At 34.0% G+C, this 72,089-nt stretch overlaps 5 protein-coding genes and 1 non-coding gene across 7 annotated transcripts; 5 read left to right on the forward strand and 1 right to left on the reverse strand.

Moving 5' to 3' along the window:
• Positions 1-497: 497 nt before the first annotated feature.
• Positions 498-2,814, forward strand: LOC135149671 (uncharacterized). Its single transcript, XM_064085457.1, has 3 exons — positions 498-1,208; positions 1,843-2,525; positions 2,607-2,814. The coding sequence occupies exons 1-3, from the start codon at positions 498-500 to the stop codon at positions 2,812-2,814; spliced, it is 1,602 nt and encodes a 533-aa protein (XP_063941527.1).
• Positions 2,815-3,099: 285 nt separating this feature from the next.
• Positions 3,100-7,179, forward strand: LOC108201606 (uncharacterized). The gene is made up of 5 exons (XR_010287429.1): positions 3,100-4,253; positions 4,336-4,433; positions 5,588-5,643; positions 6,050-6,126; positions 6,650-7,179. It is a non-coding gene; the product is annotated as an uncharacterized LOC108201606 (transcript).
• A 21,834-nt stretch (positions 7,180-29,013) lies between these two features.
• Positions 29,014-31,761, forward strand: LOC135149672 (uncharacterized). Its single transcript, XM_064085458.1, has 4 exons — positions 29,014-29,049; positions 29,575-30,285; positions 30,767-30,947; positions 31,040-31,761. The coding sequence occupies exons 1-4, from the start codon at positions 29,014-29,016 to the stop codon at positions 31,759-31,761; spliced, it is 1,650 nt and encodes a 549-aa protein (XP_063941528.1).
• Positions 31,762-35,043: 3,282 nt separating this feature from the next.
• Positions 35,044-41,671, forward strand: LOC108200950 (uncharacterized). The gene is made up of 3 exons (XM_017369224.2): positions 35,044-35,147; positions 38,318-39,031; positions 39,817-41,671. Exons 2-3 carry the CDS (start codon positions 38,318-38,320, stop codon positions 41,353-41,355), a joined length of 2,253 nt encoding a protein of 750 aa, XP_017224713.1. The 5' UTR covers positions 35,044-35,147; the 3' UTR covers positions 41,356-41,671.
• A 121-nt stretch (positions 41,672-41,792) lies between these two features.
• Positions 41,793-44,914, reverse strand: LOC108200957 (protein GAMETE EXPRESSED 1). The gene is made up of 7 exons (XM_017369236.2): positions 44,819-44,914; positions 43,796-44,310; positions 43,102-43,689; positions 42,880-43,006; positions 42,612-42,798; positions 42,372-42,519; positions 41,793-42,281 (listed from the first exon to the last, which is right to left on the reverse strand). The coding sequence occupies exons 2-7, from the start codon at positions 44,299-44,301 to the stop codon at positions 42,026-42,028; spliced, it is 1,812 nt and encodes a 603-aa protein (XP_017224725.1). The 5' UTR covers positions 44,302-44,310; positions 44,819-44,914; the 3' UTR covers positions 41,793-42,025.
• Positions 44,915-49,792: 4,878 nt separating this feature from the next.
• LOC108202763 (cullin-1) lies at positions 49,793-55,881 on the forward strand. Of its 2 annotated transcripts, none has more exons than XM_017371294.2 (20): positions 49,793-50,000; positions 50,532-50,696; positions 50,790-50,889; positions 51,268-51,453; positions 51,686-51,733; positions 51,803-52,006; positions 52,087-52,164; positions 52,404-52,493; positions 52,582-52,662; positions 52,806-52,868; positions 53,373-53,408; positions 53,483-53,569; positions 53,663-53,812; positions 53,900-53,955; positions 54,036-54,156; positions 54,240-54,401; positions 54,499-54,642; positions 54,729-54,947; positions 55,039-55,206; positions 55,350-55,881. In XM_017371294.2, exons 2-20 carry the CDS (start codon positions 50,560-50,562, stop codon positions 55,449-55,451), a joined length of 2,232 nt encoding a protein of 743 aa, XP_017226783.1. In that variant the 5' UTR covers positions 49,793-50,000; positions 50,532-50,559; the 3' UTR covers positions 55,452-55,881. The 2 variants fall into 2 exon arrangements, with proteins under 2 accessions (XP_017226783.1, XP_017226784.1); XM_017371295.2 differs by having other exon boundaries at positions 49,794-50,000; positions 50,523-50,696.
• Positions 55,882-72,089: the final 16,208 nt, after the last annotated feature.

A 72,089-nucleotide genomic window follows, 5' to 3' on the forward strand; every position in this document is an offset into this window, starting at 1 on the left:
AAACGATAATTGTAATTTAAATTTGCGATATACACCATGTAGTCCATTTTCGATATAGCTAGTGGCCACCAGTTGGTAAGTATTTTTGCAAATGTTAATTGCATTTTTTTTCAAATACTTAATATTATTCTCATCGGTAAATATCTAAAACGAATCAACTCTTATTTGGTTTAATATTATTATCCTCATTGGTTTTCTTAAGGGTGACCAATTCTTTTGTTCCTTTTAAGGGTTTTTTGACAAGTGATATATATGACCCTAGCTCTTTTATGTTTCACACCCTTGGTGAGTTTGTGTATCATGATTGTGATAACACTTTATACTGGAACTATTAGACTTATATCCCAATGCTTAACCTGCATAGGCATCTAATTTTGGGCTCGGTTGGTTATAAGAAATACATAACATTGAATTGATGTTCTGTATCATCTTAGGTTAAGTACATAATACTGTATTTTGCTTCTGCATAATGTAACAGTCAGCTATACTTTCTTCAGATGGTGTCAGCTGAACTAAATCAGAATGGGGATAATAGTGAGAACCTATCTCCTGAGCAGTTGCTTTCTACAGATTCCTCAGATGCACATGGTCTCTTCGGGGAACCAAAAGTGCTTCCCCGTGTTGGTGATGACTACCAGGCTGAAATTCCTGCTGTTATTTCTGGACCTGAGTATGATAGCTATATGAAGAAGCTGGATGATGCTGAAAAGAACGATCACGTTCCCTTGGATTTTCAGCAGGGATTGCCGGTCCCAGTCAAGTGGACCAGAAATATCAACAAAGACAATATGAGAGATGCAAAGCAAGGATTTTCTACTCAATCAAATAATGCACCTTCGCTATTTATAAGCGTCAGAGAGACAAACGGACAATACCAAGGGTCCTCTTATTCTTTGGTTCCTGAGGTTTGTGGTGATTCTTGGAATGAAATTGAAGAAGCAAGTTTTCTTCTAGGTTTATATATCTTTAAGAAGGACTTTGGGCAGTTGGAAAGGTTTGTCGGAACTAAAAAGATGGGGGATATATTGTTATATTACTACTCAAAATTTTATAAGTCCTCTGAGTACAATAGATGGTCAACATCCCGCAAAGGGAAAAGTAAAAAGTGTGTATCTGGCCATTCGCTATTTAGTGATTTGAGGCGACAGGAAATACTATCTCGTCTGCTTTCCAAGGTGTCCGAGGAATGCCAGAAAGCACTAATAAAGGTAATCCATCAACTAGAATCTCTGTTCTTATTAGAATTAAGTTGTCAGGTTTTAAGATGTAAATAGTCATACATTTATATTATCCGGCAACTGAAGGGCGTATAAATCATGCAAAAGTTTTCCTTACAAAACTATTTAAGTTAAACCTGTAACTTGCACTATCATCAATAATTGTTCATTTACAGAAAATTTAAGCTGATGATTTTCTGGTACCTATTTCATCGTAAAATTTATTCCTGCTCAAGTAGAACCAAATATGTTGTGTTTTACATATTCAAGAGTTCGTGCACGGACTGCAGATACTACAGGAATTGTATTTTGTATTCACAGTAGCTATATAAGCAACACCAGTCCAAATTCCTCCAAAGCATTTCTGTGTTTTGCTACTCAACTTTCACATGGGTACATTATAATCTAAGTCAAAAAATTATGTAACCTAAGGGAATAAAGTTAGACCACTGCTTACTCTCTCCAAAAGATGTTTTAGTTTCAGCTTATTTTATTTGGTGAATCTTATATATGTGAGTGATTTCATGTCAGAATTGATGATTGTCACCGCCTGGAAATATAGGTGGACTAATCTTATAATTCTCTTTTATGGAAATTTAATGTTTCCTCTTTGCTCGACTGGCAGGCCACCAAAGCATATGAGAAGAACGATGAGAAGAAAGATACATCACTAATCGATTATGTATTCTCTATAAAGTCCGTGGTTGGGATAGAGACTTTTGTTGATGTAGTTTCCATTGGTAAAGGCAAGAGAGATCTCACAAACAAGGTCATTGCGCCTGTGCAGATACCAACCGGGGAAGCATGTTCCTTCCTGACTTGTACTGAGATTGTCAATTTTTTAACTGGAGGCTATCGGTTGACCAAAGCTCAATCCAGCGATTTATTCTGGATAGCAGTCTGGCCGCGTTTGTTGGCAAGCGGATGGCACTCAGAACAGCCAAAGAAACAGGTTTGTGTTCCAGGTGCAAAGGATAACCTGGTCTTTCTTACTCCTGGTGTTGAGAAGTTTTCAAGAGGATTGCTGAAAGGAAAACATTATTTTGTCTCTGTTATGGAGGTCTTGGACAAAGTTGGTTCTGAGCCAGAGCTTCTCGAGCCTCACACTGAAAATGATGAAGGAGAGAAGGAAGAGGAGGATGGCTGGATTGAGGAGATTTCTGACAGCAGTTCCGACGAACCAGTGAAAAAAGTCAAGAATCTGAAAACTTTGTATGATGACCAGCAGGCAAGGAAGCCAGTGGATATTCACCTGAGCCAAAAGCAGAAGAGAAATGATCTTGATACCTCAACTTCAGTTCGAAAAAGGTATCGGACTTTAGCTTCTTGTTATAATGAAGAGATAGGTTCGGACTTTAACTTTGTATGATGAAATGTTTGCGGCTCAAGTATTTATGATTCAAACAACAAAGCTTTTACTCCACAACAACCTGTAAACTTTCCAAACACCTCTGCAGACATGAGTGTTCCTGAGCAGCCTGCTATCTTAAACCCTCGGAGACAGAGTACTAGAAACAGAGCCCCAACTGCAAGAGCACTTGAAGCCCTGGTAAATGGAGATCTGACAGCAAGCTCAAATAGGAGGCGGAAGGACTGAGATGTGCACAAGACATTAGGATCAAGCTAGCCATGAAGAGGTGGTAGCACCAGGGTTAAAAACAAATGATGTCCATAGCTTCAGGATATGGAATTGGTAATGTAATCGATAGTGGTAATCATACGTGGTTTCTGTCCATAGCTTCAGGATGCTGAGGTTAACAGAGTTTGTGTATAAATTTAAGGTATAAATTATGATTCTGTAATAGAACCAAATTTTGTAGAATTGTGATTTTGTAGTAAGAGGTATTTTAGAATTAAGATTCTATAATAGAACCAAAATTTATGGAGCAGTAGATAAATTGTGATTCTGTAACATAACCAAATTTTGCATCTTGTTATCTTTTAAGCACTTTTGATACTTGATATTTCCTATACGTCATTAATTTGTGTTATTGTATTTATAAGTATTCTGTTTTTTCTTGTTGATGTTTTTTTTTGCTAAATATTTTTTTCTTGTTCATGTTAGTAGATAGCCATATTTTTAATCTCTTATGTAAAATAGCCAGAGCAACTATTTCTCATAGGTAACATTGTTCGTTTTATTCAGTTCTCAACTCTTAAGTTGCTATGTACATCTACTATAATTACCTTTGTTACAAAACTCATCTGAACCATGTAATGGGGATAATATGTAGTTTATACAACCTGTTCAACAAGAAATTTTCATATATGGTTGTTTCTTCCCCGCAAGAGGAGTCCACTCCATATTGATGGTGTTGTCAAATGACACACCACCCTCACAATCAAATGCAACTAAGATCTCCTACCATTCAAAACTGAATCCATAAATGTACAGAAGACTCTGTTTTTAAGCAGAGCGAATAAAAATATAGTACTTCACATTTTATCTCTGATTTTATCTTGTATCTTTTGTGTTATACTTCTGGTCAGGAAATTAGCAGGACAATTAGTCAGTCCTGACAGGCCGGGAGATTTTAATCAGGCTCTTTTGAAACTTGGTGCCACAGTATGCATTCTACATAATCCAAGCTGCTCCACATGCCCGGTCTCAGGTCAATGTCGTGCGCTGCCAGTATCAAGACATGATAGATCAATATCTGTCAAGGATTATCCACCAAAAGTTTTCAAGGCCAATGGCATGAATTTTCTGCCGTCACTGTTGTGAAAATAATAGAAGATGAAGCCCTGATGGATCAACCACAATGTAATAGTATATTCCTTCTTATAAAGAGGCCAGATAAAGGTTTACTTGGCCTTTGGTAGTTTCCATCTGTTCCACTAATTGGCAAGGCAGACTTGGTCACAAAGAAAGATGCAATCGACTAATATTTGAAGTCATTTGATCTCGAATCTGGAAGTACATGTGAAGTAATTTTTAGAAAAGATGTAGGAAAATATATACATGTGTTCAGTCACATACGTCTCAAGATGTATATAGAGTTGCTGGTTCTACATCTAAAAAGGTTCTACCAAGAGGTAAATTACTCAACACAGACATACAAGCACATTCATTTGACTTTGATTTCTAGCTAATTATATTGTTTCTTTTGGAATTAAGGCAGGAAGTGTGTGAATCTGGAAAAAGAGAACATGGAAAAAAAGTATGTTAATAGCAAGGACGTCGCAAGCCTAGGACTAACATCTGGAGTGAGGAAGGTATGATATGATCTGCTTAGAAATTCATAAATTTTAACAGTATTAAAGATATATCCTGCCTTTCAATTCAAAATATCCTATTGATGACTCTTTGACAGATGAGTGAACCTGCAATACTGTAACAGTTCTAATTCTACAGTATTGAGGTCGAAGTAGAAACTATAATATATTGCTATTACCAGAAACTAATTTTCTTAAATGTGGAAGTGATGTTAATAATATAGTAGAATACTGAAGAAATTTCAATTTTAATAAAATAGTAGAATAGTGTTGATATGAATGTGAAAATGAGTTCCTAATATATCAGCGTTAGCAAAATCTGTCCACTATAAGATTTTCAGAAATCTTTGACATGGTTAATGGAGTTTGTGTATTTCATGTATATGTGTATGTATTGTTGTTTTTGATGCTACAGTAGAAGCACTATTTTTATTTTTCATTATTGTCTTACTATAGAAGCATATATGTTGTCTTAAAAGCATAAATTTATGTGTGTAGATTTTGATTCTGTAGAAGCATTTTTTTTTGTACTCTTTTATTATTGTGTGTAGATTGTGATTCTAGTATAGAAGAATAATTTCATGTGTGTAGATTTTGATTCTATTGTGGAAGCAGATTTATAATGCTTTTGTAGTATAATCATATATTTATATTTTTTTAGAATTATTAAGAATATTTATAGAGAGTTATGTAGTGGTGCTATAGTAATATAAATATGATTCTACAATAGTCTAGAAATTATTTTCTATGATGTAAATTTAGTGCTAAAGTTCAAGCATGTCTTTGTCTTGAGTACAATGTTGAGTTCCAAATTATTATCTCACTTTATTCACTTTTGTTTTCATATGTAAATCATAGACTTGCTTTATACTACTTAAAATTATTGAATAATGCACGTGGCTAACCTACAACAATTTAAAGTACAAGACAGAAAGATGGAAGGAAGCCTAGCATTTGGGACACTTATGCTCATTCTGGTCTGTGATGTTATTTATTTATTTGTCCTACTTCTGTTCACCTTTGGTAATTTAGTGATTTCTATTTTTTTTGTTATAGCTGATCTATAGATAAGCATTTTCAGTCTTCTGGTTATTAGTGCTTAGTGTTTTTTTTACTCCCAATAGAATGTCTTGAGGTTCAGTTGATACTTTCAGGATACACAAATGGAGCTAATGGAGATATTGCATGTGATGAGTATCACAAACACAAGGTTTGTACCATCATTCAAAAAAGACCTTATCTTTGTTTTTATCGTATTTATATGCTCCCTATTGGGTAATCCTTGGAGCTCTGCGAATTAAGTTCCCTGCCCGTTACCTCAAAGAAGTGATGTCAGTAGAATGAACTATTTGCTGGATGATTTAAGAATGTGTTAGTTAGTATAAATTTTTATATTTTCTTTTGTGGACATGTCTTAACGACAGGCAGTTCTACTGCATGAAAATCTCAATTCTAAGTACTCATCTTTGTGGTGTTAACTTTTGTGTACATTAATATTGTTGCAAGGTTAGCACTTACAAAAGCAGTATAGCCTTATATTAATATTACCCAAAAACAAATTTTGCATGTTGACATACCCTGATTCTTTTAGAATTTTCCCTCTTCTTTTCTGGCAGGAAGATGTCCATCTGATTTCAGAGACAGGCCTAGGGGCATATAGGTTCTCTATTTCATGGTCAAGACTTTATTCTGAGTATGCACACCTATCATCATATTTACTTAATGCTGGTATTATCTTTCTTGTTATTTATCAGTTTATAGATGATGACTTGATAAATAGTTCCAAGTTCTTGCACTACTGTATATTTCCGGGGTATATCTTTTTAGTCCAACTTTTGTATCACTCAGTTTAAGTACTTCTTTAGGCAAGCATGCAGTGGCAGAACCAGACGGGAGTGCACAATACAAGTTTTCGAGTCAAGAATGACAAACTAGTGCCTTTTACGAGCCGAACCACACTACATTGTATAAATTTTTCTATAAATAATCTCAATTCTGCCCACATGCTCAACATCTGGAACTAATGATAAAATCAAGGGGTGCCCTCGTTTTGCCCCTGCATGGCCTTATTTCCTTCCTAAGATACTAGCTCAATGTTACAATGCCTGCACAGATCAATGATTCTAGACAAATTTTGAATTATTCTACATATATATAGCCCAATGCTTTGGTTGAATGTGTTAGATAGGCATCTATATATCTTATATGTTATCCAGGTATAGATCAGTAAAAAGTGCATATTACCGCGAAGCAGTGCGAGCAATGGTAGTATATGACATGACAAAGCGGCTTTCATTTGATCACATACCTGGATGGCTCGACGAACTAAGGGTGCATGCTGACAAGAATATTGTAATTATGCTCATTGGCAACAAATCTGACGTGGGAAGTCTTGGAGCAATACCAACTGAGGATGATCAGAAACTCACAGAGAAGGAAAAACTATGCTCTATGGAGACATCATCCCTGTGAGGCAACTAACGTCGAGACTGCCTTTCTGACAGTTTTAACATAAATATACAATATCACAGGCAAAAAGACCCTCACTGCTAGTGATGTGGATTATGCAAAGTCTTCAACTCTCAAGGGAACCAGTATAGTCATTCGTGGCCAGGAGCGGAATACTAGTGCAAGTAGTGGTGGTTGTTGCGCATAAATCTTTATCTTTTTCCTTTAAGGTCTTGTTTTTTACTTAGGAATATAAGTATGTTAGGTTAGGATATTACTGTTCAAATGGAAATTTTAAAATTTTAAATCTGCAATGTAGCCGAGCCAGGCTCAAAGTAAGTCTTTTTTGTTTGTACAAGATCATTAGTATATAGTGTATGGTTTCTTTTATAAATAGAAGATCTTTGCAGTATTGCAATAACTTCTTAAACATGGTTCTGTTACAGAATCAATTAAACATCAGTATCTCATTCATGTATCAGGACTCAATAGATATGAACATCTATAATTGCTTCGAATTAAAAAACTAATTCAACAATATCAAGTATATATTAATCATTCTAAAACCCAAACATAAATCCCAAAATGTTAACGAGTGTTACTTTATTTCACTACACTAGTTCATGAAACTAGAAAACGTCAGTTGGTGTAGCTTTTTCGTTTTCAATAAAACGGAAAATGTTACACGTACGATGTAGCTGTTTGCTGTTATATTAAAACGCAACTTCGTACATTTTAATGAATAGTATTGACGGCCATATAAAAAAAAATATTTTGGACATTAACTATGATATTTGTGTTAATGGGGTCATTTTTCAAATATTATAGTCAAAACATTATATAAGAGAATTAAATTAATTCCATTATAGATTATAACTTATTAAAAATTTTAAAATAACTTGGCAAATGCTTGTTTATTATTTTGATTCTATAGTAGAATCACGATAAGTCTTCTTATATTAGTAGTTTGTAATTGACAAATAAATAAAAAATTCTTTATATATTCATGAAATAAAAGTTTTAAAAAAAATCTAGACTTTTTTTATTTAATTTAAGAACGTTTAATAATTATCCTAATAAACAGTTGATATATTACCCTAAATATTTAATTATCGTAATAATTATTTTTAGTGATATATTAGCATTACAATATTAATATTGATCTATAATAGAAGCATAAATAATTATTAGCCAGACATAACAGCTTCAATTAAAACTCTGTTAAAAAAGATTCTTATGTAGAAATCTAGAATACAGAACTATGCAAAAATAATAATATTAATAAATTTTCACTATGTTGATTCTGTATTATCTACAAAAAAAAATGATTCCACGGTTGAACCAAAGCAATAGTACAACTAAAAACTAAAAACCATCGTAAACCAATAATAAAACTAAAAATTATTTCTATAGTAGAATCAAAACTACAGTACACAATTCTATAACATAATTAATCATTTAATAAATTGATTGTTTTGATTCTATAATAGAAGCAAAAAAAAACTAAAATTGCAAGCAGAATATTTATAACAAAATTGATTAGATAGAATTCAATAAGAACAATAACAAATGCAAAACTAGTATATATGAGCCGTAAATTGCAAATAAACCAGGATTAATCTATACGAAACCAAATCTCGATATGTAAAGACATATATATGGATTAGTGTAACTAGAAGCAGCCGACTCCTAATCTCTCTTGAACTAAATTGTCGACTAGAATTTAGTGTAACTAGAAGCAGCCGACTCCTAATCTCTCTTGAACTAGAGAATAAAATAACAGCAGCTACTAGATCCAAATAGACTTATTGCAAAATATTGTGCTAACATTTCATCAACAAACCCACCATTTCAAATGTGTGATTAAACTAAAAATGTAACAAGAACAAAACACAAACAGACCTTCTGGCGGAGCTCGCTTCGATATTTGCAAATCTGACTCTAGTGTCTTACTAAACCAATCAAGTTCCAAGATTCATTCTGAACTTGTTTTCTTAAAATGTAGAGCTTTCAAAACCTGTAACAGAGATTCCAGACTTAAGAAGTAAATAGAAAATTAAAACTACACACTATAATACTAAGGGAGAATACAAATTAAAAAATTAGTAAGGAACTACTAATAATACTACTTATTTAGCTCGGAACTCTTAGTCATGCCAATTTATTTTTACGGACTAAACAAATACTTCGGCCACTTTTTATAACCGGTAACCGCTAAAATTAGCTGATTTATCTTGATTCTATTGTAGAACCAAGGGGAAAAAAATATCATCTAATAAAATACATACTTTAAAAGCAAAACTTATAGATTTGGAACTAAATTGTAAAACATTATATGGTTCTACAGTGGAACCAAAAGTGTAACACAAAGTTACATAATAAAACTAGATATTTCAGGAAATTATCGTTTCGACTCTACAATAGAACCAACAAACATACATAATTTTGACTATAAATAACAAAATTGTCACAATCGAAAAGGAAACTAGAAATAACAAATCAAGTTGCAAAACTACATACGACTCAACAACAAATAGCTACAATTAACCGTAAATTAACTACACAACATTAAATCTCAAACTGTGAACTCTTAACGGATATAGAATTATCTAAATTGAAAAGTACACTATAATAACAAATCAAATGGAAAAAACTACATAAATTTTAACAAACAATAGCTACATAAAACCAAATAAAAACACAATTTTACAAAATACATATCTATACGTAAAACTTTTTAGCTCTTGAACTAATTTATAAAACATTATTTGGTTCTACAGTGGAACCAAAACTTATCAGAAGCATAAATAGTTATCAGTCAGACATACTGGTTCTACTTAGAACTATGTTACAAAAGATTCTATTGTAGAACCAAACCTACAATATAAAACTATGCAGATTTTAAAATTTTAATAAATTCACTTTCTTGATTCTGCAACAGAACCAAAATTCAAGAAATAATTTCAAACTGCATTATTCACAAAAACATTCCAGTAGAACCAAAGCAACATTACTGCTAAAAACTAAAAATTTAAACTAACTGATTTGATTCTAGAACAAGACCAGGAAACAATAATACAAATTGAAGCTAAAACATATGAGATGAATAATAAAACTTGAAAGTCAACATTTAACAAATCAAAATCAACATAGCGAGAGAGAGGAGCAGTATAACTAAAACTTAAAAGTAAATCGAATTGATTTGATTCTACAACAGAACCAGGCCAACTTAATACGAATTGAAACTAAAACATATCAGAGAAACAATGAAAATTAAAATTCAACATATAACAAATCAAAATTAACAGAGAGATAAAGAGATAATTGCAAGTGTACCAAAATCAAAATCAAGAGAGATAATGAACCTGATGAATAGGTTAAATCGACATTATCACGAATCTGAGCTTGATTTGCGGATGACTGAGGAGCTTGATTTGTTGAAAGACGTCATGTAGCAGTAATGTAAACTAAAGAAAGATCAGAACACCGGCCTCCAGAGAGATAGCACGCGAGAGAGACGAGATAGCGAGCCGCAGCAAGACAGAGAAGAGAGAGGAGAGAGAAGGAGAATATCTAATTATATGTAATAATATTTTAATTGTATTATTTGTTCTGGCCAACCGTCAGATGTAATTCTGATTTAATGGTTCAGATTAGGTCTCCACTAGACTCCATATAATCTGGGTCTCCATGGAACAAAAGCCTATATATATATATATATATATATATATATATATATATATATATATATATATATATATATATATATACCCTCATTAGTTGTTCGAGTTAGAGATTTTTTAATTTCGTAATTTAATTCTAAAGTGTCAATATTTCTTGTTTTTTATAATTTGCATCTTGATTTTTCTTATGACCATTATTTGGATTAATGTAGTGAAATTTTATATATCAAGGAATACTTTCTCAAACATTATCTGAAACACCTGAGCAGTGCAAGAATAGCTTTCATTCGAATGGACCAACATAAATCACAACATCTATATATGTAAAAATATTTCAAGTTTATTTTCTAACAGAAACAACCAAACACAAATCTAATCTGTATTCCTTCTACTTCTTATTTGGACTTTACCTAAGTTTGGAACATTTTTTTAAAAAGTTATAACGTATGAAGACACCAGTAAAAAAAACCGAATTTTGTCAAACATTATTGACCACACCATCGATCACACCAGTTCCACTTTCCCGAGTTATATATGACCGCATTATTGCCAAGTCCATCAGATCTTGATCATGATGTCTCAGTTAGCACAGAATTCTACTTCCGCCTTCTCTTCACTGTCAAATCTCCATCTACCAGGGCTTCAAGAGCTCTTGCAGTTGGTAGTTTATTCCTGGAACTTTGTCTCCTGGAGTTCATGTTAATAGGCTGCTCTGGAGCACTCTTATCTGCAGAGGTTTGAAGTGCACAGCAAGCATCCTGTTGGGTGCTCGTGATATCATCTTGCACGTTTGCTAAATTTGTCATGAACATGCCAGATTGAGAATTTTCTTGATCATAAGAATCATCATCTTGAGAAGCTCTAGTAGTGCTCCCACAAGGGTTTCCTTTTAAGGAACTGGTAAATGGCCGCTTATTTTGGAACTGAATATCTACTAGTTCTGGAGCCTGCTTGTCGTCGTACAACTTCTTTTGCTTTTCTGCTTTCGTTATGGTTTCTGGACCATCAATCCGAACAAGTTGGTTTGAACTACTTGTTTGCTGATCAACCGACACGTTTTGGATGCAATTGGATTTAATAGTTGAGACAAAAGAAGTATCCTCCTCACTGTGTCGGGAAACAATTATCATTTTTGATGGCAAAGTTTTCAATTTTTGGATTTGACAGATTTTCCATTATCGAGGCTTGTATGAGGCAAAGAAAAACGACGCTTCTTAGGCAAATTTTGCTGCTCCTTGGTCTCCTCAATCAACCCCTTCTCTTCCTTCTTCTCCCCTTCATCATAAGTGTCAAGCTGAAGAAGCTCTGGTTCAGAACCAACCTTACTCAAGACATCTTTAAAAGATTCAAAATAGTGGTTTCCTTTAACTAATTTTCTTGAAAACTTCTCAACACAAGGAGGAAGAAAGACCAGAGAAGCTTTGTTTTTTGGCTGTTCTGAGTGCCATCCTCTTGCCAGCAAACGGGGCCAGACGGCTTCCCAAAACAAATCACTAGACTGAACATTGGTTAAACGACAACGTCCAGCTAGAATCTTCACAATCTCAGCATGTTCAAGATTGGAACATGCTTCACCAACAGGTATCGGCACAGGCCTACGGACCATGCTTGTTAGATCTCGGTTTCCTTTTCCAATGGCAACTGAATTAACAAAGGTTTCTAACCCAACAATAGATTTTATAGAGAACACATATTCGGTTAGCGACATGTCCTTCTCTGCATATTTTTCAGTCACCTGCCAATTGAGCACAAAAGCAGAGAAATGAGAGCAGTTAATTTCACTCGCAGAAAATGAACAGAGAAATTTCCCTATATATGTCAGGCAGTGAAAATCATTAATTAAGACACGAACTTCACTCACATAAAATAGGCACTAACCATTAACTCGATCCACCAATCAATAATGGTGAAATCCAAAACATGTATAGGGATCTCAATTAAAAATCACAGATATTTTCTACTCGGAAAAAAGAGAGTATAGTTAATAAATTACCTCCCTCAGCAGTTTCTGCCTTTCCTCGGAGACCTGAGGACTCAGACGAGATAATAGTTCCCGATGCCTGAAACCTTTGAATAACCATGTGCCATATGCACGCTTCCCTTTTCTGCCTTCACCACACGTTGACCATGTATTAAATCCAGAGGACTTATAAAACGCTGTGTAGTAGAAAAACAATAATTCTCCCATTTTTTTACTTCCAACAAATTCCTTCAGCTCAACAAACTTCTTCTTAAACAGGTACAAGCCAAGGAGAAAGCTTGCCTCTTCTGTATCATTCCATAAATCACGGCAGACCCCAGGAACCAAAACGTAACATGGATCTGTTGAAAGCGAGTCAGTTGATTGCGCAGAAAAGTCCAGCCTTTCATCTTTCTTTTTCTCTGAGACAGTGCTGATATCTCTGATCAATGTGACTGGTACTGGTAATCCCACAAAAAAATCAAAGGGCACATGATCTTGGTTTTCTGTGTCAATCGGCCTGTTCAGATAGCTACTAGGTCTGGAATTTGAGCCTGGAATTCTCTACCAACACGAGGAAGCAATACCATCTGATAAAAAATGTCGATCAATATTACAAAATGATGAAATTCAATATTACTAAACCTTATAATATGAGGAGGAGCTAATATAAGGGGATAAAGCTACTGTATGTAGAGTTTATTTCATACAAATGAGTGCAAATTAATATATAAAGATGCCTCTAATTAAATAGAAGTAAGAAATATATTGTACCAACAAAAGAGTAAACATAAACACTGATCTACTAAAGCATTGAGAAAAGCATAAAAAGCAATGTTGGTTCTGCATAATAGTTATAACATCTTCAACAAATAATAATTTAATAGTTATTCTCACTTGAGAACATATGTTCAATTTTAAAATTTAAACAGACAGGAACACGGGTTTGAGAAGAAAAATGATTTGATCTTCCTAATTGTTTGAATGAGTATAATACCTGCTGTATATGTTTTAGCATAGTGAATACCGTACAATTCAGTTACGAGAAGACAAGGTTTCAAGAAGGTAGCTAGACATGCATGACTATATACACATGAATTTTAATAGTATCAACTTAATTTTATATGAACTTCATTCCAAGAACTGTGTGTCCTAATCTTCATTACAATAAAAGGTCCATTTTTAATATATCTTGCACAGCTTAAAGATTATGTTACATAAGATATAAGATCCCCAAGTTCTTTTCCCAAGCAATTTAGTTTCATTGTTATTTTAACAGATTGAAGATATATATATCATTCAACAAGCATTTTTATGTTAAAACTAACACTTTCAAGGCCAAACATGAATAGCATATGTTAAAAAATAAATAATAAATATAAACTTGCTCCAGTGTTAATCTGTTCATGTCCAGCAGTTTAGATATGATAAGTCATTGTAACTGATAATCCTAGAAAGTGTTATGTATGTTCTCGAATTATATGAAGAGCCTTTATAAGGTGCTCCAGTTTGTAATTTAGTAGCCAGCAATAACAGATATATATACACACACAATTCCCAGTCACATATTTAAGCCTACTTCATATTAGAGTATTGTATTTATTGTTATCACACCCCGACGGCGCCTGGGGCCTCGGACGGTTCCCACGACGGGCAGTTTACTCTTGATAAAACACACACGCGTGCACCGTCGGGGTCCCGGGGCCTCGGGATGGGTGCCAACGGTTCCCACGACATGCGGGCCCATGGTGTTAGGGTGATTTTCAATATTTTGGGCACGTTTAGCCTTGTTGACGGCTATTCTGCAGAGCTGACGCATGTTCAGCCAAACGCTGTTTGTCGATGATTTTCAAACAAAACTTGGGTTTATTTTCTAAAGACAAAAGATGAAGTTTTTGGAGCATCTAAAATTTTTAAATCTTTGGTTGAGAGAGAAAGTGGATGCTTTATTAAATCTCTAAGAAGTGATGGAGGGGAAGAGTTTACCTGTAAAGAATTTAGTCAGTTTTGCTAGGAAAATAGGATAAGGCTTCTACTCACTGTTCCATGATCTTCACAACATAACGGAGTTGTGGAACGAAAAAATAGGACCATTTTAAATATGGTTCGAAGTATGCTTAAAAGTAAAAGCATGCCGATATATTTAATTCTGGGCTGAACCGGTATGGAATTCTGGGCTGAACCCGTAGAATGTGTATATTTATCAAACCTATGTGCCTGAAGAGTGTACATGGTTTGGCAGGAACAAGCATGGAGAGGGGAAAAACCTGATGTTTCTCACTTGTGTGAATTTGGGAGCATATCACTTATACATGTTCCGGATTAAAAAAGGACTAAGCTTGATCCAAAAAGTGAGAAATTCGTTTTTATTGGATATGTACCTGGTACAAAGGGCTACAAGTTTTATAATCCTTCTACCGGAAAACTTGTAATCAATAGAGATTCTCATTTTGATGAAAAAAAATCATGGATTTGGGAGGTGCCTGAAAATGAGGTGTACATCATCTTTCCTCGTCAAGAAGAAGAAACATCGCAAAATAAAGATGATATCACACCACCAGATCATTCTCCTAGCTCACAATCAGATCACGATTCTGAAAGACCACTTCGAGTGAGCAATCGAGGTACAGTGGGTCTACAAACTAAAGAAAAATGCAGCTGGCGAAGTTGAAAAATTCAAAGCACGGCTTGTTGCAAAGGGATATAGTCAAAAACATGGCATTCACTATGACAAGGTTTTTGGCCCCGGCATTCATTACTTTGGCAGGTCAATATGTGGGTTTCAGATGGATGTAAAGTCTGCGTTTCTGAACCGTAATTTGGAGGAAGAAGTTTACATTAGACAACAGCAAGGATTTGTTGTTAAAGGTCATGAAGATAAAGTGCTGAAGTTAAAAAAGGCCCTTTACGGGTTAAAGCAAGCGCCTAAAGCGTGGTACAATAGAATTGATAAATATTTTCGAGATCATGGATTTATTAGGTGTTCGAATGAACATGCACTCTATGTCAAAAATGATTCAAACAGAGGGTTTATGCTTGTATGTTTACACGTAGATGACTTGATTTTCACCGGGTACATTAAAATGTTTAATGAATTTAAGAAAGAAATGGCTCAAAAATTTGACATGACTGATCTAGGTCTAGGTTTGATGTCATATTATCTGGAAATGGAAGTAAAACAAAGTGAAGATAAAGTTTTTATTTCTCCGAAAGCTTATGCTAAGAAAATTCTTGAGAAATTTAAGATGGAGGATCGTAATCTAGCGAGTACACCAATGCCATGTGGAACGAAGCTATGAAAGTAATAAAATTGATCCTTCTCTCTACAGGAGTATTGTTGGAAGCCTGAGATATCTAATTATAACCTGCACGAGGCTTGATATTTTATATGGTGTTAGTCTCATTAGTGATTATATGGAAGCATGAATTGTGTCGCACTTGAAGATGGCTAAAAGAATACTTCAACATATCGAAGGTACTCTTAATTATGGTGTTGCTTATTTTCCATCAAAAGATGTTACACTCTACGGCTATGGTGATAGTGACTGGGGTGGCAATGTTGATGACCGAAAAAGCACAACTGGTTTTATATTCTTTTTGGGAGATACTGCTTTCACTTGGTGTTCAAGAAAAACCCCAATAGTGACACTCTCCACAATCGTGAAGCTGAGTAGGTTTCTGCAGCATTATGTGTGTGTCATGCTATTTGGTTAAGATGAAAGTTGAGGATAATTCATCTGCCTCAATAAAAATCTACGACTACTTCCATTGATAATAAATATGTCACTGGGTTAGCAAAGAATCCAACATTTCATGACAGAAGCAAACATATTGATACTAGATCTCACTTCATAGAGAATGTGTCAAAAGGAAGCTAGGATGTAGAGCTGTGAAAAAGATGACCAATTCCCAGTCATATATTTAAGCCTACTTCATATTAGAGAGTATTGAATTTTTTTGTTATCAATCTATCAGCATAAACATAAATCACTGATTTTTATTGCTCAATCGCAAACTTTAGAGTATATTAGCCTCATTACATTTCCGTAACGTTCATGGCTCATGCTTGAAGCTCGCTGGATGAAATAGTTGGTCAATATTTTTGTTAGTCTATAGTATAGACAACCCAAAGATCATGGTATATATCATACTAAATCCCCAATCCTATATATGTATAAAGAAACGTGTGATGCATAAAATATAAGAGAATCATACATAAAAAATTGAAGGAGCAATTGTGGATGGAGTTTCCAAAACATTTGTGAAATGGGGACAATGCCATACATCCTTCGACCATTAATTTTATGCTAAAAAAAACAATTTTATTGATTTTTAAAACCAAACATACTTAAAACATAAATTATTGATTTTTTTGAGTTTAATTGGTACTTGGACGTGGATTAGCTTCGGCATGGTTTGGCTACATTGATAGCTCATTAGATGTTCGCACTAAGCACCACTTGGTTAATACTTTGGCATCATTTCTCACAATAAATAGAGGGCTCTCATTTGTACCATACAAAAAACCCGGATTCACGGTTGAACAAGATACTTAAACAATCATATATTTTTATTACTATCTTAAACCCATATATGTTTATATATATTAAGAAAAAAATTTATCAATTTACTTGAGAAGAAATAAGATAAATGGGTAATAAGTTGTATGCAAAACCGACAAAGCATAAGCATAAACACGCGATTGTATCTATCTGCATAAGCATAAACACGGGATTATACATATACATGTATCTATCTATATGTTGAGGAGACTGGTGTACCTTTTTTGCACAAACTAAGGTTGGTAGGGGGCTCTAAGCTAGAGAGAAGAAAAAACACTAGTATTTCAAAGGGGGAGAGAGGGAGCAAGAGAGCAATGGAGAGTGTGCTTGTATTTATATATTTATGACAAATGATTTATTATAAACTATAATAAGGAAGATATGCATAATTAGTTTGTTGTAATAGTTTGGTTAGATAATATTGTCATCCTAAATTACCTTTTTCTCTATCTTTAAAATAATAATAATAAATTATATAAATAATGAGAGATAGACCAATATTTGAATTGTCATGGTGGGAACCTTATTCTATATGATGGAGAACCACTTTAGTTTAGAGAACCATGTGTTTTAATCTTCCTAAAATATTTTTGCAATAAAAATGGTGTCGTTTCTAATATTTTACACAAATCAAAGGTCATAGTACATAACATATGAGATCCCCAAATTCTTTTCCCTAACAATTTGGTTTGGTTGTCATTTTATTGAAGATCCAAGATTAAAAGAGTGCTTCAAAAGATTTACTAAAAAGGATAGGCACCACATCATTCAACAAGTATTTTTATGTTAAATAAACCACTGATTTTTACATCTCTCATGCTTGAAGCTTGCTGGATGAAAATTTTGGTCAGTATAATTTTGTTAGGCTACAATATAGCCAACCCAAAGATTATGATATATGATATTCTAAATCCCCAATCCTGTTTTATAAAAGAATGGTGTCGTGTATAATCCCCAAAGATTATTATATATATGTATATATAATAAGAAGACAATTATCATCTTAAAATCTAACAAGATAAATGAGCATAAACATGGGATTATACATATACATGTATTTATCTATATATACGGGAGAAATGACTGTCATACCTTTTTTTTAAAGCTTTAAAGCAAGTTAAGGTTGGCACGGGACTCCAAGCTAGAGAGAGAAAACACAACAGAATTTCAAAGCGGCCGAGAAAGGGAGCTAGGGTAAAAAGGAGAGTGTACTTATTTATATATATGCGGAAACTAATTGTACACTAGTATCTCGATTATATCATACTTTTTGTTTTGCAGCATTTGACCAAGGCCCCACTCAATAGTCTGGTAGGCTTGTGCAAAATTAAAGAATAAATTTTAAATATATTCACATATATATATATATATATAATATAGAAAAATAAATATTAGTTATTATATTTAATTTGTGACAATATCTAGCTACTAAAAATACTTTATAAATTGATCCAAAAGTCTCAAAAAAATAATTTAGTAACTAATAATAAAATATAAATAAAACACTAACATAAGAATATATAATAATATTAATGATAATTGGCAACGGGGAAAAAGAATATAAATTTTAATTAACACATAATAAAATAAAAATATTGCATATATCTGTATGGGCTTGACAAGTGGGCCCCATTCTGAGACGGTCTTGGGCCGTTTGCACATATTATTCGCCGGTGATGTCATCGGAAGAAGACCTTGACCATGGCAGGAAGAAGATGTTCGAATTATAGATGAATCCAACCAAACCATACCAACCACCTGAGCAGGAAGCAAGAGACCCTTCAGCTCTAGACCTAAGTAGTGCCCATTATTCCCTTTGCCCTAAGTACATACTATTCGACGTTCACAGATATAGCTCTCGAATTTCAGCCTGGAGTTTTCAAACAACACGATGAAGAAGCGCGCAATTTTAGATCCCCTAAGACACCATTCGATTTAGTTGATTAATTTACTACTTTCATAACAAGGAAGAGCTAAATACAAGGGGATAAAGCTACACTGTATGTACAGTTTATTTCATACAAATGAGTGCAAATACAGATAACTCTGATTCAAAAGAAGTATTTTGTATGAAAAAAAAGAGTAAACATAAACACTTAAACATGGATCATCTAGTAAAGCATAGAGAAACCTATGAAACACAATGTTGGTTCCCAATGCAATTAAGTTAAAAATACTTTTGCTAAAAATTAGCTTAAGTAAAACTTAAACACAAAGGAAGGCCTAGCATATGTGAAGAAAAACGATTTGATCTTCTTAATTGTACCCAGAATTCAGCGTTGTAAAAAGCAGGAGGCGGACTTAATCGGTGAAATCACACGACAAGGATTAATCAGGGATTTAACTAGATTGATCGGGGATTAATAGGATGATTAATTGAATAATCAGATATTTAATCAGTTCGACGAGTTACGGAACAGAGATTAATCGGTGACTAATCGTGATTAATCACTGACTTTTAGAAGAGAGTCATAAATATAATACATAAACATATTTTGCACGAACAAAAAGAGTAAACATAAACACCTAGTATCTCCATGATCAAGTAAAGCATAGAGAAAAGTATAAAACCCAATGGTAGTTCTGCATAACAGTTTTACCATCTTGAAAAATAATAATTATAGTTATTTCGAATGAAAGTTAAAAAAAATACTTTTGCTTTAACTCTCACTTGAGAACACATATTCAATTTTAGGACTTAAACAAAGAAGACCGTCGATGTGTAAAAAAATAGGATTTGATCTTCCTAATTGTATCCATGAGTATAATACCAAACCAAAAACAACATTAGCACCACCACAGTTTAGATAGGTTTCGAAGAGGCAGGTATGCATGAATATTCAGATACATTCACATGAATTTTAATAGTATGGATTTAATTTTATATGATAATATTAAGGAGAATCACTTTAGTTGGAGAACAAAGCAGTACAGAGGTTCCAAAACATATACTAAACAAAGACATGGGACACATCATTTTAAAATTATTTTTATGTTGAAAACAACACTTTCAAGGCCAAATGTGACTGAAATAAAATAACCATAAATCGTTGATTTTTATAACCCAATCTTTACTTTGGTGTACATTGATCTATAGATGGTTCTACTATATCCATGGATCATATTAGCGACTCCCTTAATGAAACACTTGGTTAGTATTTTTGATTTATAGCATACTAGATCCACAATCCCGAGAGATTCTTTCAGTAAGCAATTTGACTTAGTTGTCTTGTGAACCCAAGCATATGTATAGAGAAACGAGAGATGTATAAACTAAAAAAGAACCACATGTAAAAGATTTAAGGAGGAGTTATAGATTGAGTTTTCAAAATAAGTACTACACGAGGACAATGCCAAACTTCCTTAGACAATAAGTTTTATGTTAGAAACAATAGTTTTACTAATTTTTGAGGCCAAACATGACTTAAAGAATTAAATAATTAATTTTTCGAGCTTAATTGGTACTTCGTCAGGGATTAGCTTCCACATAACTACACTGATGGCTCGTATTCACCTATCTTAGCATCTTATTTCTACACATGATACTTAGAAGCATTTGTAGTGTAATTTGGCTTAATAACCACTACAATGGTGCAGAGAAATGATGAATTTTGTCCGGGAATATTAATATCACGTTACTGACGGGAAATATATCTCTTAGGTATCTCCATGTTATTTAGAATGATATATCTGTGTAAGAATGCGTCCCCCGGCTTTGCATGCTCCTTTCTGCTATAGAGATTCTAGCATCTAAGGTTTAATCCAGTTTCAACGATTTCAAGACCATAGCTGGTTCCCTTCTTCTAAACAAACACAGGCTCCCTGCTATCTGCTAAACAAATATGAGCTCTATTATGCATTGTTATTCATAAACTAAAATTACTGATGGAGCATGACTTATTTGTTTTGTTTCACAGGAATATCACACTGTTGATCCTCAATCTGTAATAGAGCATATATGTGACAATATGTGAAAGATTCAGAGAGAAGAAAAGACACGGGCTGACAAGAAGATTCCGAAAGATGGAGAAGAATACAATATATGGTGTTAGCAGTGAAGTTTGCTACCCTTTTTATGTTTTTGAACCGTGAACTTGTAACTATGGTGTTAGTAGTGAACTTTGCCATCCTTTGTATGTTTTTGACGACGAATTTCGCAACTCTTTTGTTTATGAATGTTTAATATAAGCTGCAACTTATGGTTTTGTAAGTGTACTTGCATTAGTTTCATTTTCAATTCATATGGTATTGCAGAGGATATTAGTCTATGTCTGAAGTATGTAATTTATGACTAAGTTTATCTGTCAGAAGGTTTGTATTATTATTTTAGTACGAAAATAAATTTATGTTTTTTTTTTCATTTTTAATTGTAAATTTTGGACGGACCTATTTGTCAGATGTTCAATTTATTATTATAATAAGTAAGTAGTGGGTCCCACATTACCTTCCAACAAAACTGTAACTTCCTACGCAATTCAGAAATTTTGACTACAAGTTTTCCGACAGAGGAAGAAAGCATATTTCTGACAGAATATAGGCTAAAATGGCCGTCAGAAATGCTTGAATTTGGTGTACTGTATAGAAGAAGGCTCAATGCACTTTTTGGCTATTATTTTGGTATGATATTCTAAAGGATACAAGGAGCTCTGGGTTGTACCATAAAAAAATCCATACCAACTCTTGAGCATTGTACTTCTAAAACGCTTGTTGTCAATAACAATGGCAGACAAGTGTGGTAATTATTATGAGTTGCAGATTTCGAGGTAGAAAGTAGAGACTTGTAACGTATGTGACGTGATTTTTTGTATTAACTTGTACTCCCTCTGTTTTGAAATATAAGTTGTTTGACCAAAATAGATAATTTTGTGATTGGAATGTATTGATGACAATTGAAAACGCTTGTTGTCAATAGCGGTGGCAGACAAGTGTGGTAATTATTATGAGTTGCAGATTTCGAGGTAGAAAGTCGGGACTTGTAAAGTAGGTAACGTGATTTTTTGTATTAACTTGTACTCTCCCTGTTTTTAAATATAAGTCCTTTGACAAAAATAGATAATTTTGTTGGAATGTATTGATGACAATCGAAAACGCTTGTTGTCAATAGCGGTGGCAGACAAGTGTGGTAATTAATATGAGTTGCAGATTTTGAGGTAGAAATTAGGGACTTGTAAAGTAGGTGACGTGATTTTTTGTATTAACTTGTACTCCCTCTGTTTTGAAATACAAGTCGTTTGACAAAAATAGATAATTTTGTCGGAATGTATTGATGACAATCGAAAATGCTTGTTGTCAATAGCGGTGGCAGACAAGTGTGGTAATAAATATGAGTTGCAGATTTTGAGGTAGAAAATAAGGACTTGTAAAGTAGGTGACCTGATTTTTTGTATTAACTTGGATCTGTTTTGAAATATAATGCTACATTCAAAGTAGAACACTCGGAAAAAGGAATCCTCATAAAACACTTTATTTCATTATGTTTGATAAAATTGCCTAGAAGCACATTCATGTGTGTAGAAGCAAATTATATTTGTAAAGAACAATTTTGAATATGTTGAAAAATTAAATGCAAAGACATTTATAGCAAAAAAGATTTGGATTTTCACTTGAGAGAAAATTCTACAAAATTTGTGTGATTGATGGGCAAAAAATGATGGAAAGTATACTTTAGATCAAGACTATTTAAGGAACTCGAGATTTAAATTTAAATTTAATGAATTTATTTTATGATTTTATCTACAATATAAGGCAATTTACAATTTACATTGTTGGTTAACATGACTAATAATTGACTTTAATATTATTAAAATAATACTTAAAGTTTTGAATTATTTATTTATGTACTAAAACTTAATAATTTTCCTAATGAGTTGATCGTGCTGGATTTATGACAAAAATAGATAATTTTGTCAGAATGTATTGATGACATCGAAAACGCTTGTTGTCAACTGCGGTGGCAGACAAGTGTGGTAATTATTATGAGTTGCAGATTTCGAGGTAGAAAGTAGGGACTTGTAACGTATGTGACGTGATTTTTTGTAATAACTTGTACTCCCTCTTTTTTGAAATACAAGTCGATTGACCAAAATAGATAATTTTGTGATTCGAATGTATTGATGACAATCGAAAACACTTGTTGTCAATATCGGTAGCAGACAAGTGTGGTAATTATTATGAGTTGTAGATTTCGAGGTAGAAATTAGGGACTTGTAAAGTAGGTGACGTGATTTTTTGTATTAACTTGTACTCCCTCTCTTTTGAAATACAAGTCGTTTGACCAAAATAGATAATTTTGTGATTGGAATGTATTGATGACAATCGAAAACGCTTGTTGTCAATTGCGGTGGCAGACAGTGTGGTAATTATTATGAGTTGCAGATTTCGATGTAGAAATTAGGGACTTGTAAAGTAGGTAACGTGATTTTTTGTATTAACATGTACTCCCTCTGTTTTGAAATACAAGTCGTTTGACAAAAATAGATAATTTTGTCGGAATGTATTGATGACAATCGAAAACGCTTGTTGTCAATAGCGGTGACAAACAAGTGTGGTAATTAATATGAGTTGCAGATTTTGAGGTAGAAAATAGGGACTTGTAAAGTAGGTGACTTGATTTTTTGTATTAACTTGAACTCCCTCTGTTTTGAAATATAATGCTACATTCAAAATAGAACACTCGTAAAAAAGAATCCTCATAAAACACCTTATTTCATTATGTTTGATAAAATTGCCTAGAAGCACATTCATGTGTGTAGAAACAAATTATATTTGTAAAGAACAATTTTGAATATCTTGAAAAATTAGATGCAAAGACATTTGTAGCAAAAAAGATTTGGATATTCACTTGAGAGAAAATTCTACAAAATTTGTGTGATTGATGGAAAGTAAACCTTAGATCAAGACTAATTAAGGAACTCATGATTTAAATTCAAATTTAATGAATTTATTTTATAATTTTATCTTCAATATAGGCAATTTACAATTTACATTGTTGGTTAACATGACTAATAATCGACTTTAATATTATTAAAATAATACTTAAGATTTTGAATTATTTATTTATGTACTAAAACTTAAAAATTTTCCTAATGTGTTGATCGTGCTGGATTTATGACAAAAATAGATAATTTTGTCGGAATTAATTGATGACATCGAAAACGCTTGTTGTCAATTGCGGTGGCAGACAAGTGTGGTAATTATTATGAGTTGCAGATTTCGAGATAGAAAGTAGGGACTTGTAAAGTAGGTGACCTGATTTTTTGTATTAACTTGTACTCCCTCTATTTTGAAATATAAGTCGTTTGACAAAAATAGATAATTTTGTGATTGGAATGTATTGATGACAATCGAAAACGCTTATTGTCAATAGCAGTGGCAGACAAGTGTGGTAATTATTATGAGTTGCAGATTGCGAGGTAGAAAGTAGGGACTTGTAAAGTAGGTGACCTGATTTTTTGTATTAACTTGTACTCCCTCTATTTTTAAATATAAGTTGTTTGGGAAAAATAGATAATTTTGTCGGAATGTATTGATGACAATCGAAAACGCTTGTTGTCAATAGCGGTGGTAGACAAATGTGGTAATTATTATGAGTTGCAGATTTCGAGGTAGAAAGTAGAGACTTGTAAAATAGGTGACCTGATTTTTTGTATTAACTTGAACTCCCTCTGTTTTGAAATATAATGCTACATTCAAAGTAGAACACTCGTAAAAAGGAATCCTCATAAAACACCTTATTTCATTATGTTTGATAAAATTGCCTAGAAGCACATTCATGTGTGTAGAAGCAAATTATATTTGTAAAGAACAATTTTGAATATGTTGAAAAATTAGATGCAAAGACATTTTTAGCAAAAAAGATTTGGATATTCACTTGAGAGAAAATTCTACAAAATTTGTGTGATTGATGGGCAAAAATTGATGGAAAGTAAACTTTAGATCAAGACTATTTAAGGAACTCGTGATTTAAATTTAAATTTAATGAATTTATTTTATGATTTTATCTACAATATAGGCAATTTACAATTTACATTGTTGGTTAACATGACTAATAATCGACTTTAATATTATTAAAATAATACTTAAGGTTTTGAATTACTTTTTTATGTACTAAAACTTAATAATTCCCCTAATTGGTTGATCGTGCTGGATTTATGACAAAAATAGATAATTTTGTCGGAATGTATTGATGACATCGAAAACGTTTGTTGTCAATTGCGGTGGCAGACAAGTGTGGTAATTATTATGAGTTGCAGATTTCGAGGTAGAAAGTAGGGACTTGTAACGTATGTGACGTGATTTTTTGTATTAACATTTACTCCCTCTGTTTTGAAATATAAGTCGTTTGACCAAAATAGATAATTTTGTGATTGGAATGTATTGATGACAATCAAAAACGCTTGTTGTGAATAGCGCTGGCAGACAAGTGTGGTAATTATTATGAGTTGCAGATTTCGAGGTAGAAAGTAGGGACTTGTGAAGTAGGTAACGTGATTTTTTGTATTAATTTGTAGTCCCTCTATTTTTAAATATAAGTCGTTTGACAAAAACAGATAATTTTGTCGGAATGTATTGATGACAATCGAAAACGCTTATTGTCAATAGCAGTGGCAGACAAGTGTGGTCATTATTATTAGTTGCAGATTGCGAGGTAGAAAGTAGGGACTTGTAAAGTAGGTGACCTGATTTTTTGTATTAACTTGTACTCCCTCTATTTTTAAATATAAGTCGTTTGACAAAAATAGATAATTTTGTCGGAATGTATTGATGACAATCGAAAACGCTTGTTGTCAATAGCGGTGGTAGACAAATGTGGTAATTATTATGAGTTGCAGATTTCGAGGTAAAAGTAGGGACTTGTAAAGTAGGTGGCCTATTTTTTGTATTAACTTGAACTCCCTCTGTTTTTAAATATAATGCTACATTCAAAGTAGAACACCCGTAAAAAGGAATCCACATAAAACACCTTATTTCATTATGTTTGATAAAATTGCCTAGAAGCACATTCATGTGTGTAGAAGCAAATTATATTTGTAAAGAACAATTTTGAATATGTTGAAAAATTAGATGCAAAGACATTTATAGCAAAAAAAGATTTGGATATTCACTTGAGAGAAAATTCTACAAAATTTGTGTGATTGATGGGCAAAAATTGATGGAAAGTAAACTTTAGATCAAGACTATTTAAGGAACTCGTGATTTAAATTTAAATTTAATGAATTTATTTTATGATTTTATCTACAATATAGGCAATTTACAATTTACATTTTTGGTTAACATGACTAATAATCGACTTTAATATTATTAAAATAATACTTAAGGTTTTGAATTACTTTTTTATATACTAAAACTTAATAATTCTCCGAATTGGTTGATCGTGCTGGATTTATGACAAAAATAGATAATTTTGTCGGAATGTATTGATGACATCGAAAACGTTTGTTGTCAATTGCGGTGGCAGACAAGTGTGGTAATTATTATGAGTTGCAGATTTCGAGGTAGAAAGTAGGGACTTGTAACGTATGTGACGTGATTTTTTGTATTAACATTTACTCCCTCTGTTTTGAAATATAAGTCGTTTGACCAAAATAGATAATTTTGTGATTGGAATGTATTGATGACAATCAAAAACGCTTGTTGTGAATAGCGCTGGCAGACAAGTGTGGTAATTATTATGAGTTGCAGATTTCGAGGTAGAAAGTAGGGACTTGTGAAGTAGGTAACGTGATTTTTTGTATTAATTTGTAGTCCCTCTGTTTTTAAATATAAGTCGTTTGACAAAAATAGATAATTTTGTCGGAATGTATTGATGACAATCAAAAACGCTTGTTGTCAATAGCGGTGGCAGACAAGTGTGGTAATTATTATGAGTTGCAGATTTCGAGGTAGAAAATAGGGACTTGTGAATTAGGTGACGTGATTTTTTGTATTAATTAACTCGTACTCCCTCTGTTTTGAAATATAAATTGTTGACTTTTTGTCACACACTTTTAAGTCTTTTGACCGCATAGTTAAAATCTTTGAAGTATTTTAATTTAATTATATGCACTTTTATGCTGTACTCTTCAATATATCATCTCTCTTCCCTTCTCTCTCAACTTTGAACTTGAGCCTGTTTACAGCAAAGGTACTCTCACTTGTATCCACTTATAATAATACATGTATTATAGTTGCTCGTCCTCATGTTCCTGTGATCTGCCCATTTCACTTATATCCACTCATGTTGTGTTTCTTGACTAATTTAAATACTGTTTTTACATATATTTGTGTGTTTGTGTGTACATGTGATATATACATGTAATATATGATTGTGTAAAACACTTTATGTTGGTTGTTTTGGTGAAATCTAAGGTGTTTAATTTGACCAGATCACATTGGAATATTTCAAGGTATGTAGAACACTCTTTCATCGAATTTATTTTGTGTTTTTGTTTTTGTTTGTATGTATATTTTTATGTTCTTTCTTGATTATGATTACGCTTCAATTTTGGGTTTTCAGGGTATGAATATAAAGGTATGTTCTTTTAAGCTTAATTAGTTTAGTTTGAGTTACTTTCCATGTTCATGAATGGATCCAGGCGAATATCAGAAGACCTCTTTTTGGAATGCTACCACAATATTAACTAGATAGTATAAATGAGTCGATATACTTGCGAAAGGTTATTGTTTGGTTTGGGGAAAACTCATTTCGGATTTGATCCGGTTCATAAAGAAAATCTATGTTGGACACATTTTTGAGGATCGATTTAATTATAAACCGGCCAAACTTAATTATGGTAGAGTCTGGCTTGATAGTTGCAAAACAAATTCGATTAATATGCTAGTGAATAAGTCCGTGAAGTAGTTCGGGACTCGTGAACACATGTGGGATATACGGGTGCATTAGTTGTTCATAACCAAATTTGATAGGCTTAATATATGTAAAATTATTAAAATATATAATGTACTCGTAATAAATTCTTAGTAATTAAATATATTGATTGAAATATCTTATATGTTATACTAAATGATATAATTACTTATTAAATTGGTCTAGTACACCGTTTCTATTTACTAAATAATAAAAAAAAATAACATATTATACTTAATATACTTAGTTGTATAATATAATGATTATACACAATTATGTAATAAGCTCATGGGTTATTCGTAAGTAAGCTCGTGAGCACAAGTTCACGAGGAATTTATTTGTGGGCACAAATTCACAATAAGCTGGTGATGTTCGTGAAACATATATGTCACAAGTTGTTCGTGAATGGTTCATGAACAACACTTTTTCTTAATGAGCCAAACTCAAACATTTTTTTTTGCTTGATTTAAGCTTAAGATTGAGTTAGAGTTTGATACTTTTTTGATAAATGATGCATGATCATTCTAGAGTTCAGCTCGAGTTTGCTCGTCCATACTATTTAGAATAGTATACCGCGTGATGATGATCAATTATGTATAGATGTTAAACATCACAATTTATTGCATTTAACATAATGTAATGCACAATTTAAATAAATGAATGACCATTTTAAAAAGGAGATTAACGAGTGAGAACACTAATAATGTGACGGCAATGGCTTGAATTTAAAGTGATACATACCATTATATATTTTATGTTAAATCTATTTTTAATATAATTTTCAGTAGGCAAGTATTTTGACAAACGATAACTGTAATTTAAATTTGTGAATATTTATACACCATGTAGTCTATTTTTGATATAGCTAGGGAATGTAATGCACAATTTAAATAAATGAATGACCACTTTAAAAAGGAGTTTAATGAGTGAAAACACTAATACTGTGATGATAATGGCTTGAATTTAAAGTGGTACATACCATTATATATTTTATGTTAAATCCTTTTTTAATATAATTTTCAGTAGGCAAGTATTTTGACAAACGATAACTGTAATTTAAATTTGCGAATATTTATACACCATGCAGTCCATTTTGGATATAGCTAGTGGCCAGTTGGTAAGTATTATTGCAAATGTTAATTGCATTTTTTTTTCAAATATTTAGATCATAACATACATGCCTCCTTGAATTCTCGTCTTCTTATAAGTAAAGAGAAAAAAAGAGTAAATTTAATATTATTCTCATTGGTAAATATCTAAAACGAATCAACTCTTATTTGGTTTAATATTATCCTCATTGGTTTTTTAAGGGTGACGAATTCTTTTGTTCCTTTTAAGGGTTTTTTGACGAGTGATATATATGACCCTAGCTCTTTTATGTTTCACACCCTTGGTGAGTTTGTGTATCATGATTGTGACAACAGCGTTGTAGAACTATTAGACTTATGGTGTTCAACACTTTATACTGGAACTATTAGACTTATATCCCAATGCTTAACCTGCATAGGCATCCAATTTTGGGCTCGGTTGGTTTATAAGAAATACATAACATTGAATTGATGTTCTGTATCATCTTAGGTTAAGTACATAATACTGTATTTTGCTTCTACATAATGTAACAGTCAGCAATACTTTTTATCAGATGGTGTCAGCTGAACTAAATCAGAATGGGGATAATGCTGAGAACCTATCTCCTGAGCAGTTGCTTTCTGTAGATTCTTCTGATGCACATGGTATCTTCGGGGAACCAAAAGTGCTTCCCCGTGTTGGTGATGACTACCAGGCTGAAATTCCTGCTGTTATCTTTGGACCTGAGTATGATAGCTATATGAAGAAGCTGGATGATGCTGAAAAGAACGATCACGTTCCCTTGGATTTTCAGCTGGGATTGCCGGTCCCAGTCAAGTGGACCAAAAATATCAACAAAGAGAATATGAGAGATGCAAAGCAAGGATTTTATACTCAATCAAATAATGCACCTTCGCTATTTGGAAGCGTCAGAGAGACAAACGATCAATACCAAGGGTCCTCTTATTCTTTGGTTCCTGAGGTTTGTGGTGATTCTTGGAATGATATTGAAGAAGCAAGTTTTCTTCTAGGTTTATATATCTTTAAGAAGAACTTTGTGCTGTTGGAAAGGTTTATCGGAACTAAAAAGATGGGGGATATATTGCTATATTACTACTCAAAATTTTATAAGTCCTCTGAGTACAATAGATGGTCAACATCCCGCAAAGGGAAAAGTAAAAAGTGTGTATCTGGCAAATCGCTATTTAGTGATTTGAGGCGACAGGAAATACTATCTCGTCTGCTTTCCCAGGTGTCCGAGGAATGCCAGAAAGAACTAATAAAGGTAATCCATCAACTAGAATCTCTGTTTTCTTATTAGAAGTTGTCAGTTTTTAAGATGTAAATAGTCATACATTTATATTATCCTGCAACTGAACTACTGAAGGGCATATAAATCATGCAAAAGTTTTCCTTACAACACTATTTAAGTTAAACCTGTAACTTACACTATCATGAAAAATTAAGCTGATGATTTTCTGGTACCTATTTCATCGTAACATTTATTCCTGCTCAAGTAGAACCAAATATGTTGTGTTTAACATATTTAAGAGTTCGTGCACGGACTGCAGATACTCCAGGAATTTAACACTGCTTACTGTCTCCAAAAGATGTTTTAGTTTCAGCTTATTTTATTTGGTGAATCTTATATATGTGAGTGATTTCATGTCAGAATTGATGATTGTCACCGCCTGGAAATATAGGTGGACAAATCTTATAATTCTCTTTTATGGAAATTTCATGTTTCTTCTTTGCTCGACTGGCAGGCCACCAAAGCATATGAGAAGAACGATGAGAAGAACGATACATCACTAATCGATTATGTATTCTCTATAAAGTCCATGGTTGGGATAGAGACTTTTGTTGAAGTAGTTTCCATTGGTAAAGGCAAGAGAGATCTCACAAACAAGGTCATTGCGCCTGTGCAGATACCAACTGGGGAAGCATGTTCCTTCCTGACTTGTACTGAGATTGTCAATTTTTAACTGGAGGCTATCGGTTGACCAAAGCTCAATCCAGCGATTTATTCTGGATAGCAGTCTGGCCGCGTTTGTTGGCAAGCGGATGGCACTCAGAACAGCCAAAGAAACAGGCTTGTGTTCCAGGTGCAAAGGATACCCTGGTCTTTCTTACGCCTGCTGTTGAGAAGTTTTCAAGAGGATTGCTGAAAGGAAAGCATTATTTTGTCTCTGTTATGGAGGTCTTGGTCAAAGTTGGTTCTGAGCCAGAGCTTCTCGAGCCTCACGCTGAATATGATGAAGGAGAGAAGGTAGAGGAGGATGGCTGCATTGAGGAGATTTCTGACAGCAGTTCCGACGAACCAGTGAAAAAAGTCAAGAATCTGAAAACTTTGTATGATGACCAGCAGGCAAGGAAGCCAGTGGATATTCACCTGAGCCAAAAGCAGAAGCACAATGATCTTGATACTTCAACTTCAGTTCGAAAAAAGTATAGGACTGTAGCTTCTTGCTATAATGAAGAGATAGGTTCGGGCAGGAGTACTATTCCATCTGTCCTGGAATGTGGTCATCAAGCCAATGTTTGTGGCTCAAATATTTATGATTCAAATGACAAAAATTTTACTCCACAACAACCTGTAAACTTTCCAAACACCTCTGCAGACATCAGTGTTCCTGAGCAGCCTGCTATCTTAAACCCTCGGAGACAGAGTACTAGGAACAGATCCCCAACGGCAAGAGCACTAGAAGCCCTGGTAAATGGAGATTTGACAGAAAGTTCAGGGAGGAGGCGGAAGGACTGAGATGCGCACAAGACATTAGGATCAAGCTAGCCATGAAGAGGTGGTAGCACCAGGGTTAAAAATAAATGATGTCCATAGGACCATAGCTGCAGGATATGGAATTGGTGATGTGATTGATAGCGGTAATCATAGGTGGTTTCTCTCCAGCACAAAAAAAAAAAAAATTGGTTTCAACTTTCAAGAGTAGACTTCTTCTCTTTTTCCAGTATAAAGGATTTTGAGGAGCTATGTTCCCAGCTCAAAGTACCAGTTTATATCAAATGCTTAGATGTATGCACTAGATGGTCTTATAATCGTATATTTGTGATTATATTTAGGAGCATGAAGCACTTGCGCAGAAATTTATGGAGAGGTTCTCCACCTGGTTTTTTCTATTTCTTGTGGTTCACCCATCTTTACCTTGATCATTTTAAACCATTCACATTGATAACGGAGCATCAGAAATTTCTTGATTTAGCACCGCGATTGTACTTGGGAAGGATCTATAGTAAAGTAATTCCTGCGAAGTTTAAAAATAGGATTTTGTCTAAACGCGTAAAACAGTGCTGGAAGCTTGGGTCATGTACAGGCTAGTAGAGTATTTGCACAACTCTAATGATCTCATGTAAAAAGTTGATCTACAAAGCACTATGCCAAACTTAAATTATAATCTCGTGCTAGCCTGCAGCAGAAGGATGAGCAGAACAGAGATTCTTGAAATGCGCAGGGATCAAATGTTCCTCAACCTCTGACCTGTTATGAGGAAGTTTTAGCAGAAGGATGAGCAGAACAGAGATTCTTGAAATGCGCAGGGATCAAATGTTCCTCAACCTCTGACCTGTTATGAGGAAGTTTTTACCCAAATTAGCCACAGGAATGCTTTGAAATGCGCAGGGATCAAATGTTCCTCAACCTCTGACCTTCGTGTCCTCAACAAATTCTGAGAATATTGGGGGTCATAGGAATCGAACTCGAGTCTCCCGAGAACCTGGCTGATACCATGTTAAGTGGCCAATTCTCCTAAAACCTCGAGGTGTTAGGAGGAGGGCTTACGAAGATCATATTCTAATAATCTTGCACACTCTTACTGAGAAAATAACTACATGTCAACAAATCCGGAAAGTTTAGCGAGAAGTCTCATGAAACATCATACCGCAAAGTTCACTTGTTAGTCAATACATGTATTAAAGTCGTTGACACAACGTCTAAACATATATTGAGAAGTGTCTTGTATCAAAGTCAACAAGTTATGTAGAGAATATAACATAGGGCCTGTTTGTTTAACCTTGTGCTTCTCACTTCTGTTTTCTTCGCCCGCTTAGTAACTAAATAGAAGCACTTTTAAGAAACTGAGAATTTCTTTTCCAAACACTTTATTAACTTAATACATTTCTCACTTCTAATCCACTTACTTATTTTAAGCAATAAGTCACTTTTTTAAAGTTTAACTTTATAGTGAATCCGAAAAACAATATTGAGAAGTCTCATCTCATATAGTGAACTCAAAGTTTGTTAACCCTTTTTGTTACTAAAACTTGGGTTAGTTAAGAATTAACTATTCCAGTTGGATTTGAGTCGAGTCAAGTATTTTGTGAAAATTCAATTTTTCTTTGAAATTAAATTAAATCGAAAAAATAAAATATTTCTTGAAGATCCAAACATACAGATGCTTGCATATAATCATTTCAATGATGCTACATATATTTTAAGAAATAAAAAATATATTTCATGTGACATTTTAATAGCCAACTACTAAAACTACTATTACTTTAAACATGTTTTTACCCTTTAATATTTTATTTTATTTCAAAATAATTCTTGATGATCCAACTGTACGCAATGCTAAGATTTACATATTTTAATGATGCTAAGAAAATGTCAAAAAGTAAATTAAATATTTGATGTGAAATTTTAATAAAATTACTACTAATTCAAACAAGTATGCCCCAGGTTGAGGTTATATTATTTATCAAACTATATCTTGAGAATTTAATCGTAAAAATTTTATGATCTACTTATTTTAATGATGTTAGGATTATATCAAATATGACGTAAAAATCATATATCAAAATCCGTATTTTGTTACACATTGAAAGTTGAATATTCATATATATATTTTTTTTGACAAGTCAAGTCGAGCTCGAATCCATCACGAGTCGATCTCAAGATCACTAATACTAATAATACTTAAACTCGAGTTTTTGAATGAACAAATTTCTTATTTGAACTCGACCTCAGTAATAAATCAAGTCGAGTAGAGTTTTAAATTAGTCGAGTCGAGCCAAGTTTATGCGCAAATACCTCGACTCGTTACAATTCTAATTGCGTATATGTTGAAAAATTAGATGCAAATTCATTTGTTACAATTTTTTTCTCCAATATTCACTTTAATATTGTTGAATATAATAATTAAAGTTGTAAATTACTTATTTATGTACTAACAATAATAATTTTTTTAATAAATTGATCATGTTGTATATGTGAAAAAATAAGCAAGTTGTTTAAAATGTATATATTGATGACAATAAAAAATACTCATTATTAATTAATATGATGACGGACAAGTGTGATAATTATTTTATTGATAGTGGTGACAGACTATTGTGAAAACTATTATGAGTTCCATTAAAATTTAAAAATCCAACTTTTGTACTCACTTCTTTGATATATTGTTAGTATTTTTTTTATAAAATCCAAAAGAAAATTATAATCTGACATAGATTATATATTCACTATATTATATTTTATCAAAAAATTTAAATATAATCGAATAATACTCTAATTACATATATAGTTTTTCATACATACACCTCCACCTAGAGATGTTCAAAAAATCCGAAATCTTAAATCCGATCTGATCCGATCTGGAAAAAAATCTGAAAAATCCGATCCGAAAAAAACCCGGTCTGGCCCGGCCCGGCCCGAGGGCCTAAAACAGGCCTAATATTTTCAAAAAAATCCGGATAAAATCCGGATTTTTGAAAAATCCGGGCTTTTTATAACTAAACCGGGCCTAGTATTTTTGGAAAAGCCCGGCCCGGCCCGGCCCGATTTTTAAAAAAGCCCGGTCCGATCTGGTTTGAAAAAAATCCGGATTTTTTTGGCCCGGTCTGGATCTGGTCCGAACAGATCTTTTGTGCATCTCTGCCTCCACCACATCATTTATGAACATAATATTTCAAATACGAAGTTGATTTTATAATTTGAAAATATTTTATGCTGCCTAAAAATATTAAATTCGAAAAGCATTACACGACCTCTTTTTCATACCGTTTATATATACAACACAGTGTATGCATTTTTATTCTATACTCTTCGATATTTCTCATCTCTCTCGCTCGCTATCTCTCTCTCTCTCTCTCTCTCTCTCAATCTCTCAACTTCATACTGAGCTTGCTTACATAAAGGTACTCTCACCCTGCATAATAATACATGTATTGTAGTTGCTTGTCTTTAGAGTCATGTAATCTGACCCATTTTGCTTATATCCACTCATGTTGTTAACCAAGTTAGATACTGTTTTTACATATGTTTGTGTGTACATGTGATATATACATGTAATATATGATTATGTGTAACCCACTTTTATGTTGGTTGTTCTGGTGTGATTTAAGGTGTTTAATTTGACAAGATCACATTGGTATTCAAGGTATATATGTAGAACACTCTTATATTGATTTAATTTTGTATTTTTCTTTTTCCTTTTTGTTTGTATGCTATGTTTTGATGTTCTTTATTGATTATGATTAGGCTTCGATTTGGGTTTTGGGGTATGAATATAAAGATGTGACCTTTTGAGCTTAGTTTAGTTTGAGTTGGTTTCCATGTTCATGAATGGATCTGGGGGGCAGTGGCGGAACCAGAGGGGGGCTAGGGGATGCTAGAGCCCCCCCTAACCTCGAAAAAACAATGTATATTTTTTTTCAGCCCCCGCTGAATTAGTGTGATGTCAGTATAATTTTTTTTAGCCCCCGCTGAATTATAAATGTCATAGAAAGGGACTTATTCGAAAAGAAAATGCACTTAGTCCAAAGAGAATCTAATTAACAAATACATTCAAACTGAGAGCAACTCCCACAAACTCCTTAACTTTTCTCTAAAAATAATATAAACAATCAACTCTTAACTATTTAAGAAGTAAATTACACAATATCTCCAACAATATTTTCTACATGCGCTCTCTATCTATTTCTGCTAGGAGTTTGTTGGAGTTCATTTCATCTCCATATTCTTCAAATTTAGGCTAAAGAGCCCATATGAAGAATCTTATTTCCCAATAGATGGATAACCGTTTTACAGAAGGAAACATAGAGTTACTACTTTATATTTGCTCTTTGGATCCTAGGAATTAATTTTCTGCCTTGGACAATTTTATCCGAAGGATATCTCTTTACTAGACCTGGAGTTGTTATCAAATGAGTTAGACAAGTTTATCTATGATGTATTGATGTGTGAGCGGATAAAGATTAATCTGGACTTCAAAGTACAAAAAATCTTTAGGTCATGACGGTTAAGACACACAGACACACTACTTATCTCTTAGTTTATCTTCTGGTTGAGTTAGCTCTAGTTTTACCCGTTATCATTGCTATTGCTGAGAGAGTTTTTTCCGCTATAAAAACGATCTAAGACTTATTAGGGTGATAGGATGGGAGATGCATGACTGAATGATAGTATGATGATATATATTGAGTAAGCTATTTATGCAAGTATAGATGAAAAAATATTTCAGCCCCCCCTAACTTTTAGTCCTGGTTCCGCCACTGCTGGGGGGATATGGGAAGGCCTCTTTGTGGAATGCTACCAAAGTACTAACCAAATATCGTAAATGAGTCGATATACTTGCGAGCTCAGTGTTTGGTTCGGGAAAAACTCATTTCGGGTTTGGATTGGTTCATTAAATGAGTCGGTCTTGGACACGTTTTTTACGATTGATTTATATATGAGCCGAACTTGATCATGGAAGAGTCCGGCTTGGTGGTTCGAGAACAAGTTCGATTAATATGCTGGTCAATAAGTCTGAAGCATAGTTTGTGAACATGACTCGTGAATATATGTGTTCACAAACTATGCTTTTCTTAAAACTATGTTACATGCTATATAAATATTAGTTGTTCATCATGGCCAAATTCGATAGGCTCATATATGTGTTCAATTATTAAAATATACTTTGTACTCGTAATAATTCTTAGTAATTGGACTACTTTGATTGAAATATCTTATATGTTCTATTTATTATATTGTTTTAGTGGATAGTTGTTATTCCTAAATGATAACAATATATAACATTTTAATAGACTTAGTTGTATAATATAATATAATGATCATATAAAGTTCTTGAGCACAAGTCCGCGAGCAATGTATTTGTGACCACAAATTTGTAATAAGCTCGTGACGTTCATGAGCACAAGGCATGTTACAATTTGTTCACGAACTGTTCCTAAAAACCACTATTCCTTAATAAACCAAGCTCAGACATTTTTTTGGGCTCGACTAAGCTTAAGCTCAAGTTACAGTTTGATACTCTTTTGATGAATGATACATGATCACTCTAGAGTTAGGCTCAAGTCAGCTCATCTATACTATCTGAAATAGTGTACCGAGTTATGAAGAGTTACTTATAGATGTTAAAGATCATGATTTATTGCTTTCAGATGTTGCGTGTTTAACAGAAGGTAATGCATAATTTTAATAAATGAATGACCACTTTGAAAAAGAGTTTGATTAGTGACCAAACTAATACCGTGACAGCAATGGCTTGTTTTAAAGTGGTTCATACTATCTTGTGTTAAAACTATTACTATTTACATGCAGATCCATTTTTGATGTAGTGGCCAGTGGGCAAGTATTTTTGAAAATGGTTATTGCAATTTTTTTTGCAAATATTTAAATACCATTAAAATCCATTTTTGATATAGTGGCCAGTGGATAAGTATTTTTGCAAATGTTAATTGATTTTATTTTTTTTGCAAATATCTAAATAATAATGTATACATGCCTCCTTGAATCTTGGTCTTCTTATTAGTAAAGTAAGAGAGTAAATCAGATAGGCTAAAACATGTAAAATGAGTCAGCTCTTATTTTGGTTTAATATTTATTCTCATTGGTACTACTGGGCTGAAAAAATCGTTTCTCCCTTCAAGGATTTTTTGACCAGTGATTTGTCCCTCTTTTATGCTTCACACACTTAGTGAGTTTGTGTGATAAGATTGTAATAATTGCATTGTAGAACTATTGGACTTATGTTGTTCAACATGTTATTTAGTAAATATTTACTGGAACTAGTAGAGTTGTGTTATCCCAATGCTTAAGTATTTCATTACTGTAGTGAATGTTAATGTTGTACTTTCTAGTTTTTGAACAATGACTTGCTTACTTTAACTGCATAGGCATCTAGATTTGGGCTCGTTTGGTAAGAAATAAACTGTAACTACTGTGTCTTTAACTTGATAGATGTTACTTTTCCTTCAGATAAAAGGTCATAATATTGGATTAATATACTGCATCATCTTAGGTTTAGTACTTAATACTGTATTTTGCTTCTGCAAAATGTAACAGTCAGCAATACTTTTATCAGATGGTGTCAGCTGAACTAAATCAGAATGGGGATAATACTGAGAACATATCTGCTGAGCAGCTGCTTTCTATAGATTCCTCTGATGCACATGGTGTCTTTGGGGAAGCAAAAGTGCTTACCCGTGTTGGTGATGACTACCAGGCTGAAATTCCTGCTCTTATCTCTGGACCTGAGTATGATAGCTATATGAAGAAGCTGGTTGATACTGAAAAGAAGGATCACGATCCTTTAGATTTTTGGCTGGGATTGTCGGTCCCAGTCAAGTGGACCAAAAACATCAAGGAGAATATGACTATGAGTGATGTGAAACAAGGATTTTCTACTCAATCAAATAATGCACCTTCGATATTTGGAAGCTTTAGAGAGACAATTGCTCTATACCAAGGGTCGTCTTATTTTTTGGTTCCTGGGGTTTGTGCTGATTCTTGGAACGATATTGAAGAAGCAAGTTTTCTTTTAGGTTTATATATCTTTAAGAAGAAGTTTGTGCAGTTGAAGAGGTTTATTGGAACTAAAAAGATGGGGGATATATTGTTATATTACTACTCAAAATTTTATAAGTCCTCTGAGTATGATAGATGGGCAACATGCCGCAAAGGGAGAAGTAGAAAGTGTGTATCTGGCCAGTCATTATTTAGTGATTTGAGGCAACAGGAACTACTATCTCGTCTGCTTTCCCGGGTGTCAGAGGAATGCCAGAAAGAGCTAACAAAGGTAATCCATCAACTCGAATCTCTTTTTTCTTATTAAACATGGTCAGTTTTTAGGATTTAAATAGTCAAATATATTTATCATCTGTCAACTGAAGAGCATATAAATCATGCAATATGCTTCAGCACAAGATCATCTATTTGCCAAGGCAACAATGATTGACGCCATGAAGTTTATGTACACAGCTTAACCTTTTTTGTTGCTGTTTTTTTTAAGACATATTTTCTTAACTTTTTCATGAAAAGGTTTTCCTTAGAATTGTAGACTGACAGGCATTCCCCGGATAAGTATTTAAGTTAGACTTTAACTTAGAATATTGTCAGAAATGGTTCATTTGGAGATAAATTAAGCTGATGATTTTATGGTACCTGTATCATCGTAACATTTATTCCCACTCAAGTAGAATCAAATATGTTGTGCTTTTAACATGTTCGAGAGTTTGTGCACGGACTGCAGAGTGCAGATACTCTGGGAATTTTATTTTGTTGTCACAGTAGCTATATAAGCAACAGTAGTCCAAATTCCTCCAAAGCGTTTATGTATTTTGCTAGTCAACTTTCACATGCGTACATTATAAGATAAGTCAAAAAATTAATGTAACCTAAGGGAGTAAACCTCGACACTGCTTAATCCCTCAAAAAGATGTTTTAGTTCAACTAATTTTGTTTGGTGAATCTTATATGTAAGTGATTTCATTTCAGAGTTGATGATTGGCGTCGCCTGAAAATGTAGGTGGACTACTTTTTTTTTTATGGAAATTTAATGCTTCTTCTTTGCTCGACTGGCAGGTCACCAAAGCATATGAAAAGAAGGATATATCACTAATCGAATACGTATTCTCTATGAAGTCCATGGTGGGGGTAGAAACTTTTGTTGATGTAGTTTCTGTTGGGAAAGGCATGAGAGATCTAACAAACATGGTCATTGCGCCCGTGCGGATACCAACCGGGGAAACATGTTCCTCCCTGACATGTACTGAGATTGTCAATTTTATAACTGGAGGCTATCGGTTAAGCAAAGCTCAATCCAGCGATTTATTCTGGGAAGCAGTCTGGCCACGTTTGTTGGCAAGAGGATGGCATTCAGAACAGCCAAAGAAACAAGCTTATGTTCCAGGTGCAAAGGATACCCTGGTCTTTCTTACTCCTGGTGTTCAGAAGTTCTCAAGAGAATTAGTGAAAGGAAACCATTATTTTGTCTCTGTTACGGATGTCTTGGACAAAGTTGGTTCTGAGCCAGAGCTTCTCGAGCTCCACACTGAAAATGATAAAGGAAATAAGGAAGAGGAGGATGGGTGGATCAAGGAGATTAAGGAGCAAGAAAATTTGAATAAAAGACGTCAATGTTATATGCAGCTTCAAGCTCCAATTAGTGATATGGATGACAGAAAAGTTACCATTGTTGATACAAGCCTTGACAATAGAAAATTTCCCAAATTCAGAGAGTCGAGAACTCTGCCAATGGATATATCAAAAATAAAAATTGTTCGCAGAGACAATGATCAGTGTACTTTCAATGCCTCAACTAAAAAATTAGATTGTGCTCATAACATGTTAGTGGCTCAAGAGACAAATTCCACCACTCATGTTAAGATTACCTCAGACACGGGAAAGATTTTTGACAGCAGTTCTGACCGACTAGTTCAGATCCATGGTTCAGATTCCATTAAACCAGTGAAAAAAGTCGAGAAGCATAAGAAGTTGTATGATGACCAGCAGGCAAGGAAGCCAATGGATATTCGCCTAAGCCAAAAGCAGAAGCGAAACGATCTTGATACTTTAACTTCAGTTGGAAAAAGGTATAGGACTGTAGCTTCTTGTTGTAATGAAGAGATAGGTTCGGGCAGGAGTACTATTCCATCTGTCGCAGAAATTGGTGATCATGCCAATGTTTGCTGCTCAAATATTCATGATCCAAACAACAACAAAGTTTCTCAATTAGGTTTATCCAAAGATAGGATGGCCACCAGTTCACAAAAAGAAAGCCCTTGTTGGAGCATCGGAGGTTCTCTAGATGATAATTGTCTTGATCAAAAAAATCCTCAATCCAGCATGTTAATTGGCTTGAACTCGCCTCAACAACCTGTAAAATATCCACACAGCGTTTTCCTGACAGTTTCGACAAACATGCAAGATGATATCACGAGCACACAACAAGATGTCTTCTGTGCACCCAAAACCTCTGCAGACATCAGTGTTCCTGCTCAGCCTGCTAACTTAAACTCTCGGAGACAGAGTACTAGGAACAGACCTCCAACTGCAAGAGCACTTGAAGCCCTGGTAAATGGAGATTTGACAGCAAGTTCAAGGAGAAGGCGGAAGGAATGAGATGCGCACAAGACATTAGGATCAAGAAAGCCATGAAGAGGTGGTAGCCCCAGGGTTAAAAACAAATGATGTCCATAGCTGCAGGATATGGAACTGGTAATGTGATTGATAGTGGTAATCAGATGTGGTTTCTGTCCAGCAAAAAAAAGAAAAAAATTGGTTTCAACTTTCATTATTAGACTTTTTTTTCAGTATGAAGGATTTTCTGGAGCTATGTTCCCAGCTCACAGTATGATTTTATATCAAATGCCTACATGTATGTACTAGAAAGTCTTATAATCATATATTTCTGAATATAGTTAGGAGCTTGCAATGCACTACATTACTAGTTCATATAGAATAACAATAAGGTGAGGCTCATGGAGTGGCTTTTTACTTAGTTTTTTCTGTTTCTCGTGCAGAAACAGAAAAAACTAAGTCGAAAACTGCAAGAATAATTTGGATAATAAACTAATAATATGTTTTATATTTCATCATCAAAACTGCAAGATACACAATTATATTAGCTATTGAAATCTATATTTCTATTCATCAGAGTGTTAAGGTCATTCCCAGATTATATCAAACATCTAGAGGTTAACCAAGCATCTTGAAGTTGTTACATTGCATCTTAACTGCTAACCTCCTCGTATTACATATAATTTTAGTTCAGGGAAGTGAAGACTACAGATTAAGAACGACGTCTGCTGCGTAGATTATATCTTCTAGTAGTTGTAGAGGATACTATAGAATTCTCTCCGACTTCCTCTGGGATCATAAAGTCAGGATCTTCCAATTTGTCTACATCTTCTGGCAAGTCGGAATCAATGAACGCAGACCAGTCGTCGTCACTGTCCATGTCCTGTGAAAATTCTTTATGCTTTTGCATGACATTAAACTTCTCCACTAGTGTTAAAAGCATCTGATGGTTCAGTGTTTCATAGTCCCTGCATAGTTAGTAATATATCAGATACTTATTGTTATAAACACAAGTTCTTTCAATCTAAGATGAAGTTTTAATACAATTCAAGTCTCACCTGTATGTATAAATTGCATAGAGAAGCTGAGCTGAAGCACAAAGCACGAACCCCAGCCTAACAAAATATGTAATCGATGCATGATAATCGGTGCCACTTTCCCAGTACTTCAGTACAAGAAATTCAATCAAGAATGTAACACATAAACCTGCACAAATTATATATAAATGACTGTTGCTAGAGTAAATATGCAGATAGGGAGTAGGTTCAACATTTTATCAAAATGGCGAAGATTCATACCCATATAAAGCTGAGGTCTCATGGTGTATGTTTGCTTAGTACTGGTGAACATGTAGATAACAAAAGTTGCTATCGAGTACATAATGAAAGCTTTGATTAGTCGAGATTCCAGCAGAATAGCATTATGTAGAGCAAAGAGCTTGTCTATTGCAAGAAACATAGTTGCTTGCTTTAATTCAAAGGCTTCCTGTAGAGCAAAAAAGAGATTATTACATAACATCTAGATTAATATGCATCAAGAGAATAATATATCTAATAAGAAACTTACCTGAGCTTCCAAAATTGTCCTTGAATTCTCAACCAAATGATCATGAGCTAATTCTAGTTGTTTTTGTCGATTTAAAAGCTCTTCTTGCTGCCTGTGACCAAATTCAGCTAGTTGCTGCATAATAACCCTGCAGAATAAATTATAAGAATGGCTTGATTAGCACTGAGTCACTGACATTCTAAAGAATTGTAAACAATAAAAATTTTCGTATGAGTAACTTACTTGCTCTCTTGAAGTGCCTGAGACATGAAATCATTCAGTCTGCGAAGACCTTCAACAGCTGCTGATTGTCCAGCCAAAAGTTCATTTTGCCTATCGAGAGTAACTTCTGTTACATTCCCGATGTCTTCAGCTGTGCTTTGCAAAACATTCATTTTTGATGCCATTGAATCCCCGACCTTAATGATGTGACTTTGTATTTCTACCGTTTTATTTCCCAAGTGACTAATGTCTTGGCCTAGTTTGTTGTGAGAATCATTTAGCATTATCATTCCCTCTTCCAACGTTTCAAGCATCTTTCCTTGTCCTTCACGAAGTTCTCCTTGTGAAGTTGCTATCCCTGCAGATAGCTCATAAACTGCTTCAGAAGTAGTTAACACAAGATTGACATGATCTCCAACGTTTTTCAAGGTTTGAGCCACTTGGTTGGTACGAAGATCAACCAACGATAAAGATTCTTTCATTTGATTTGATCTCTCAATAAGTTCATCTGCTCGCTCTCCTATATTCTCTATTGTGGTTTCTGTATTTTCTGCGCTCTTCTTTAATTCATTTACCAACCTCTCCATCTGACGTTTGAATGCATCAGCCCTTGCATAAGAAACACACAATTCAATCAATTTCTTTTAAAAATGTTAACGAATGCAATATACTAGTAAAATTTATATGATTAATGACTAAAGAGGCAGATGCTTACTGTAATTGGTGACATATAGAGTTGGTTTCCAGAAAAAACTCGAGATAAACTTTATGAGCATTCTCATCCAATTTTTTACGACAGCTCATCATGGAGGATTTCACATCACAGTAAGGAAAATCAGGCCTTCCAGAATCCCTCTGAAAGCAGTCACTGAGATGCCACGCAAACCTGGACCTCATCTCTTCACCAGCAAGAATCTCCGAACACCCTGCAAACAGATTTCTATAAGCATTTTGCCAGCAAGAATTCGAGGAAACCACCATTCTTCTCGCATTCTCCACCAACTTGATCCCCTTCTGATTATTCAGAGGCTCCATTGAGAATTCTGCTACCATATCCTTCGGAATGGACTGATCACTTTCTCGGTACTGATTATTCGCATCAGCCTCTTTAGAGGAGAACCACCAACCATCCACTGGCTCATAGTTGTGCAAAAGCAAAATCAAAACCAGCATGAATTCAAAATAAAGCCGCCGCATTTCAGTTCTTTTCCTAGTAATCATTATTTTAGCCTGTGAATCAACCAAAAGCAATCAGCAGAACTGGTAAATACAAAATGCAATTCAAAAGCTGGACATTAAGTTTAGTTCTTGATCTAAAAATATGTAACTGATTTTCAAACAAGCTTATCATAGTAAATAATCTTTAATTATTATGCCAGCAAATGTAAAAGGAAGGCGATATTTGTAACAATGGGAACAACATAAGTATCATAAAGACAGATAAACAGAGGTCTCGAATCTTTTTAACAGTTTTACCACTTTAGACTTAAAAGAAGACCAGAGTTGGGGAAAAAGTTTCACATTCACGTAATGATTTATTTTATTAAATATTTTATAAGTTGCAGAAACAACATATTATTATTGAGAAGTAATATAAGTCAAATGGACTCGATATCAACACCGTATCAGCATAATCCTAGTTGTATTTGAAAAGTGACATGAAACCGTGACATGATAAAACCGTAACCGAAATCGAAGTATAATCTCAGGTAAAAAATAGGAGGAAGCAGGTTTGTACCTTGTTTGCAGAGAAGCAAGGAGGTTTGAGAAGAGGGGGAGAGTGATTATAAAATGTTAAGATGTGTGAATATATATAGGGGAATAAGGTGGAAGAAAAAACAAGGCCGAAACTTAGGCGCCAAGTTGTGTTGAAAGTAACTGGGAAAGTTTATTGGCTGATCGATAGTGATGGGGTATATGGACAGTTTTCTAACACACGCTACAAACAAATTCACCTGGACACTTGTATTTATTACCTTCCTTATTTTTATTATTTTAAAACGTCTATAGCACTCGGTCAATATTATTAAATTTTACAAATTTTAATTCGAATTTATCTTCATATTATTAAAATCGAAATGTTAAATACTTTTATAGTTATTGGTATTTAAGCCTCGCTTACGAGTACTCTGTTTTATTTTATTACATGTTTAAGTTGTTATATTATATATTTTTACCAAAACTATTTTTGAACATAAAACATATTTCTCGGATTTATTTATTATGAATTTTTAAACAAATTTAATTATCAGAAATTTATTTAACATGTTCAATCATATAGATTTTAAAAAATGAACACATGATAATTCTTATTCTTGTTACAAAATAAAAAGTGAAAATTCAGGCGGAAGTTCAATACGAAAACAAAATACTCCCTCCCTCCGTCCCCTTTTACATGTCCTCATTTGATTCTTGCTTCAATTTGACTGGTCAAAATGGGACATGTAGGGCACTGAGGGAGTACATAAAAAAACAGTTTGTTTCCTTCATGTACAAGTACAAATAGTAGTGATAAAATATGGCGATGATTTCCATGTGAAAACGCCTAATAATAAAATTCGGGAAAGCAGAGATTAAATAGGAAAAAATATCGGAAATACAGAAGGAGATATAAACACATCATCTTTAACAGAGAAAAAGAGACGTACCGGTGATACAGAAGAGAGGAAGAGAAGAAATTATACACACACTGATGGTGGTTAAGGTTTTTATGTGTGTTATACTGTTATGTTGTATGTTTATAGTTGTGAGTTATGGTTTCCTTAATGTTAGGACACCAAGAGGTACTTGAGTTGAAAACGGTTGACCAAAGGACACGTGTCTTTTGGTTTTGTAACTGCCCATTTGGTGCTTTAATTTTTAACGGGTTTTCTCGTGTTCGGTACAAAATGGAGGCAGGATAAGTGATTGTTGAAGTAATTTGTTAATGATTTCTCAATCCTGGGAAGTCATTGCTCTCTATAAAATCTCTGAATTTTTCTCTTAAACTCATGGTCTTAATCTTAGAGGATCCGCTCATCGAAATAATGAGTCGTCGTTGATATTGACACATCTGGGATCGCCAAATGACACCTACATCTGGGATTGCTGGACAATCGATTGTCAGGAGTTCTGGTGAAGAATTAGCTCGAAAAAGCAGGAGCAGCAATGTTTTCAATAATCGCGAAGAACTTGATACAGGCAATGATCTTTCCTCCTTTTCTGCCTCTTGTTTTGTTTCTTTTCCTTCTTGTTATGGGAACTAGTTTTCATAACCTTTGCCCTTTTTCCGCGATACTTGATACATTTGAAAACATCGGCTAGCTTTTGCGTGATTCCTATATAAATTCCGGTTTATTAGTCCTCTGAAAACAGGTAATGTAGATTGGTCACTATAGGCAGTCTTATAGCCGTTGCCTTCCTCTTGAACATTTTTGTTGCTGTACTATATTAGGCATCTACAGAAGAAAGAAACTAACTGTCTGAACTGAACCTGTTACACAAACTTCCCAAAATACCAGTAATCAGAAGATGATGTACCTATGGTAGTCATTAGAAGCAGGCCTCTGCAAAAAGAAGTAGTTAACACGGGATAATATTGTTTAGATGGAGGAGGAAGTATAATTTTTATATGCTTGTGATAATCAAGTTACTGGGATTTCTCTTTAAGGAGGATTATTGTTGCGCATGACAAGTTGTTGGAAGAGTTACCAATTTGGAATATCTAACCGGTTGAGTCTGATTTATTCTTTATGATGAACTGTAAACTGCTCTCACATTGCAAGGTCTTGACCATTAATCATTTATAAATTGCTTACCATCAGAAAATCTGATCATAGAATTTTGAATCACTTTCTAGTGTGAGAGGTTGTCGAATCCATGGAGTGAGTTACTTGCAGGAGTTTTCTGTTTAAATTCTTGTTCTGATATATACCACATAGTGACATTCTAGACCTTGTTACATTCTGTTTTAGATGATGGAGAACAGTAGACAGAAGAAATTGATTAAAGCCTGGTAAATATGTTCTGCATATCTACATGGAGATGGCAGATGAGTCAGGAATATACCAAGTCAAAGGCCTCGTGGAAACGTCAGAGAAGTTCTACAATATATTTTAAGAGGTCATCAGATTTATTTCAATATGCAAACGATTTATAGAATTGCCTGATCCTCTGTTATTGTACACTCAGGTTGTTGCAGCTCTTACTGTTTTTCTGATTAACATCAATGTTAAAAAAAATTGCTATTAAGCCAGTAAGATACTGAAATTTGAATGTTGAGAACCTTTATCCTCTTGTCCTTGCGACCTTGCCGGTTCCTTTTGTCCAAATAGAAGTTGAACTCCGAGGCTTTGGACTTAGTTCCAAGTTAGTAGTAACAAGCCACTTCAACTGCATCTGCATTGAGTCTAAATAAATAAGCAATTGTGGATACATAGCAATCACCATTATCTGAACTCAACTTAATCATGAACTACTGGCTACCGGGGGCGGATCTAGTAAGAAGCACGGGGACACGTGCCCCCTCTAAAATTATTTTTTACATTTATTCACCATTCTAAATTTTACAAAATTATAAAAGTACCCCCCAAAATTTAAAAATATACAGGTGTTTTCCGAAAATTTGCTTGGTGGCCCTCAAGATTTTGTTTCTTGTTCCGCCCCTGTGGCTACCACTTTCCAGAAGTTTACAAGTTCAATAGAAATCTAGATTCGAAAGAGATCCAGTAATTCAGCTTAAACTGAAAGTTGCTGATACCATTGTGCAGGCAAGTGAACATCTGACATGTCTATGAAGTTCTGGAGTTCAGATCAGAAACAAAATATCAAAAGCAAGCAAAGCCGTTAAGAAAACTTGTATAAACATTGTTCACGTTAAGGACGATTCGGCATGAACAAGCTGAACCATTTAACAAGGCGGTGAGGAGCTTATTGAGCTGCTTGTCGACGAATCATTTAATGAAATTTCTAGTACATTTCACATATGTCCTTTGTTTTTGGTTCGATATTTGGTACCTATATCCTCTTGTTATTTCATTTGTAGCCATATATGTTATTGATTCAGTGGGAGTTACTAAATTGGTTAATTTAAAGAAATTTGTAAGACTATTTGTTGCACTTATATTTTGTTTATATAAAAGTTATTTTAATTTTTTTAATAAGATTATATTTTGCAATTGTATCAATGTATTTATATATCAATTGTTTAAATTATTATATTTTCGATGCAATGTCATATTTGATGGATTTTTGACCATATATCTCAATTTTGTCTTATCATTAATCAATGACAATGTCATTTCAGATGACTTTATATTTTAGTGGGTGTTTGTTTAGTACTTTTAAGTCCAGCTTCTGGATTATAAGTTAGGAGCATTTATTCGTATCGTTGTCAAGAAGCACTTATAAAAAATTAGGAATGCTAACTTTTGTTTTAGGGCTTCTATTTATTTCTCAAACACTTTAATCACTTATAAGTCTTATTTTGCTTCTAATTTCTACTCCACTTATTTATTTTAAGCAAAAAACACTTATTTTGAATTCACCCAAACGACCCCTTATTGTCTAGTTGTAGTCTTTTGTACTTGGTTCCTTATTTGCCGCCTCGTTTATCCTTCTTCCTTTCATCTTTGCTTCCGCGAATTTATGTCATTTAAATTTTATTGGCTAAATTTTTAAAATCAACTTTTGATTAGTCCAATGGACTTTTTTTTTATGTGCAGTTCTACTGCAGAACCCGTACTTAAAACAGATTCACTAAAATTTTGCTGCAGAACCTTATTTTTTACATTGATTTTCAGGATCTATATCTAAATACATTTTTTTCATCGTTCTTTGTGTCCAAAAATAATTTCAAAAATATAATACATAAATAAGACATTTTTTACATGTGCAGTTATGCTGCAGAACCCTAACTTATACTAGAAATAATCTAATGGTTTTATGGCTAATGGTTTGATGAGAGATATGGTTGATTTTGGAAATATAAATTAGAAATTAGAAATATGTGAAGCGAAGTTGAGTTTAAAATATAAATCTATATTGAAAGTTGAAGTGGACAAATATTTTGAACCAACCTCTATTCTAAAGTGGACATGTATTTTGAAACGGGGAGTATAAAAAATTTTGCATAATAAATATGAGTAAAAATATACAATAAATTTAAAAAATATTAAAGGACAATTTGAGGAAGTCCACGATTTTTTTTTCAATTTACGAAGTAGTATGTACTCCCTCCGTTCTAGTTGTTTACGTTCACTGTTTGCTCGCATTTTGAGGCTCCTATCAAGTATAGTTTCATAATATTTTTTTAAAATTAGCTTTTTTAAATAAAAATTTAAACACCTATTGAGAGGAAAAAATGTTTAAAAAATATATTATAAAACTATATTTTAAATGACTTCATTTCCTTTTTGGGACGTCCCAAAAAGAATGAACCCATAATACTCTATTTTTGAACACTACTTTTCACTATTACATTTACACCCGCTATCTCTATGTTTTATACTCTTTTTTTATTAAATAAACACTATTACATACATTATTTTACTCTACTATCTCAAATCTAGTATTAAATATTGATAGGTACTATCTCAAATCTATTATTAAATATTGATAGATATCACCATTTTACCCACTTTTCAACTACATTTACTACATTTTTCTTAATCTCCGCGATGAAAAATGGGAGAGAGGGAGTAACATAAAGAAATGACTAATTAATTACTACATTGATCCGACGAAGGAAATGCCACGAGACTGTGGTAATCTTTGGAGCAGACTTTCCCGAGAGGAAAAAAGGGCGCAAAGAAAGGAGATTAATAAACACAAAATCATAAACAAAACTTAAATTCACCTCATCCTTATAGCTTCTCCTTCACCGTTTCTTAATTTCTAGGGTTTTGAATTTCACATCCATTTTTTCCTACCTAGTCAACCAGGTTGATCTCTCTCTCTCCCCCTCTCTCTCTCCCTCCCTCTGATTGTATTGATTTGGTTCACGTATGGTTAATGGCTAATATCGAGAATTATGATTCCGTCCGATAACTCAGTGTTTAGCTGTGGAATTTAGGTTTTAATTGCTAATTTCCGTTCGATTCAGAGTTTATTTTATTTTCGCGTGTGATCATTTGGTGCTTGAACTCCCTTTTATAGGTCTCATGATTAAAATGTATATTGTCAATTTGTTATGCTGATGTGGCATGGTAAAATTGTCCAGGCTGTGTCTGTTATTGATAAACTGTTTTCCGAGAAATCTGATTCGTTTGATTGTGATTGAATTCTTCGATTTTATTACTTTTGCACCATAGGTTTGGTTTTAAGTGCTGTGGATAATCAGGTGTTATATGTTGCTAGAGTTTTTTTTTATGCTTGTGCGTGAGCATTTGGTGATTGGATTTCGTGATTAGTGTTTCTTAATTGAAATGTATAAGGTTAGATTGTTATGCTGATCAGGGTGTTAGATTGTACAGGTTCTGTTGTTAAGGATTTGAGTTTGTCATGATGATTGAGCGGAAAACTATAGACCTGGAGCAGGGATGGGACTTTATGCAAAAGGGAATCACAAAGCTAAAGAATATTTTAGAAGGCTTTCCGGAGCCGCAATTCAGCTCGGAGGATTATATGATGCTTTATACGTATCCTTTCAAGTTTAGTGGTTATATATTTATGTATTATATTTGTGGTGTAAATTTGACTAATATATTGTGTTTCCTTAATTATGTGTTCAGAACTATCTATAACATGTGTACACAGAAACCTCCACATGATTACTCTCAGCAGCTGTATGAAAAGTATCGTGAAGCTATTGAGGAGTACATTACTTCTACAGTACGTCTGCTTCTCTTTAATAATATTTTCATTTTGAAATATGTTCAAACTCTCCTATTCTATTCTTATGAAGTATATTATTCAGCTTCGAAGTATTTCACATTCTTCTGAAAGGTAAGATTATATAGAGAATTGAACAACAAGATGTCCCTAAGCATTGGGTTGTTTTTTCCACTGCATTTCCAGCTGGCAACTCACAACTGTGTGATAGACCTCGTTCACTTGTTATCAACTACTTATATCATATTCTTCCTAAGAGTTTTTTTTTTCCGAAAGCAAAAAAAGATCTAGCTAACTGCTAATGGGTGTATGAAACTTTGTAACAATTATACTGTGTCATTTGATAGCTGATGAGTGATGACTATATTTCTTATTTAGGTATTGCCTTCATTGAGAGAGAAGCATGATGAATTCATGCTTAGAGAACTTGTGAAGAGATGGTCTAATCATAAGGTCATGGTCAGGTGGCTTTCTCGATTCTTTCACTATCTTGATCGCTATTTTATTGCTCGGAGGTCACTTCCACCACTTCATGAAGTTGGACTCACTTGCTTTCGGGACCTGGTAAATTTTTATATATTAATAATTTAATATTGATATGTTCTTCAACATTTGTGCTTTGTTGCTTTATTGGCTATAAATCTCATTTAGAGATGCACTTTATTTTTACTTGAGCTTCACAATATTGTTATTTTTGACAGGTTTAAGAATTCTCTCTTAAAAAATCTGGTGTTTTAATATAACACGTGTATAAGCATATTGCATTGAATATCATATGACCATGCTGTGTTCTCAGGTTTACCAGGAGATAAATGGGAAAGTAAGGGATGCTGTAATATCATTGGTAAGCCCTAAAATGTAACTTATCTGACTTTGCATTTCTGCCTAGTTACTCACTGATGTTTTAAACCAGATTAATCAAGAGCGCGAGGGAGAGCAAATTGACCGAGCTTTGTTGAAGAATGTTCTAGATATATTTGTTGAAGTTGGAATGAGTCAAATGGATTATTATGAGAATGACTTTGAAGCAGACATGCTCAAAGATACAGCAGCATACTATTCTCGAAAGGCTTCCAACTGGATCTTAGAAGATTCTTGTCCAGATTATATGCTCAAAGTAAATGTTTACATTTCTCAAGTTTAAGTATGGCTCTGAACACAAATGTTTAGTGATTTCTTTTTTTATTCTTAAACAAGGCGGAAGAGTGTTTGAGACGGGAAAAGGACAGGGTCTCTAACTACCTTCATTCTAGTAGTGAACCCAAGTTGCTTGAGGTATGTGCTCCAGATCTGAAATCAATTGTGTGTTTAGTTATTTATATATAGGCAAATATATTGTATCATGCCAGTTATTGTAAAGGACTAGGTTGTTGCAAGTGGCTACCATTGAGTAATTTGTAGGAGAAATTTATCCCTTATACTAGTTGTGAATTGCCTACTCTCTTGTTTGTAGTTTTCTGTTCAGTTTTGGTCATTTGCAATCTTCTGCTCTGTGCATAATGTTTCTTTTGTAGAAAGTTCAACATGAGTTACTATCACACTATGCAACTCAGCTGCTTGAGAAAGAACACTCTGGGTGTCATGCATTGCTTAGGGATGACAAGGTAGACCCAGAAAGTTGTAAATTCTGTTCAGTTTGATGTGTGAATAGTTGTCACCACTGTGTGTTCACACTTATTTTCATTCGTTTAGGTGGCAGATTTATCAAGGATGTATAGGCTCTTCTCTAAAATACCTCGAGGCCTAGATCCCGTGTCTAATATTTTCAAGCAGGTCCGTAAAGTATAACATAACATCATATTCCTATTTAGCAAAAAAAAATAAAATCATATTCCTGTGGAAAAGCTGCGAACAATGTTTCCTGTCTTGCTTCATGCTACCTATATTTTAATTAGTTGAGCTGTGTTATGTTTTAGCATGTTACTGCTGAAGGTACAGCTTTGGTCAAACAAGCAGAAGATGCAGCTAGCAACAAGAAGGTTTGAATAATAATTTATTGTTTTCGATGAATGTTTCCTAAGAGCTGTAGATGAAATTTATTAGTTATGTTCCGTGGAAGTTCGGAGTAGAGATAGATCATGCATAATTTTAACCTGCTAAAACTTAGCACTCACATGTGCATGAAGTGGGTCTGTTTTTTTATCTTGTGTCATATGTTATGACCTCCATTGTTTGTGAAAGTTAGAGCTTCTGGAAGTAATCATAGTTTTTTTGTATTTTAAACTGTCACGTCTCAAGGCTTGGCAATAGCAAGTTTTCAAACAAAATTGCAAATGTTTCATATTTTGCGAGGCAATTATATTTTTTGTCTACAGTCTGGCAAGCATTTTAGGCTGTAGCTACTTAATCCGACTGTCTTAACTGAGCATGATCCATATATTGCATTTCTCAGTTCACTTCATATCATGTAGTTTCTTTATGCTCAATTATCAAGTTGAAGATTTTTCTCCTTATTTCTTGGACTAATATGTATATCTGTACAGGCAGAGAAGAGAGATGTAGTAGGTTTACAAGAACAGGTATTGTTAATGAATGATGACACTTCCTTGTAAATGTGATAAGATTGTTAATGACAAACTAACTTTGTGTGTAGGTTTTTGTGAGGAAAATAATTGAATTGCATGACAAATACCTTACATACGTAAATGACTGTTTTACAAACCACACTCTCTTCCATAAGGTTTGTAAAACTGAATTATTCTGTTTGTTTCATATTCGTTAGCCACCAGTTTGGTCTTTGCTTTGTACTAAATTCATTTCTAACTATGTCTAGGCGCTTAAGGAGGCTTTTGAAATCTTCTGCAATAAGGGTGTCTCTGGAAGCTCTAGTGCAGAATTACTTGCCACATTCTGTGATAATATTCTCAAGAAAGGTGGAAGCGAGAAGTTAAGTGATGAAGCCATTGAGGAAACACTTGAGAAGGTAAGCTTGCAGGATTTATAAGTCATATCTCTATGGAGGATTAAAAAGTTGCCGTAACATCTTATCTGTTGATATTGTAATTGGCAGGTTGTAAGGTTGCTTGCTTATATAAGTGACAAAGACTTATTTGCTGAATTTTATAGGTAAATACTAATTTCCTTTTTTTGTTAGTTTAAATTGTTGCAGAGCCTAATGTATGTTATATTGTCATAAATTTTGATAGGAAAAAGCTTGCACGGCGTCTCTTATTCGACAAGAGTGCCAATGATGAGCATGAGAGAAGTATATTGACTAAGCTGAAGCAACAATGTGGGGGTCAATTTACATCAAAGATGGAAGGAATGGTAATATTCCAAAATTGTTATGGGTATTTCGTTATTTTTGTTGCTACCTTATCTTTATTCTCTCATACTCTTTTCCTCCCCAGGTCACTGACTTGACGTTGGCAAAGGAAAATCAGTCCAACTTCGAGGAGTACCTCAATAATAATTCAAACGTAAATCCTGGAATTGACTTGACAGTTACTGTTCTAACCACTGGGTTTTGGCCAAGTTACAAATCTTTCGATCTCAACCTCCCAGCAGAGATGGTACACCTGGAATCAGAATCCTTCTTATATTAAACAATTTAGGAATTTGTATAATATATTTGTCACCACATCTTTCTCTCTTACCCCTCTGCATCAGGTCAAATGTGTTGAAGTTTTTAGAGAATTCTACCAAACAAAAACAAAGCACAGAAAACTGACATGGATATACTCTTTGGGTACTTGTAACATCATTGGAAAATTTGATCCAAAAACCATGGAGCTTATTGTGACAACATACCAGGTTATGTTTACTAGTATTTTATAAATCTTTCCATGGTCATCAGTGTCATTATTGAAATATAAACCGTATTTTTATTATATGTGCAGGCCTCTGCTCTGCTGCTATTTAACTCTTCTGATAGACTTAGTTATAATGAAATAATGACTCAGTTGAACTTGTCGGATGATGATGTTGTCAGACTACTTCATTCTCTTTCGTGTGCAAAGTACAAGATTCTATCTAAAGAGCCGAACACCAAAACTATATCTCCAACTGATTGCTTTCAGTTCAATTCCAAATTTACTGATAAAATGAGGAGGATTAAGGTTAATTTTCAATATTCAGAATTGACAACATTTTTCTTTCCTTTTAGATGTTAATGTTAGGATTATAATTGCTTGCTTGTTGCAAATGCAGATTCCACTTCCCCCAGTGGATGAGAAGAAAAAGGTAATTGAAGATGTTGATAAAGACAGGCGATATGCTATAGATGCTTCAATTGTCCGTATCATGAAGAGCCGCAAAGTTTTGGGTTATCAGCAGCTAGTAATGGAGTGCGTTGAACAATTGGGTCGCATGTTTAAGGTGTGTGTATGTAAAGTTGGCATAGTTTTAATTTAGTAAATAAAAAAAAAAAGTTGGCATAGTCTTTCCTTCATCCTACTTTATTCTAAAATTCTACACATGTCTGCATATGATAATCAATGATGATTGTCAACTATCTGTAGCCTGATGTCAAAGCAATCAAGAAGAGAATCGAAGATTTAATAACTCGGGATTATCTGGAAAGAGACAAGGACAATGCCAACTTGTTCAGGTATCTGGCATGATTGGGCGAATTAAATTTATAAACGGATTCATAATTCTCACCGGTGTAGCACTCCAAGATACGAATGGAGTTGTGGTTAAGCTGCTGCAAGGCGAACAAAGTAGCCACACAAACTACTGTATATGCTTCCTGTATGAAAGTTTGATGTGCTATATTTGATTACATGGACTTACTGGTTTGAGCTTATTTGTACATTTAGCCTTGACCAGTCCGCATAAAAAACAAAAAAACAGTACATATTTGCCTATCCAAATAGTAAAAAAATTTGCAATGTGTCCAGATATTGGCATATGCATTTCGTATTCTCGTGGGGAGGTTGGAATTTGAAGTTCTATTTGTTGGAGATGCGGTGGAAGTGTAATTTTTTTAATAGATACATACTTATTTGTTGTAATTGTTATTAATGTAAATATGACTTTTGTGTTGGAACTTGTGGTTGATGTTTTCATTCTTGTCACACCTCACTCATTTGTTGGAATTATTATATTTTATTATTATAAATAATAACAATTTTAAATTTATGAAACACCTTTTTGGGGAAATTACTTGTTTAAAATTTATTTATTAAATATTAGCTTAATCTTGAGTGGAAACTATGGTTTATTTATGTAAATATTTATATAAATATTAAATATTATTTTAATGAATCTAAATTTATTAGGTTTTCAAATTAATTAATTAAAGTTATAATTAATTTTTACGAATAAATATAGAATTATTTAGAGTTGTGCTAGATTTCAATATCCAAAAAATTTACAGATCTTCCTGAATTTTAGAGAATTTAGGTAAATTAATTTTGAAAACAAAAAACTTGTTAGCATTCATCGTTTTGCATGACATGCAAAATACATATCTATACTTTATCAAATTTTAAAATATTTCTGATTGTTTTAATTATTAAATATTAGATTAATTACAAACACACACAAACATTGTTATAGAACTAAAAACGGGGGTGAGCGATTCGTGCTTTGGACTGGTCTCGGTGCGAGATGCCTACGTATCTTCTGCGTGGAGAAGAATCAAGTCCAAAACGTAGTTCTAGTTATGAGGGGTAGAGCCCTTTATATAGGCGCTTCGGAGTCAGAAGTGGGACGGAAGTACGATTCCGTGTATCAGACTTCTTATCGAAGTATGCCTCGAAGCAAGAGATAAGATAGAACTCTTATCCTCTTGTTGTTGACGTTTATCCGAACTTCTGAATATTTATCTGCTAGAATCAGATGTATTATAGAATTTGGACTTGTAACTGGACCTCTGACTGGGCCTCTATTAATTAATTACGAAATTAATTAATATTTAAGAGCCTCAGGCCCTATTTAACTGGGCTTTAGTGTTCTTGGGCTTTTAATATCTAATAATAATTAAATATTACTTCTGACCCATATCATTTGCCCCCCAACTTTCGACAAGTTTTGTAAAAACTTTTCAAAAGTTGCTGAGTCCTCATCGGCTTTCTGAGCTCCTGATTCATATATCATGCGAGAAAGCTAACTTCTGCAAATTCCCATCGTCCAAGATCTGAAGTTCCATAAATAACGCAAGGATCTCACCGATCTTGACTACTTTGAAACAATTCGAGAGATGATTCGAATTGACTGTACAGTAAAGATAGCTCTGTTTCGTATCCTTCGGGATCGTATTTCATTTTTGATTGGAGTATCGGAAGACATGAGTCTTTCTTTTGACTTTTCGAGTCGTTTTCATGACACTACGAGTCTTTTTATTGGTACAACAAGTATTCTTCAAAATTACGTTTGTAATGGTACTTTCGAGCACTTTCGTATTTTTTCAGGGCTAAATTCAAATTAATTGGAATTTTTATGATTAAATTCCAATTTTCTTAGAATTTTTCGAGCCTTTAAATAATTTTCAAAATATATTTGAAATTAAAATTTCAATTTTATGATTTTTCTTGTATTTTTCCCTATTTTCGGAATTTTTGGGACATTTCTTTTAAGAATTAAATAATTCTTTAATAGAAATTCATCCCTCTCCCTGAGATGCTCCCTTGGCGTGGGTACCCCCGCCAAGGAAGCACTTTAGCTTGCCACGCCTAGGAGTTATTGTTAGGTCCAAAGTATCGTAGAAGGGGGGGTTGAATACGATACTCACTACAATTTAAAATTCTTTCGAATCTTGCGGATAAATAAATTGCAGTCCTGTAATGGGTTTCGTGTTCCGGATATTTATTGGGTCGGTTTCTGAGGATATGAAAATATTAAACCAACACACAATATTTTTCAAGGTATATCTGTATATTGATAAATACCTCGAAGGTGCTATAAATCCAAACCCGAAGGTTCGGCTACAATGGCCACTACTCTCAATATTACAAACTCTAACCACTACTGATATTTCTATTACAAAGCTAGGCTAGGGTGTGTGTATAGTGGGAGTAGCCGTGCAGAGCACTTGGCCATTTCATCCCGAAGGATGATATATAAATTGTGAGAACCACAATCACATATTTATAGGCTTTCATAAACTAACCATGGTTAACGAGTTCGTCCTGGACGACTTGAGTTCGTCCTGGACGAATTAGATTTATGAAAATAAATCTAACTCCATAAACACAGTAGATGGCGCCACTTTCATATATATATATATATATATATATATAAGTATATGTATATGAAAGTTGCGCTCCATATACATGTATATGTATTTAACAGTTGTTCCACCTGTGAGAGTCAAAGTTGGCGCCCACCAGGTCAAACGTTGCGCTCTACAGTGCTCCATATACATGCCTTAGAAGAAATTGCTGAAGTTGCGCTTTGGACAATTCAGAGTCGCAACCTTTGACTTGGTCAAAGGTTGCGCTCGAGCACCACTGTGTTGCCTGTGACTTAGCCAAATAAAGAATTGGCAAACTTGCGCCACTCTTCACTGAGAGGTCAAAGATTGCGCCTGGGAAGTCAAACATGGCGCCATGGATCATCAGTGTATTGACTTAGAATCAATTCTAAGTAGTGGACACTGTTGGAGGCGCAAACTTTGACTTGGTCAAAGTTTGCGCTCCAACAGGAGTAGCACAGTGTAGCACAGCCACTTAGAATGTGAGACTAGAGTTGCTAAAACTTGGAGTCGCGAACTTTGACTTAGTCAAAGTTTGCGCTCCAAGTAGTAGTGGTACACAGTGTACTGTGGTGCACTTAGAAATATTTCTAAGTCATTTATCTTGAGGTTGACCCGGTCAATGTTTGCGCTTTGACTTCAGGTCAAAGCTTGCGCCTTGCATTCCAGTAGAGAGACTTGCGACTTAGAAAAATTCTAATGTCTTTCCATTTTGCATATGAATTAAATATACATATATATATATATATAATTAATTGTGTTTAATTAATTACTTGAATTATTTAAATTCAAATAATTCACAATTAATATATATATATACATATATATCTAATTAATAAGTTCCTTTGGCAGCAAATTCTGGAGTAGCTCGATTGACTTGATCAATTAATTCGTTGATCGAATCCATTGAATACTTTCGTATGTCCTGACGTCCTGTGCACTGGTCTGGTTCACGAACGACTCGAACTGAAATAATCCCTTGAATTCTTTTGCTTAACAATATACTTGATCAGTCATTCCGGGTTAGTTTATGCTTCAGTTTGTTGATTATAAATAACCAACCAAGATATATAGAAATATCTTGCTTCAGGGGTTGCACTGAAATCTTTCGAGTACTTGGACAACATCTTCATTGCTTCCACAATCTTGAATACTTCAATCTTTATTCTTCACTGAGGCATGAACATATTAATGAACTTCTTCCAGTGAACTTATTCCTTCAAGACTGTAGATGGCTTCTTCAACCTTTGTCTTCGTATCTTCCGATTCCGGTGCAGGCGTAGTGTTATTTACTTGTCCTATTCTATTGTTGAGTTATCATCCCTATGTAACAGATAGGGTTGTCTTTACATTTAGACTTACAATCTCCCCCTATTTGTTTGTTAATCATAACAAGCAAATCCTCTGGAGGATAACTCAACTAACACTAGAAAAAGTAAAGTCCTGGACTAGTAAATAATGCTACAAAGTTTCTGGATCATATAATACATTTCCAGATTTCATGAATAGAAATAACAGATGTGCATATCACCTTCATTTCTATGGTTTTTGCTTACCTGCCAGATAATCCTCATAGTCTGTCTTGAAGAGAATTCAAAACATTCCATTATGCAAAGAATAATCAGCAGCTTCATTGAATTCTCCAGTGGTAATGAATAAGTTCTTGTCTACCACTTACTGAAGAATAAATGTATCACCTTATACTTCTCCTCCCGTTACCTTGATCAGGTTCCCCTTGGTGATAAGTAGTTGTCTTCCTTAGATGAAAGATCAATCCTCCTCCTTAGTTGAAAGATAAATCTCCCCTCAGCAGTACACCACTAAAGAGTAGTTTACTCCCCCTTAGTTGTAGACAGCAGAAGAAAGCTAACTTACTTTTTCTTCCCCCTTTCATAAATTCTCCCCCTAAATATATTCTCCCCCTTAGTTGTGGAATCCTCCAAGGATATGTGGTATCAAATAGGTCAAGGAATGTGTACAATACTTCCTGTACCAAAAGATAATCTCCCCGTAGAGAACTAAACAACGCTAAAGCTGGGGTCGAAGAAAGAGTTCAGAAGAAGGGTTTACTTTGATTGGGTTGGTCCCTATGCTGAAAGAATAGGTTCCAAACGGAAAAGTAATGAGTAAAACTAACATTCCAGTAACAACATCCACTTTGTCTTTAGGTATAAATTTGGTAATTAGTAGGTGTCTCACTAAAATGTTCTGCAGGTGTATCACTCAACACTCAAATTTCTCTCGGTTTTTGGGTAAGGGTGTCACTCACGAGTTCTGTAAGTGTATCCCTCCACACAAATACTGAGCTTCCAAAATGCTGAGTACCTGCAAGAAAATCACCTTAGCCACCCTTAAAGGGGGTCATCGGTGGTGCAATGGGAGTTCGTAATTCCCAGTCCCTGTAGACTCATCAGATAAATCCGAATCATGGTCCACAAGTTGCCAACCACTAAGTGGCTTATCCAATTAAGGATCCAGAGTTGTTTGCTCTGGGAGGTTAGACAAAGGCTTAATTATGGCAAAGGCCTAAGTCCTCCTCAATGTCTGTGAGGACACTTGATTCAAGAGAATCATCAACCATAGGTTCACACCGTGAAATGGAATGAACTATAGTTGCTTCCGTCAATTCTTTCAACAACTTGTGAGCTTTCAATGCCAATTATTATTATATGTACCTCACAAGTGTTTCACTCTTCTCAAAATCCTATGTGTTTGCACTCACTCATGCTCACATATTTCTCATTCTGATATCTCACTAGTTCTTCTCAGAATCTCACCAAGTGTTTAACTCTCAGTGTTTGGCTCACAGTGTTTCTCTCAGCACTCAAAGTATGGTCTTCTGTACCTGCATGAGAAAATCACCATATATAGCCCCTTCAAGAGAGGTTACTGGCGGTGCAATGGGGTTTCATAAATCCCCGATCCTCAACTGACTCATCAATAAATTGACTCATAGTCAGAGAGTTGCCGATCTCCTATAAATAGGAAATCCATTCCGATTGGATCCAGATCTGTTCTTATCTGGGGAGGGAGACGAGAATCCTGAAGATTTGGCAATTGAGATCCTCGTTTCCTCCTTACACCTGTAAAGGCATCAACCATCTTATCTACCGTAAAATGGTAAATGAAGAAGTTGCTTCAGGAACAAAACCTTTAACCTTACTGTGCACTCTCTTGTATTGTGTCCATAAGATTTTTGTTTAGGCTTTTCATCAGAGTGATTACTGATGATGTGCTTGACTTAATACAAGATGCTCTGGCTGACGAGCGAATTTCAATGGACTCATCCTTTTGAGAGAATGATTCCAGAGACTGTTTAATTGCCTTTTCAGCTCTATATTCTTTTGAGAGAATACAGATGAGCAACAGTTACCTCAAGTTCAAAAACACCTTTTCTCCTTGAGAGGTAGAGCTGTGGGTACACTATCCCTCACATCCTTATTTGCTGCAACAAGTACAGTTTCTCCCTCATTGACTTTTTGTTTGAAAAGTTCCTTATTACTCCAGGGGGAAAGTTGGGATGTGTTCTGAATTTGGTTTTATAGTCTGGGATAAAGATTGTTGGTTTTCAACCTTATGACTATCTAGGAAAGCCAAGAGGCTGATTAAGTTCCGAAGAACAGAAGGAGATATAAATGCATTTTAGAAAATCTATGATTTTGAATGAGAACAATTGCATTTAATCTTTTGGGAAAAATGAATCAGTTATGACTGTGAAATGATTTTCATAAAGAATGAAAATCACAACCGATGAAAGAATCAAAGTTTTCCATTAAAAACTTGTTTGAGTACGAGAGTCTGAATCTATGCATAAAAGTTTTAAATGAACTTGTCTTTGAAAAAGACACAGACTCTTGTTTCTCACTACAATTTAAAAAGGAAACAAGAAAATTTATGCGCTACAGTGTATAAAGCACTCATCACAATAATTAGTAAAAAGGCATCATACTAGCACATCGTCAAAACAGATGCTGCAAGTGACAAAGATCACCAAGTACACAAATACAAGATAATCAATGTCTCGTCCTATGACGCTACATGTATAGATGCAAAATATTCTAAGAAATATTTATGAAATAGAGTAGTGAATACCAATTGTTGAAATCAATTGATAAGAAAATTTCTTTGAAGAAACTCACCACTCTAGAACATAAATATGAGACATAATAAAGATTATGTTGTCTCCCTTGTACTCAGAATATTAAACACCTAAAATATATTAGCACTAGTGGTTTTAAGAAATATGCAACAGTATTTCACCAGTGCCAATACATCACAATCAATTCACAAATAAAACATCAATAAAGCATCAAAAAGAGATACCAATTAAATATTTCAAAACGTGAATTAATCATGCTTCTATTAATCTATCAAAGTCAATCATGAAACAAATAAGCATATAATTGTCATGGATCACAATTTAACTAAGATAAAATAATAATTACTTACGCAATATCATATAATTATCAGATCAGCATATAACAACTAAAATCATGACAATCATACAAAGATATTCGTAAGCCCGAGGGAAAGTTGAAGAAAAGTTCACAAGTCCTATACATGTAAGCATTGAGTACAAGTAAACTCACACAACTCCTCGCAGAAAATATTAACAATTAATATTAGTGATCTACATATAAGCATGCAAAATATCACTAACACTAAAAGTATCACACCTATATGCAGTTAGACATGAAATAAAATACCAATTAATAAATCATCAAATATCTAACACAAATAGCTATGCTTCACATATATACACTAATATAAATGGATTCTGCCTAGAGAGAATCTAAGTAACTCCACAAATACTAGTATATCATGACTAAATTCTAACTAGATTCTAACCACATACCAATTACTGATACAAGTCACAAGTCTAGAAACAAATAAGTCATGCTTCAGATTTTATACCTATAAAAGTGAATTCAACCTAGAAAATAATCCTAAGTATGTTCACAAATACAGATATATCACGACCATATTATGACAAAGTTCTCTACTAGATACCAATTGTTGAAAAGGTATAGATCAAGAAAAATAACATAATTAAGTCATGCTTCATGTCATCTCTAATCATTTAAATCATGAACAAATAAGTCACTTAATTGTCATGCACCATAATTTAAATAATTTGAAATAACAAACACTCATGCTAAAACATATAATCACCATCTAAGCATGCAAAACAATAAACATGGCAATCACATAGAATAGCAAAAAGCACGAGGTACTGGATTTTAAATAAATTCACAAGTCCTATGTATAGACAATTTAATACTCATGAATTCATTCAAGAAATACGATAGACATGCTCATGAAAGAAGTAATACCTTATAGAAAGTATAGTATGTGATCCACTTGCAGTTAAGTAAAGTGATAAGTTGAATACCTCTGAGACTTGACATTTCAGTTGATGTTACTTTCTTGTACTGATGAAGTCCAGTGGTTGTTGGCATAAGTCTTGGCAGGTCTAGAATTTTCCAAAATGCGCATATTCAAAAGATCCTTGACTTCCTTTTATTGCCATCATTCTTTAGGCTAACTAGTAGACCATAAAAAATTGCAACTTTCCAACAAACTCATCATATCACTAATCTGCATTCACTTAGCAATTATGTTAGGTCCAAAGTATCGTAGAAGGGGGGGGTTGAATACGATACTCACTACAATTTAAAATTCTTTCGAATCTTGCGGATAAACAAATTGCAGTCCTGTAATGGGTTTCGTGTTCCGGATATTTATTGGGTCGGTTTCTAAGGATATGAAAATATTAAACCAACACACAATATTTTCCAAGGTATATCTGTATATTGATAAATACCTCGAAGGTGCTATAAATCCAAACCCGAAGGTTGGCTACAATGGCCACTACTCTCAATATTACAAACTCTAACCGCTACGGATATTTCTATTACAAAGCTAGACTAGAGTGTATATATAGTGGGAGTAGCCGTGCAGAGCACTTGGCCATTTCATCCCGAAGGATGTGTGTAAATTGTGAGAACACAATTCACATATTTATAGGCTTTCATAAACTAACCATGGTTAACGAGTTCGTCCTGGACGACTTGAGTTCGTCCTGGATGGATTCAGATATCCAAAATAAATCTAACTCCTCAGCAACTTGAAGTGGCGCCATATACATATACATATATATGTATAGCAAAGTTGCGCCCAGATTCATATATATATATGCAAGTCACAACTGTGCTTCACTGGAGGTCAAAGTTGGCGCTTTGAGCTTCGGTCAAAGTTTGCGCTTCCCAGGTTTTCACAGTGTCTTTGATTTACTTAGAATAAATTCTAAGTTAACTTGAACTTGCGCCACTAACACTGAGTGGTCAAACCTTGCGCCAACTCAGTCAAAGGTTGCGCTAGTGAAGCTTGCGCCATAGAGAGTTCCACAGTGATGCCTTAGAATATTTTCACATCTTTGAACTTGCGCCAGTTGACGAAGTCAATTGTCGCGCCAGAGATAGTCAAAGTTGGCGCTCCAGTGTATCCATATTCATGACTTAGAAAGTTTTAGAGAAACTACAACTTGCGCCTTGATCACCACTGTTATCTCTCTTCTGGTGACTCAAACTTGCGCTTTCCACATGCAGTAGTGTATAGACCATGAAACAGGCGCAACTAGATAAATCTCTATTTTAACCTTGCGCTTGAAAGTTTATCAGTGTAATACAGTAAGCATAGGTTTGCCTTAGAGAATTTCATCGGTGGCGCTATATTTCCATCCCCACACTGAGCCCTTAGATTATTCATGACTCAACACCTTGCACTCTCCACGTACACAGCTGTATGTATAATCTGCATGGAATCTGCCTTAGTCGATTCTTCACAGTCGATACATATACATGCAAAGCCATGCAAACCCTAGAGTGCCCTAGACACCTGACATCATCACATGCATGCATAATATATATAATATAATATATTATGTTGTTATTATATTAATAAATAAAAGTATATATAAATATATACACACATATATATATTATTTATATGAACATATAATAATATATGTACATATATTTAAATATATTCTCATATATTTAAATATATATAATATATAATTATATGTAAATACAAATGTAAATATATATATAAATATATATAGAGATATATATAGTTATTTATAAATATAAATATAAACATAAATATATATAAAGAAAAGTATATATAAATATATATATATATATAATATTTATATAAACATATAGTAACATATATACACATATATTTAAATATATTCTCATATATTTAAATATATATAATATACATATAACTATGTGTAAATATAAATATAAATATATATAAAGATATATATAACTCTCTCTAAATATAGATATATTTATGCACATAATATAATATATATATACACTTAAATATATAAATGTTTATGTAAAATATAAATACATATATTATATACATATATATTTATTTAAATATATATACATATAAATATACATATACATATGTTTAAAAACATATATACATATATACTATATATATTATATTTAATTAAATATACATATATACATATATAATTATATTTGTACATATACAAATATATAAGTGCACACATATAAAAGATAGGTCACTTTGGCATAGCTTGCAGAGGCTAGGCATTTGGCTTGGCTTGGCTTTGGAACAAATGACTTGTTATGACTTGATCAATTCTTCGATTGATAAATACTTTGGAAAACTCCGTACGTGCTGACGCTTAGTGCACTGGTCTGGTTCACAAGCGACTAACACTGAAGTCAAACATTGTACCGTCTTTGTCAGCAAACATTGATCAGTCGGTTCCGGGTTAGTTTATGCTTCAGTTTGTTGATTATAAATAACCAACCAAGATATATAAAAATATCTTGCTTCAGGGGTTGCACTGAAATCTTTAGAGTACTTGGACAACATCTTCATTGCTTCCACAATCTTGAATACTTCAATCTTTATTCTTCACAGAGGCATGAACATATTAATGAACTTCTTTCAGTGAACTTATTCCTTCAAGACTGTAGATGGCTTCTTCAACCTTTGTCTTCGTATCTTCCGATTCCGGTGCAGGCGTAGTGTTATTTACTTGTCCTGTTCTATTGTTGAGTTATCATCCCTATGTAACAGATAGGGTTGTCTTTACATTTAGACTTACAATCTCCCCCTATTTGTTTGTTAATCATAACAAGCAAATCCTCTGGAGGATAACTCAACTAACACTAGAAAAAGTAAAGTCCTGGACTAGTAAATAATGCTACAAAGTTTCTGGATCATATAATACATTTCCAGATTTCATGAATAGAAATAACAAATGTGCATATCACTTTTATTTCTCTGGTTCTTGGTTACCTGCCAGATAATCCTCATAGTCTGTCTTGAAGAGAATTCAAAACATTCCATTATGCAAAGAACAATCAGCAGCTTCATTGAATTCTTCAGTGGTAATGAATAAGTTCATGTCTACCACTTACTGAAGAATAGATGTATCACCTTATACTTCTCCTCCCGTTACCTTGATCAGGTTCCCCTTGGTGATAAGTAGCTATCTCCCCTTAGATGAAAGATCAATCCTCCTCCGTAGTTGAAGAAGAATCTCCCCTTCAGTAGTACACAGCTAAAGAGTAGTTTAATCCCCCTTAGTTGTAGACAATAGAAGAAAGCTAACTTACTTTTTCTTCCCCCTTTCATATATTCTCCCCCTAAATATATTCTCCCCCTTAGTTGTGGAATCCTCCGAGGATATGTGGTATCAAATATGGTCAAGGAACGTGTACAATACTTCCTGTACCAAAAGATAATCTCCCCATAGAGAACTAAACAACGCTAAAGCTGGGGTCGAAGAAAGAGTTCAGAAGAAGGGTTTACTTTGATTGGGTTGGTCCCTATGCTGAAAGAATAGGTTCCAAACGGAAAAGTAATGAGTAAAACTGACATTCCAGTAACTACATCCACTATGTCTGTAGGTATAAATTTGGTAATTAGTGGGTGTCTCACTAAAATGTTCTGCAGGTGTATCACTCAACACTCAATTTTCTCTCGGTTTTTGGGTAAGAGTGTCACTCACGAGTTCTGTAAGTGTATCCCTCCACACAAATACTGAGCTTCCAAAATGCTGAGTTCCTGCAAGAAAATCACCTTAGCCACCCTTAAAGGGGGTCACCGGTGGTGCAATGGGAGTTCGTAATTCCCAGTCCCTACAGACTCATCAGATAAATCCGAATCATGGTCCACAAGTTGCCAACCACTAAGTGGCTTATCCAATTAAGGATCCAGAGTTGTTTGCTCTGGGAGGTTAGACAAAGGCTTAATTATGGCAAAGGCCTAAGTCCTCCTCAATGTCTGTGAAGACACTTGATTCAAGAGAATCATCAACCATAAGTTCACACCATGAAATGGAATGAACCGTAGTTGCTTCCGTCAATTCTTTCAACAACTTGTGAGCTTTCAATACCAATTATTATATGTACCTCACAAGTGTTTCACTCTTCTCAAAATCCTATGTGTTTGCACTCACTCATGCTCACATATTTCTCATACTGATGTCTCACTAGTTCTTCTCAGAATCTCACCAAGTGTTTAACTCTCAGTGTTTGGCTCACAGTGTTTCTCTCAGCACTCAAAGTATGGTCTTCTGTACCTGCATGAGAAAATCACCATAGCCCCTTCAAGAGAGGTCACTGGCGGTGCAATGGGGTTTCGTAAATCCCCGATCCTCAATTGACTCATCAATAAATTGACTCATAGTCATAGAGTTGCCGATCTCCTATAAATAGGAAATCCATTCCGATTGGATCCAGATCTGTTCTTATCTGGGGAGGGAGACGAGAATCCTGAAGATTTGGCAATTGAGATCCTCGTTTCCTCCTTACACCTGTAAAGGCATCAACCATCTTATTTACCGTAAAATGGTAAATGAAGAAGTTGCTTCTGGAACAAAACCTTTAACCTTACTGTGCACTCTCTTGTATTGTGTCCATAAAATTTTCAGTTTAGGCTCTTCATCAGAGTGACTACTGATGATGTGCTTGACTCAATACAAGATGCTCTGGCTGACGAGCGAATCTCAATGGACTCATCCTGTTGAGAGAATGATTCCAGAGACTGTTTTATTGCCTTTTCAGCTCTATATTCTTTTGAGAAAATATAGATGAGCAACAGTTACCTCAAGTTCAAAAGCACCTTTTCTTCTTGAGAGGTAGAGCTGTGGGTACACTATCCCTCACATCCTTATTTGCTGCAACAAGTACAGTTTCTCCCTCATTGACCTCTAGTCTAATAAGTTCCTTATCACTTCAGGGAGAAAGTTTGGATGTGTTCTGAATTTGGTTTTATAGTCTGGGATAAAGATTGTGGGTTTTCAACCTTATGACTATCTAGGAAAGCCAAGAGGCTGATTAAGTTCCAAAGAACAAAAAGAGATATAAATGCATTTTAGAAAATCTATGATTTTGAATGAAAGCAATTGCATTTAATCTTTTTAGAAAAAATGAATCAGTTGTGATTGTAAAAATGATTTTCATAAAGAACGACAATCACAACGGATGAAAGAATCAAAGTTTTCCATTAAAAACTGGTTTGAGTACAAGAATCTGAATCTATGTATAAAAGGTTTAAATGAACTTGTCTTTGAAAAAGACACAGACTCCTGTTTCTCACTACAATTTAAAAAGGAAACAAGAAAATTTATGCGCTACAGTGTATAAAGCACTCGCCACACTAATTAGTGAAAAGGCCTCATACTAGCACATCGTCAAAACAGACGCTGCAGGTGACAAAGATCACCAAGTACACAAATACAAGATAATCAATGTCTCGTCCTATGACGCTACATGTATAGATGCAAAATATTCTAAGAAATATTTATGAAATAGAGTAGTGGATACCAATTGTTAAAATCAATTGATAAGGAAATTTCTTTAAAGAAACTCACCACTCCAGAACATAAATATGAGACAGAATGAAGATTTTGTTGTCTCCCTTGTACTCAGAATATTAAACACCTAAAATATATTAGCACTAGTGGTTTTAAGAAATATGCAACAATATTTCACCAGTGCCAACACATCACAATTCATCCACAAATAAAACATCAATAAAGCATCAAAAATAGATACCAATTAAATATTTCAAAAATGAATTAATCATGCTTCTATTATTCTATCAAAGTCAATCATGAAACAAATAATCATATAATTGTCATGGATCACAATTTAACTAAGATAAAATAAAAATTACTTACGAAATATCATATAATTATCAGATAAGCAAATAACAACTAAAATCATGACAATCATACAATGATATTCGCAAGCCCGAGGGAAAGTTGAAGAAAAGTTCACGAGTCTTATACAGATAATCATTAAACACAAGTGAACTCACACAACTCCTCGCAGAAAATATTATTACTTAATATTAGTGATCTACATATAAGCATGCAAAAATATCACTAACACTATAAGTATCACAACTAATGCTGTTAGACATGAAACAAAATATCAATTAATAAATCATCAAATATCCAACACAAAAAGTTATGCTTCAAGTATATACACTAATATAAATGGATTCAGCCTAGAGAGAATCGAAGTAACTCCACAAATACTAGTATATCATGACTAAATTCTAACTAGATTCTAACCACATACCAATTACTGATACAAGTCACAAGTCTAGAAACAAATAAGTCATGCTTCAGATTTTATACCTATAAAAATGAATTCAACCTAGAAAATAATCCTAAGTATGTTCACAAATACAGATATATCACGACTAGATTATGACAAAGTTCTCTACTAGATACCAATTGTTGAAGAGGTATAGATCAAGAAAAATAACATAATTAAGTCATGTTTCATGTCATCTCTAATCATTTAAATCATGAACAAATAAGTCACTTAATTGTCACGCAACACAATTTAAATAATTTGAAATAACAAACACTCTTGCTAAAACATATAATCACCATCTAAGCATGCAAAATAATAAATATGGCAATCACATATAATAGCAAAAAGCACGAGGTGCTGGATTTTGAATAAATTCACAAGTCCTATGTATAGACAATTTAATACTCATGAATTCATTCAAGAAATACGATAGACATGCTCATGAAAGAAGTAGTACCTTATAGAAAATATAGTATGTGATCCACTTGCAGTTGAGTAAAGTGATGAGTTGAATGCCTCTGAGAATTGACATTTCAGTTGATGTACCTTTCTTGTACTGATCAAGTCCAGTGGTTGTTGGCATAAGTCTTGGCAGGTCTAAAATCTTCCAAAATGCGCATATTTAAAATATCCTTGACTTCCTTTTATTGCCATCATTCTTTAGGCTAACTAGTAGACCATAAAGAATTGCAACTTTCCAACAAACTCATCATATCACTAATCTGCATTCACTTAGCAATTATCTTGCACAAGTGACGTTAGTCCACATATAATATAATCATGGTATCACAGCACAAATAGTATATTGTATGCCTTGTATCATGAGAGGTAATAATTTGGATACCAAATATGACTCTAGCAAACAGATATTCAAATAATATGCTAGTCAGAAGTCATACCATGTCCGTGACGATCATCGGGTGTTGGATAGCAACTCATAGAGAGCTGGTGAAGAAAGAGAATATAAATTCCGTTGAATCTGCAACTGCAAAGTCCTTGAAATGTTGTATGAAGCTTCATCTTCTAGCTCACTGTGATATCCTGAACCCGGGTCTCGTCAATGGTGCTTTAGTTCAATCATGAAGGTCGTTGAGTTCCCTAAGATGTAGAGTCCTGAACTTGAAGATTCTATTTCTATCATCTTCATAACCTTCTCCTTTGAAGTAACTCTAAGCAACCAAATTTGGCTTGTCCCTCGTAACAGAGCCAAAATTATCCAGTTGGAATCTGAATACCCGACAAGTATTAAGTACTGAATTGTCTTTAGGTCAAGGTATCAGAATCCGCACAATCTGCTTTACAACTGATTGAGATCATCTTGCTGTGCAATCACTCAATCTGGATCCCTTTAAGAGCTTTTGAATCTTTCTCAAGTTTCACTTCAGATTGAAACCTAAAGAAATAACATTCTTTGACAATAGCTCTCCCAGTCTTCACTTCACCATTAGGAACATTTAAGAACTAGAGCCCGGGAATGATATAGACTCAAACCCTTTGTCTAAGCAGATACGTTCTTGATATGTCCTGTTCATCTTCAATGTGGTGTTGAGTTTGACTAGTGGATCCACCAAATGCTCCCCCTAAGCTGTTGCTGGGATTTCTTTAATAATCCTTATCCTTGCAAAGAGATTCTTCTTGGATCTGAATTATTATTATACCACTAATATCACCTTTAACAGCTTGGAGCAAAGTGTCGTTCAATGTCCTGTCCAGACTTACAATCACCTTCTATTGATCAATCACACTCACCCTGTAGATTGTAGACTTCATAGAGTAGCCGAGGAAAATATTCTTTGAGCTTCAAATGCAAGAGTTGCAAAGAGGCATTTTCCTCCAAACACATACCAAGAGTTAGTGTTTGCTTCTGATTGGCCACTGACAAGAATGGTGTCTTTTTGGATTTATCAATGATCAGGGTTCATCTTGATCAACCCTCATTTGTGACATCTTGTCCTTCGAACACATACGAACAACACGAAAGAATCTAGAGTAGTCAATGATCATCACAAAAAGATATCTGGCTTTGTTGTAGACATGACATTAACTGATCCGTAGAAATCCATACGTATCATCTGAAGCGGCTCAGTAATATTGATCATATCTTTGCTTCTGTGCGATGCTCCTTTGACTTCCCTATTGACATACCTCATAATCTTCATCCATAATGAATTCCAGATGAGGCAGTCCTCTCACCAATTCTCTTCTTACTAATAAGAAGAGCTCCTTGTTTTGACATACAAGTGTGAGAGCTTCAAATGCTATAGCTAACACTTATCTGATGAAGCTTTACTATCGAAACAGCTCACTCCATCTTTAGTTGGAGTTACATATTAGCTACGAGCAAATTCACATCCTTCCTGATTTGAGATAAAAACACTATTCCTTGAACTGAC

Source organism: Daucus carota, chromosome 9 (assembly GCF_001625215.2).
Source record: "Daucus carota subsp. sativus chromosome 9, DH1 v3.0, whole genome shotgun sequence".
Classification (NCBI taxonomy): domain Eukaryota; kingdom Viridiplantae; phylum Streptophyta; class Magnoliopsida; order Apiales; family Apiaceae; genus Daucus; species Daucus carota.

What these genes read in the sequence shown, in the direction of transcription:
- LOC108202763 (XM_017371294.2), top strand. Translation starts at nt 50,560, where the DNA reads ATGATGATTGAGCGGAAAACTATAGACCTGGAGCAGGGATGGGACTTT. An exon ending in GTCCAGATTATATGCTCAAA is followed by an intron (nt 52,007 to 52,086) that starts GTAAATGTTTAC and finishes TTCTTAAACAAG; the next exon opens with GCGGAAGAGTGTTTGAGACG. An exon ending in ACCACACTCTCTTCCATAAG is followed by an intron (nt 53,570 to 53,662) that starts GTTTGTAAAACT and finishes AACTATGTCTAG; the next exon opens with GCGCTTAAGGAGGCTTTTGA.
- LOC135149672 (XM_064085458.1), top strand. Translation starts at nt 29,014, where the DNA reads ATGCAGTCCATTTTGGATATAGCTAGTGGCCAGTTG. An exon ending in ATATAGCTAGTGGCCAGTTG is followed by an intron (nt 29,050 to 29,574) that starts GTAAGTATTATT and finishes ACTTTTTATCAG; the next exon opens with ATGGTGTCAGCTGAACTAAA. An exon ending in GCCAGAAAGAACTAATAAAG is followed by an intron (nt 30,286 to 30,766) that starts GTAATCCATCAA and finishes CTCGACTGGCAG; the next exon opens with GCCACCAAAGCATATGAGAA.
- LOC108200950 (XM_017369224.2), top strand. Translation starts at nt 38,318, where the DNA reads ATGGTGTCAGCTGAACTAAATCAGAATGGGGATAATACTGAGAACATA. An exon ending in GCCAGAAAGAGCTAACAAAG is followed by an intron (nt 39,032 to 39,816) that starts GTAATCCATCAA and finishes CTCGACTGGCAG; the next exon opens with GTCACCAAAGCATATGAAAA.
- LOC135149671 (XM_064085457.1), top strand. Translation starts at nt 498, where the DNA reads ATGGTGTCAGCTGAACTAAATCAGAATGGGGATAATAGTGAGAACCTA. An exon ending in GCCAGAAAGCACTAATAAAG is followed by an intron (nt 1,209 to 1,842) that starts GTAATCCATCAA and finishes CTCGACTGGCAG; the next exon opens with GCCACCAAAGCATATGAGAA. An exon ending in TCAACTTCAGTTCGAAAAAG is followed by an intron (nt 2,526 to 2,606) that starts GTATCGGACTTT and finishes TTGCGGCTCAAG; the next exon opens with TATTTATGATTCAAACAACA.
- LOC108200957 (XM_017369236.2), bottom strand. Translation starts at nt 44,301, where the DNA reads ATGATTACTAGGAAAAGAACTGAAATGCGGCGGCTTTATTTTGAATTC. An exon ending in GGACAATTTTGGAAGCTCAG is followed by an intron (nt 42,799 to 42,879) that starts GTAAGTTTCTTA and finishes TTTGCTCTACAG; the next exon opens with GAAGCCTTTGAATTAAAGCA. An exon ending in GAGACCTCAGCTTTATATGG is followed by an intron (nt 42,520 to 42,611) that starts GTATGAATCTTC and finishes TAATTTGTGCAG; the next exon opens with GTTTATGTGTTACATTCTTG.